General features: G+C 40.3%; 2 protein-coding genes across 4 annotated transcripts, besides 6 other annotated features; one reads left to right on the top strand and one right to left on the bottom strand.

Annotated features, from left to right (window-relative positions):
* Positions 1,417-1,711: a silencer, noted in NCBI's record as "tiled region #4879; HepG2 Repressive non-DNase unmatched - State 24:Quies, and K562 Repressive DNase matched - State 7:EnhWF". NCBI's record gives its function as "represses a minimal TATA promoter and a strong SV40 promoter by Sharpr-MPRA in HepG2 and K562 cells {active_cell/tissue: HepG2 | K562}" and the evidence as "EXISTENCE:reporter gene assay evidence [ECO:0000049][PMID:27701403]".
* EPDR1 (ependymin related 1) lies at positions 25,082-56,378 on the bottom strand. Of its 3 annotated transcripts, none has more exons than NM_017549.5 (3): positions 55,810-56,378; positions 27,970-28,178; positions 25,082-26,818 (listed from the first exon to the last, which is right to left on the bottom strand). In NM_017549.5, exons 1-3 carry the CDS (start codon positions 56,076-56,078, stop codon positions 26,622-26,624), a joined length of 675 nt encoding a protein of 224 aa, NP_060019.2. In that variant the 5' UTR covers positions 56,079-56,378; the 3' UTR covers positions 25,082-26,621. The 3 variants fall into 3 exon arrangements, with proteins under 3 accessions (NP_060019.2, NP_001229877.1, NP_001229875.2); NM_001242948.2 differs by lacking the exon at positions 55,810-56,378 and adding an exon at positions 55,567-55,699; NM_001242946.2 differs by lacking the exon at positions 27,970-28,178.
* Positions 28,518-29,037: an enhancer, noted in NCBI's record as "H3K27ac-H3K4me1 hESC enhancer chr7:37987583-37988102 (GRCh37/hg19 assembly coordinates)". NCBI's record gives its function as "activates a minimal SCP1, AML or CMV promoter by ChIP-STARR-seq in primed H9 embryonic stem cells {active_cell/tissue: H9 hESC(primed)}" and the evidence as "EXISTENCE:reporter gene assay evidence [ECO:0000049][PMID:30033119]".
* Positions 29,038-29,559: an enhancer, noted in NCBI's record as "H3K27ac-H3K4me1 hESC enhancer chr7:37987061-37987582 (GRCh37/hg19 assembly coordinates)". NCBI's record gives its function as "activates a minimal SCP1, AML or CMV promoter by ChIP-STARR-seq in primed H9 embryonic stem cells {active_cell/tissue: H9 hESC(primed)}" and the evidence as "EXISTENCE:reporter gene assay evidence [ECO:0000049][PMID:30033119]".
* Positions 32,497-32,791: a silencer, noted in NCBI's record as "tiled region #10360; K562 Repressive non-DNase unmatched - State 24:Quies". NCBI's record gives its function as "represses a minimal TATA promoter and a strong SV40 promoter by Sharpr-MPRA in K562 cells {active_cell/tissue: K562}" and the evidence as "EXISTENCE:reporter gene assay evidence [ECO:0000049][PMID:27701403]".
* Positions 55,684-56,133: a silencer, noted in NCBI's record as "silent region_18107". NCBI's record gives its function as "represses an Ori minimal core promoter by ATAC-STARR-seq in GM12878 lymphoblastoid cells {active_cell/tissue: GM12878}" and the evidence as "EXISTENCE:reporter gene assay evidence [ECO:0000049][PMID:35858748]".
* SFRP4 (secreted frizzled related protein 4) lies at positions 60,201-71,086 on the top strand. Its single transcript, NM_003014.4, has 6 exons — positions 60,201-60,925; positions 62,565-62,645; positions 62,740-62,805; positions 64,701-64,899; positions 67,338-67,401; positions 69,354-71,086. Exons 1-6 carry the CDS (start codon positions 60,481-60,483, stop codon positions 69,537-69,539), a joined length of 1,041 nt encoding a protein of 346 aa, NP_003005.2. The 5' UTR covers positions 60,201-60,480; the 3' UTR covers positions 69,540-71,086.
* Positions 63,123-63,292: an enhancer, noted in NCBI's record as "experimental_98467 CRE fragment used in MPRA reporter constructs". NCBI's record gives its function as "activates a minimal promoter by MPRAs in K562 erythroleukemia cells, with activity observed for both the introgressed and non-introgressed 7:37953413 variant alleles {active_cell/tissue: K562}" and the evidence as "EXISTENCE:reporter gene assay evidence [ECO:0000049][PMID:34662402]".

Below are 71,518 nucleotides of genomic sequence, written 5' to 3'. Positions count from 1 at the left end.
TCTTTTATCAACTGGATTGTGAACTCCTCAAGATGGGCATCATAGATCTCTCATGTTTATATTTTTTTAACTTTCTTGATTTTAGTAAATGCTACAGAATATCCAATGTCCCTTGATAATGGTGGCAGAAAGCTGATTCTGGATTCAGATGACCTAGGATCAGATCACAGTTCCCCACCTGGGTGTCAACTTAGACAAGTTCTTCAAACCCTTCAAGCTATCGATATAACATTTTCTCATATACAAAATGTGGAAAATAGTAGTACTTACATCATAGAATTGTCTTGAGTGAATAAAACAGATAATGTATATAGAACATTTAATACTATACTTAATACAGAGTAAATGTTTAATATAATAATAGAGATTATTAGAGGTGTTGAATAAAATAAATAATGGAAATATCAATGTCATCAAATCTGCTAATTTATTCATCACTGTCTATTTGCTAGGGCTGCCATTACAAAGTACCACAGTCTGGGTGGCTTCAGCAACAGAAATCTATTTTCTCACAATTCTGAGGCCCGATGTTTTGAGACCTTTATTCTTGGTTAGCAGATGGTCATCTTTTCCTTGCATCTTCATGTGGTCTTTCCTCTGTACATGTCTGTGTTCTACTCTCATCTACTTATAAGGACCCCAGTTTTATTGGATTACAGCCCACACCAATGAACTCCATTAACCTTATTTATCTCTTTAAAGACCCAATCTTGAAATACAGTCACATTCTTAAGCACTGAGGTTTAGGATACCAAACATGAATTTTTTGGGGTGGAACACAATTCGGGCTATGACAATCCGCAATAGAGGTCACACCCATTATAAGTAATATCTAAGTAGCCATAACCAACTGTATAACCAATAACAACTTCCTGGCTCTTCTTTTGTTTCTTTGTTTTTTTTTTGAGATGAGGTCTCACTCTGTCACCAGGCTGGAGTGCAGTGGCATGATCTTGGCTCACTGCAGCCATAATCTCCAGGGCTCAAACGGTCCTCCCGCCTCGGCCTCCAGAGTAATTGGGACTACAGGTATGTGCCACCACACCTGGCTAATTTTTTTATTTTTTAAATTTTTTGTAGAGACAGGGTTTCCTCGTGTTACCTAGGCTGGCCTCAAACTCCTGGCCTCAAACAATCCACCGACTCTGGCCTCCCAAAGGGCTGGGATTACAAGCATGAGCCACCATGCCTGGCCACTTGCCCTTCTTTTAAAAGGATTATATGTCCCCACCTTCTGCAATTTGATTGGCAGTGCCTCCAATGGAAGGGATAAATATTCATGCCCATTGCCGTCAGGCTCAGCCATGTGACTTGATTTGGTCCACGCAAAGTGAGTGTGTGTGCACACTTCACTACCAAGCAGAAGTTTTAAGAGCCATTGATTGTTTTCTTTAGCTATCTTACTCTTTTCTGTCTGCCACAAGGACCATATATCTCAAATAAGCGCTGCTCCTTCAGCCTAGTGCCCAGAATGAGCACTTTTTAGCTTTCAATGAGACATATTGGGCAGAGCTGCCTAGATAAGAAGCTGCTGCTAATGCACAAAGTCAAGTGACAAGTATATGGTTTTGGTTAAGTCACTGGGATTTGGAGGGATTGCTACTGCACTAAAGCTGCCGAATGTGATAACCAACAATGTATTATCCACAGATGCATATATAGCTCATTCGTTTTCCTTAAATTAATGGAAGGAATAGAAACCTGATATGCCATTGATAAGGTAATTCTAATAAACCCACACTGCAAAAAGAGGAGCAGGGTATCAAAAATTTCATGAGGGATCAAAGACTTATTTATTGGACATTGGACATTCTTAGTACTTTTCCCATTTATATTATATGTAAGAACATGGGAGCTTCCCTCATGCGTAAATTTTCTCTCGAATATACAGGAATTACAGATTTTGCAGGCAGAATGGCAGCTTTTCAGCCCTGCTTTCCTTGTTCTGGAGAGAAATCTTCTTCTGTTCTTGGAGAATCACAGTGGATACAGAAAGTAGGAACTGTCTGCTCTCACTTGGCAAACACAAAGGCTCTGTAATGCGGTAGCACTTCACTCACACCAGTATCAAATTTACCAAAACACATGCTAGGTTCACAACTCAATTAAAGAACCATTCTTCAACTTTCTCTTATTTCCCAGTTTCTAAGTGAACGTGACAACTGAGCCAAAATGTAAGGAATGAGCAGGATTTGAGCTGCTCAGACAGGAGAAAGACATTTAAGGCAGATGGTGCAGCTTAAACAAAGGCACGAAGTATGTTGGAATATAAGCCGTTGAGGGTGGTTGGAGCAGAGGGTAGAGGAGTGGCTACAGATAGGATTGACAACTTAGCTGGAGGACCACCCTTGGAGGCCAGTGTCCTTGGTTCTACACCAGAGCACAACTCAACAAACAATGGGTAAACACTTTTAAGTTTTATGGATCATAAATTTATATGTTTCTACCTGATTTTAAAATGACTTCTCCATAATAAATACATCATTTTGCATAGCAGTTAAAAACATGGGTATTTTCAGCAGACAGCTGAATTCCATACTATAGCTTCTCCATGGGTGTGCCCTACTGAACCTGGGTACATTGATTAACCTACCTGAGGCTCAGTTACTTCTTCTGAATAATGGTGGTAATAGTGATCATCATCCTTCTATAATGAGGATCATTGGCTATAAAGATGCATGTAAATTCTTGGCAAAATATCAGTGTCAAAAGTAAAAGTTCCAGAAATGGTGCTTTCTGAAACTGTTGTTATCACCATTGTTCAGAAATGAAAGCTTAGTCATATGCCCCTATGAGGTTTGACCACCTACACCCCTTAGTCGTGCTCTGACATTCTAAATACTGCTTCTTATCTGTCCTACAAGGTGCTTAAGACAAAGTCAGGAAGAGACATGACAATTCCTTGATTGATGTGGACTAAATGCAGAGCCATAGTTATGCCTCTCAGTGCCTGTCTCAACTCAAACAGGGCTAAGCTCACACAGTTCAAAGGCAGCTCAGCTGAAGGCCTGTCTTTCCATGGTGACCACACCAGATACAATCATGGAGCAGGAAAGAAAGAGAATGTCCCTGATGACTCCTGTTCTGGAGACTCTCTGGGAAATCAGTCTTCTTGGCCACTATCAAGGCTTGGGGGCAGCTTGGATTGAAAACTGTGGCACTGCATTAGTAGGCAACTTTCCTCCATGAAAATATTATTTTTCTTTCCTTTATTGAATTACTGGCTTCATTATTTTGAAATTTATTTGGGAGAGGAAATTTCTGCCTTCCTTGAATTAAAACCTGTGGTTAGGCAGCGGTTCTTTTGTACGTATGACGTTTGCTAGGGTTTTGAAGAAAGGAAGGGATGAAGGAAAAGAAAATGATGAGGATAAAACCACCAGTTGTCTTATTTCTTCTTAAATATTTTCTAGTTTCAGATGAAAGTGTTTGATCACTGAGTATTTAAAACAATATTGTACTGTGAGAATTTTGAGAGAGTGTTGTCAGAGAAATGAGGAATGGCATGATCCAGAATCATTTTTCCCTTTTCCCACAAAAATGAAAACATGAGCACAGGGCTTAAATGGACAGTAAACATTGGTATTTTTTTTTTGCACTATTTCCCCAAAATCTAACCAGAAAAGTTACTTCCCTTATCAATCACATAATCTTAATAAATTATATTGACCTAGTTTATGATATGGAATATCAGTTGGAGTGTCCTAGCTGCTTTTTTATTGCTGATGGGTTGAGTGTTCCCCTTAAATAACACATTTCTATTAGGTGATACTGACTATTCTAGATAATGTTGTTTTAAATAAATGAATTACAGCAATCAGTTCTCTCTCTCTCTCTCTCTCTCCCATATCTCCTCTATTTTCCTCTCTGTCTGTCTCTTCTTCTTCTTTCCTTCTGTTCTCTTTCTGAAATTCTTTTGTTTATCTACCATTCATTCATTTAATCTACATTTACTAGCACTTAAAGAAGCTTGGAGAACAGAGCAGGGAAGACTTGGAAAGAATCATAATTCAGAAAGATACAGCAGCCCCTCATCAATCATAAAGGTAAGATTTCTCAAAATAGTCAAGGGAAAAAATTAAGTTCTTAAAGGCATAAATCAGATGAGTGTTTTGAACTAACATGCAGGCCTTTTAAACTGCCTATTTTTATTACCTGCAATAACCAAAATAGAATGTCCTCTGTTTTTCCTATTTTCAAACTTCAAGTTCATGACTACCTCTGACTGGGTTCACTGAGTTTCCAGAGACACAGAGTGGTTTGACTTTTGGTGTGAAGGGTGAGAAAAAAATTATTTTAATAACTGGTTAACTTGGTTTGCTTATTAGGCAAATAAATTGATACATATCTCTGCCTAATTTTTAGGATATAGCATGATGTTGATGACAGGTGGGGAATTACCTGTTCATCATTGAAGCTCCAGAAGATGTGAGATGCTCAGCTCAGAGTCTGTTTGCCAGGTGTTTCTTCTCACATGGCCTGGAGGGAGGGGTGGGATGACTTATAAATATGCTTCTGCCAAGGAGACAGTGAATGCCCAGACTGGAGTATATTTCTTAAAAAAAAAATACCCGCAGAGTTGGATTAAAGGAAAGATATGTGTTTACATCCATTTTGGTGTATTACTACCCTATTAACAATAAATGCTTTTATGTTTATGTTCTGTTAAAAAAAATCATACCAGTAGTCAACTCTCATGGAAACAACTGACTTAATTAGCAAAATACCTTAATTAACCACTTGAGATTAGGAGCTGAGTCACTGAGAGCATTGGTTAGAAAACAACAGGACATTAAAGAAAGAGCTCAACTGCTCTCAGTTAGAAAAACACAGGAATATGGGAATGAGAGAGGAGAAAAGAAAGAAGATTTTTTTTTTAAAGAGATGACCAAGTCACGTGCCTACAATTTCCATGAGAATTTTCAGAAATTTTTATGTCCAATCTTAGGGTGCATTCTGTACTGCCTGTAAGCTCCTTCTATCTGCCTAAAATTGCAGTAAAGACCTTGAGTAATTTGTTTCTTTGTAAAAATAATAGAAAGGGGTTGGATCTATGTTCAATCAGTGCCAAGATGTGAATAACAAAAAATAGCAGCAAGCATGGGGCATGGAATGATTCACCGGTACCTGGAAGTCACGGCTAGAGCTTATTATGAGGACATAAACCTCCCCAAGAATTTAAAGTGCATGGGTAATGGAGGCAAAATTCTGGGCAGTAAGGAAAAGAAATCCAGAAGTAGAGACACATTTATTGGAATTACCCAACAAAGAAACTCACTGCTGGGGAGTGATTACTGTATATTCCTAATGGAGATTTGCACAAAACCTTTTGGAGTCCCCAAGGATAGAATGACTAACTGAGTTGAACAGAAAGGAATTCGCCCTATGTATGAGAATTTGGTTGAATGACCACTTGCTCAATGTAGTCCGTTAATGATGACTAAAGCAGACAGTTCTTGCTAGACAAAATTTCCTTCAAATTCCTCAATATAACACTCCTGCTAGGGGGATAAGTACAATCCGCTAATGAGAGCCATTGCTGGAGTGCCCAAAGGCCATTCTCTGATTGGATTCTCCTCTCCATGTCCTCTCTAAAATCTCCCCTGTCCTACAGGGCTTCAGCGTTGGAGCATCTGAGTACCAGCCAGGTAGACAAGTATGAGGAGTTTGCTTTCAGTCATAAAGCATTCAAGGACCTGAAATAAGTCCAGGAAGACCACCCTTTGGTGTCCCAGGAGGAAAATCCTTAATTAGTATTGAGTTAGAGCCAGTAAAAATAAGTTCCCACATCCAAGAGTATAAGCTGAGCCAAATCAGGAAGAGAAACCTAGACTAGAAGGAAAAAAAATTGTAATAAGATGGGAGAAATTTAAGGGATAGGACAGAGGAGATTGTCTCAGTTGAACTGATGGGTCCCTGGCTTATATGTATTTGCTGTCAGCCATTTGGTTTGGGTTTCTGGCTGTGTTGGTTCAACTTAAACGTACAGGTTCAGTACAAGTTGTGCAAAGAAAAAGCACAGAGAACTCAATGGTAGCTGAGTCCTCACAAGAGTGACAGAACCCAGAATGACACAGAAGTTCTGGTTAATTCCCCAAATCAGTGACCAAGGCTTTGTGGTATAGTTGAAAGAAGATCAAATTTAAAGGAAAGCAAGAATGATTGATTCCAAACTTGTTGAAAAAATTACTAGTTTTTTGTTTGTTTGTTTGTCTTTAGTTCAGGAGACCTGCTTCATGGATCTGAGCCTATACAAATTAAAATTTTAAAAAAATACCTACTTTGCCAGGCTGTCTGTAAGGATTAAATAAACTACGCCTGTGAAAGTAAATCATGTAGTGTTTAGCAAATATTCATTTGCATCTTTTTCTCCCTGCCTCTTTTCTTCCCTTTCTCTCTTTCTTTCTCTACCCTTCCTCTTTATCTTCCACAGTAGATACCTGAGAAGTATTTCTGCCTGAGAATCAGATGCACCAAGACTTTTACTGCAGTCTGATTTTCAGACATTGCCACAGTGACCTTCAAGTGCATTAATGTGTTGGTTTCCTTTCATGCCGTCTCAGCTGGGGGGATGCTTTGTGCCCACACAGATGTCAGCAGAGGGTGATTGGAGCCCTGAGTCAGGGTGCCCTGGGAAAGATGAGTGGAAACCTCAGCAAACTCAAAGCATGTGTTTTATATATCAGGAGAGCACACAAGGGCAGACTATCTGTCAACTGTTTCCAGTGATGAGCAGGGAGGCCTTGCGGCCAGCACCCCACCAGTCACTGTTCACACCTCCTCAGAGGTGACTTATTCTCTTCCGCCCTGTAGCAAATTTATCTTAATAGCTAAAATGATACCAGTTTGGGAACATCCTCTCAAAAGCAGTTATCCATAGAGTTACAAAACAGGGCTTAAGCAGACCATATAAATATTCATAAATATTCATGTGACAAAAATTGACGAAAATTGTGCATTATTTATTTTCTAAGCAGATGAAAAAAGGCAACTACAACCCAGGAAAAAGGTTTTGTAAAGGTATCTACAAGAGGATGGTAGCTGAAACCATGCAACAGGATGAGATCACTCAGGGAGGGAGTGGAAAGCAATATTTAAGGAGCAGACAGAGAAAAATGAGATTGAAAAAGCATAGCCAGAGTAGTGGGAGTATATCCAGAATAAAGTGGTATCTCTGAAGAATCAAGGCTAAAAATGTCAAGATGGCAGAGGGCTAGCAGGCTAAGAGTATAGATTGACATGCAGGTTGAGGAAGATGGAAAAGCCTTTCAATGGTGTCCCATTTCTCTTAGGATAAGTTCCTGCATTTCTCAAAATGCCCAAGTGTCCTTCAACCTCATCTCACATTGTTCTCATTCTCCCACTTCCAAGTCTCTGTTCCCATACCACTGGCTTTCTTATAGTTTCCCCAATATGCCATGTTCCCTCCTATCGCAGAGGCTTTGTACGTGCTGTTCCTCTGCCTGGAATACTCATCCCTTTAGATGCACTTTAATTCATTTTTCCAGACTCAGATGAAGCATCATTTCCTCAGTAAAGCCTTCCCTGGCCGATCCAGGTCAAGTCATATTCTTTAATTTTATAGAATCTTGCTTCTTTCCATCTTAGTACTATTCCCAATTTATAATTATGCATGCATATGTGTTTTTTGGTAAACATGTCTCAGCCACTGGATTGTAAACTTCATTAGAATGAGACTTGAGAAATTCTTAACACAGCAAGATTTTAACCAAACAGCAATGGTTACCAACTGGTATAAAGTTTGATGTAGAAAGATACTTCCTGTACTTTTTTCCCATTAGCACGTGCATAAACAACCCCATCACAATTGCCTTGGTGTTTCTCCATGATTTGGCACTCAAGACGTACCATGGTCCATCTCAAGCCTACAAGCTTGCTGGTTAGGTTGGTATTGGATAAGCCATAAAGTAGATTTTACAGTTACTAGTTCTTAGTCTTTGGAAGGGCCATAAGCCCCGTTAAGAATCTGATGAAAACTGTATTCTTTTATGAGTTGAATTGTTTCCCCTCAAAAGAAACATTGGAGTTCAAACCCCAGTGCCTATTAATGTGACCTTATTTGGAAATAGAATCTCTGCAGATCATTAAGTTAAATGTGGTCGTTTGGGTGGGACCTAATCCAGAATAACTGACGTCCTTATATAAGGAGGAAATTTGGACACAGAGACCAAATTTGGATGCAAGGAGACAACCATCGACAAGCCAAGGATGCTTGGCACTACCAGAAGCTAGGAGAGAAGCCTTGAATAGATTCTTCCTCACAGCTCTCAGAAGGAACCATCCCTGCCCATATCTTGATTTCAGACTTCTAGCCCCCAGAACTGTGTGGCAATATGTTTATGTTTTTTAAGCCACTCAGTTTGTGGTACTTTGTTAAAGCAGACCCAGGAAGCTAACAGAGACACTTTCTGTAGAAATAAAGTTACTTGAAGACATACCCAACTTTGCATGCAATTTCCAGGTGTTTACAGATCCACTGATGACCAGATTAATCATTTTATAGTATCAGATATGCTATAAAATTCCTAAACCAAAATCTCCCAAGATAAAGGCAAAGGAAAGAAGAAAACTGGCATCAGCAACTATTTGTTACATGTTTGGCCCTTGCCTAGGCATCTGGCATATATTACTTCACTAAATTCTCAAAGCTACTCTATGAAATAAAGGGAAATAGAGACCCAGAGAGACTGAACATCATGCAGAAATCAGCACATCTAGAGAGTTACCGTGCTGGGAACAGGGCCTGAGTTTTCTTTTCCCCTGAAACTAGTGTTTTTTTCATTCTTGCCCTGCTTCTGAGCATGAGTGACCTGTAAGAGCCAAAGCACATGATATGTGGCTTCCTGGATTGTGAGGTTACAGTGAGACCAGGGTTATGTGTGTGTCAGTGGCTTCAAGGGAAATCGGAGAAGAGTTTTTTTAAATTAAGAAGGAAAAAAAGACCCTTCTTTTTGACTGCTCCGCATTATTTTTTGGCATTATGATAACTTCTTTGGAACTCTCTAAGGATTTTGGTATATAAGAATTTTGGTTCTTGCTAGGCAAGCATGGAGACAACAAAGTCTTAAGTCAAACTGATAAGTCAAACTGATGAGGCCAATTATCAGCAAGAACTTTAAATTAGGATTTTCAGAGTCAGAGATGGGATAGTGGGGGAAATGACACAGCAAAGCAAAAGAAATTCAAGTTTTTGTTCATGCAATGATATTTATTGATCACCCATGTGGAGAAAGGCTCCATGCTCTGTGGACAAAGTCTGGCCACATAGAGCCTTGTGTCTAGTGGGGAGACCAACAGCTCCATCAGTCAATACAATAAAGTAAAATGTATGATAAGCAAAGAACAATGTACTACAAAGCAGATTATATGAGTAACTGCCAATTTCTTGTTGGGGAAAACACTGGATCTAAGTTTACCCTGAAGTCTGAATAGTGATTGTCCTGGACAGGGAGATAGGAAAGAATGGTTCCAGGCAGAGAAAACACATGTAAAAGTCCTGAGGTGACAGAATATAATACACTTGAAGACATGAACACAATTCACCGTAGACTAAATGCAGAATGAGAATGGGGCAAAAAAAAAATAGTAATTTCAGTAGAGAGGTACTGAGGGGCTGGTTTCTGCAGGGACTTGCCTGCAGCTATGATGGAGATTGTATTTCCTTCAGAGAGCAGGGCGATGCCTTTAAAGATTTGCACCATCCTGGAGAGAGGGCTACTGGCTGTGGGAATCAGGCAAGTCATTGAATCTCTCTAAGTCTCAACTGTCTCATAATACAGGATAATAAGGGCCATTGTGAAGAATAAAGGGGTCATTTCACACAGTACTCTCAGAACAGTGCCCCAGGAAACATAAGCCTTCATATTAGAACGATGACACAGGCAAGCCCTGCTGGAGCCCTGCCTTTGTCAGACACAGTAGTCATGCTTTTCATTTCACCTGCTCTCCTTAGAACCACTCCCCAGTGGCAAGTGTGGCAGCAATGCCCTGTGCATGGTGTCTCTGGATCATATAGAAGTTTCAACAGGTTGGTCCTATTCCACATTGGTTTTCCTGCCACCATCTTCAGGCAAAGTCTGCAAGCCTCCAAGTCTACTAGGATGTAGGCAATGCATTGGGGCAGGGCAGCGGGCAGAGCCCAGGGCACTGGGCATTCAAAGGTGAGTTGTTGGCCAGTGGCTGGCCTTGAAGCCCCACACTCCATCTTAGCTTGGACTCACCAAGGCTTATCTCCTTTGTGAGTTGTCATGGGCTTGCAGAGACTTACTCTGGAAGTATGCATGCATCTGCATCTTCATGCCCCATAGTTTTTTGTTTTGTTTTGTTTTGCAGCTTTTGAAAAGTTTGAAAAGTTTTTGAGTTTGGTTCACTGAGGCCTGGGGATGGTAATATTTAAAATATCACCCTGTCTCTCTGCTATAGACAAATCCTGGAAAATTCAGTTTAGTTGAGAGCTTCCTTCTTGTCTCTTTTAGGTGCAATTTTGACTCAGTCAAAATGTGTATGCGTGTGAGTGACAGCTCTTCTAAACACAGCATGCCCCAGGACACAAGGGATGTTCTCACCTTCAGCCACAATGCCTCTAAGGATGGGTAGAACACGTAGATGTATGGGGCCAGAGAATGCACACCTCCTTTGTTGTGAAGATTTCTTCTCATAAGGACAGAAACTCACATGTGCCGAGTACACGTGCTCAGGGGACTGTTGTAGTTGTTTGTGCATACATATTATCATTTTACTTTATGAAGTCTGTGAAGTAATTATTAGGATCCTTGATTATACCTGGATGAAAAATTGGGTGCAAAGACATCTATAGATTGGACCAGAATTTCACAGGGGTCCTTTGATTTGGAGCCTGTGGCTTCCTGGTATTCCATTGCAGTTCAGCAGCATGGCTTTAAGCCCACAGCTCGGCATAGTGGTTAGAGACTGACCAGCATAAATCCCAGCTGTATTACTTCCTGGCTGACGTTGGACATGCTACTTAATCTCTCTGTGCTTCAGAGCTCTCAACTATAAAATAAATAATAAAATAGGACCGTTATAAATTAAATGAATTAATACTTGTCAAATACTTAGGACAGTGCCTTGTGATTAGTAAGTGCTATAAACAAGTTAACCATTATTATTACTATAACTGGAAAGGGCACCAAAGCCCCAGCTTCATCAGGGGAAAATAGGATATTGCCCAATGGCTGGGATAAAAGTAAATACATATATAACCACATAAGTACATAAAAAAGAAGGAGACAAAGAACATTCGATACCCAACCTCAACAGCTTTTTCCAAGAAACCTTCCCTAAAAAATAAAAAAAGAAAACCTCGAGGCCGATACATGAGAAATGTTGGCTTTTAAAAATTGTTTCCCAGGCAGAGATAATTCCTTTATTTGCATCTCTCACATTCTCCTTCTCTTTCCCCGCAACTTCATTAAGAACCGGCATGAACTGAATAATACTATCCTCATCCCATGATCATCATTATTATTGGCTTCTTCAAATAAAGTCCATCCAGGGACTCTTAGAGGAGCTTTACCATCATTAAAATCTTCAACCTCAAAGTTTATCCTCAGCTACAACTGGGATAATGGAAAGATGGGGATTTAGTGACATTTCTTAACTGGGCTAAGCACCAAATCCTAAATTGCAGCTGTGGCTACAACCCCAAAACTTTCTATGGATTCTCTCTTTTCAGGGTATGTTTGATTTATAAATTCAGTTCAGAAGCATATCTCTACTGATCCTTTACCTGTGCAAATAACTATGGGGAATTAAAAAAATGTTTAAGATGGAAATTTGCCCTTTAGGAAAAGAAAGTCTAACTGGAAAACCAAGGGCTGGTCTCACATTAAAAAGTAGTAAATGATTGTCAGAGTGTGGCTAGGATATTGGTATGGCACCAAAATCTCTGTCGCACACTAGCTGATATGTGCTTGAAATAATTCTATCATAGTTTCATGTTTTTAATTCAAAATTTTGGCCCCCTCAAAAACCAAGTGACTACTTGTCCTGCTCACCTTAGAAATACTTTCCTCTGGGCCAGGGGTTCTCCACCAGCATCAGCATCACCTGGAAGCTGGTTAGAAAGGTGAATTAGCAGGCCTTTCCCCAGGTCTACTGAATCTGAAACTGGGAGCAGGGGACCAACAAACTCTTCTATCAACTCTCTCAGGTGATTTCAAGTCATGGCACCGTTTGAGATCCACTGCTCTAGGAATTTTACGCTAATCCACCATTCAAAATTGAACTAAAGGCTTGTGATGGACACAGTGTATTTTTGCCCAAGCATGTGCATTTTGAAGGAGTGAGAATCCAAAGATTCTGTGGCTGGTAAAGAGGAGACCCCTGATGTGGTTTGGCTCTGTGTCCCCACCCAAATCTCATTTCAATTTGTATTCCCCATACCCATGTGTCAAGGGGGCCGCTTAGTGGGACTTGATTGGATCATGGGAGTGGTTTTCCCTATGCTGTTCTCATGATAGTGAGTGAGTTTTCATTAGAGCTGATGCTTTTAGAAGAAGTACTTCCCCCTTTGCTCGCTGACACTCTCTCTCCTGCCACCTTGTGAAGAAGGTGACTGCTTCTCCTTCTGCCGTGATTGTATGTTTCCTGAGGCCTTCCCAGCCAGGCATAACTGTGAGTCAACTAAACCTCTTTGTTTATAAATTACCCAGTCTCTGGTAGTATCTTTATAGCAGTGTGAGAACAGACTAGTACAACCCCCAAAGTTTCAATAGCCCATCAGGTCGAATTCATATCCTTGGATGGAAGATTAAATACGGTTGGATAAAAGATTCTCCAACTCTCAAAGATAATCTGAGGAAAGACCAGTGTTTTCTTCAAAAGCAATGTGAAGATGACTCCAATAAATGATCAAATGATTCATTAAAACTTACGTGTTCTAGAGCGCACATCTGGACTGCAAGAATTTAGCTGGAATTATGTTTAAAGTTTGCAATACTTAAATGCCCATCTCAATAACTAGGGGGTGGGAGTGGGCAGATGATGGCATAAGAAATTTTATAAGGCTTTTAATTTGTATCACCAAAATGCTTTCTAGAAATGTGCCAAAGAATAGGCCAGCCATATAAGAGTGATATAATGGACTTTGGGGACTTGGTGGAGGAGAAGGTTGGGAGTGGGGTGAAGGATAAAAGCCTACATATTGGGTACGGGTGTCCACTGCTTGGGTAACAGGTGCGTTAAAATTTCTGCAATCACCACTAAAGAACGTATCCATGTAACCAAAAACCACCTGTATCCCCCAAACGATTGCAGTTTCTCAAAAAAATAAAGAAAGGAAGAATAGGCTAGCTATGGCATATGAGAGTACGTATCATCAACCCTTTCATATCTCTGGGGATTATAAACTTTTTAATATTTATAAATCATAGAAGTGAGAATGGCATTATGTAGTGTTTAACCTGCATTTCTTTGATTATTACTGAAGTTGGATATTTAAAAATCTTTATTAGCTTTTTGTCTTCTTAAATGTCTCCTTGTATCTTTTATCTATTTTTAATAAGCTATATTTTAATTGCTTAGTAAAATGTCATGTTATGTAGGAAATATACTAAGATTTTTCTCCAGTTTTAAGTTGTATTTATTATTATTATTATTATTTATTATTATTATATTCGAGATGGAGCCTCACTCTGTCGCCCAGGCTGGAGTGCAGTGGTGCGATCTCGGCTCACTGCAACCTTGCCTCCTGGGTTCAGGTGATTCTCTCGCCTCAGCCTCCTGAGTAGCTGGGATTACAGGCACTCTCCACCATGCCCAGCTAATTTTTGTATTTTTAGTAGAGACGGAGTTTTACCATGTTGGCCAGACTGGTCTCAAACTCCTGACCTCAAGTGATCCCCCTGAGTCGACCTCCCAAAGTGCTGGGATTTTAGACGTGAGCCACTGTGCCCAGACGTAAGTTGTATTATTGTTATTGTTATTGTTGTTGTTGTTGTTATTATTATTATTATTATTATTTGAGACTGAGTCTGGCTCTGTCATCCGGGCTGGAGTACAGTGGCACGATCTCAGCTCACTGCAACCTCTGCCTCCCAGGTTCAAGTGATTCTCCTGCCTCAGCCTCCTGAGTAGCTGGGATTACAAGCATGTGCTACCATGCCTGGCTAATTTTTGTATTTTTAGTAGAGACAGGGTTTCACCACGTTGGCCAGGCTGGTCTCGAACTCCTGACCTCAGGTGATCCGCCTGCCTTGGCCTCCCAAAGTGCTGGGATTACAGGCATGAGCCACCGTGCCTGGCCTGTAAGTTCTATTTTAATCTCTTTTATTTTTATATGTACATATACATATATAGGGCTTTATAGTGTCAGTTCTTTTTTTTTTTCTGTGTGGTTTTATTCAATGCTTTTTATTTTCTTTAAATTTTTTCAAACCAAGATCAGGATATGTTGGCCTATTTTTTAGTTTAGCAGCCTTAAGAAAATTCTTGAGTGGTTTTATATTGTTTTTACATCTATCTCTTTAATGCATTACAACTGATTTCAGTGCATGGTCTGAGTAAGTCTCCAGCTAGACTTTGTTTCTGAATGAAATAGATAATTTTCCCAATATATTTTGGTAAGAAAATCCATCCCTTATATGGCCTTAGGATGCTTTGCTATGAAATGTTCAATTCGTGTTTCTTTTTTAAGGCCATTGTGTTCAGTGACTTGTCTGTGAACTCTAGAGTCCATGCAGCTTTTTATGAACACTTTGTTTTGTACCTAGCATTTCACAGGGAGCATCCACAACTCTGCTTCCTTTTATTTTTCTAGTCTCAACTGTTCCTTTTTCTAGTGAACCTGGAAATTATTTTGTCAAATTGCAAAGGAAATCTTTTTGGGATTGGAAATAGATATTTTAACCCTATATTAAGCTGAAAAATCATATTTTCATATATTCAATATATATAAATTATATACAATATTTAGTAGATAGATTTAAAAATTGGTTTAAAAAATCATTACATATTATTATGTATTTATAAAGTACATTTTTTAAAAAATAGAGGTTTCACAAATTTCTTGTAAGGATTATTCCTGGCAGTCTGTTTTCCTAATGCTCATGTAAGTATAATTTTTTTGTTTTGGTTTTATTTCCAATTATTTCTGGTATTTAGAAAACTATTGATTTTTAAAATATTTATCTTCAGGCCAGGTGTGGTGGTGCACGCCTGTAATCCCATCACTTTGGGAGGTCGAGGCAGATGGATCACGAAGTCAAGAGGTTGAGACCATCCTGGTCAACATGGTGAAACTCTATCTTTACTAAAAATACAAACATTAGCTGGGCATGGTGGCGGGTGCCTGTAGTCCCAGCTACTCAGGAGGCTGAGGCAGGAGAATCACTTGAACCTGGGAGGCGGAGGTTGCCCTGAGCCAAGGTCACGCCACTGGACTCCAGCCTGGCAACAGAGCAAGACTCCGTCTCAAAAAAAAAAATTATCTTCAAACTTTTTTCTGTCTAAGCAGATGCTCAAGTGAGTAACAAGATGCTAGTCTCCCCAGAGGATGGACAAACATATTCAGTTTCATGAGCAGAGTGGGGTAGGGATGGCAGATGCACTTTTGAAAACTGCACACCCAGCGAGACTTACTTCACATTCCGTGGCTTAAAAGAAGGAGGATGAGATATATGCAGGAGTTAGTGGTAGAGCCAAGTCTTCATTAGTGCCTCTCAGTAAAAGCAGGAGGTGGCTGGTGGCTCTCTAAACATTGTCCTTGGCTTTGAGCCATGAAAACAGGAAAAATTTTGTTTGATATCCTATTATATAGCATCACAGACAGACACAAACTTGCATATATACACATTTTTCATAATTAATAGAAGTTTCTTCATTGTTCTAATAGCATGCACACACACGGTATTCCACTAGACACTAGATTAAGAGGTTTCCTCCTGCTGCTGTTATCTAGTTCTCTGAATATTATGTAAATTTAATCACGACAAAACTCAACTGGATTTCCTCAACTCCTCCTTCCTCCCTCACCTTACCACAGCTAATTGAACAAGTCCCACTTACTGCTTCCAAACATGCCCTGACCCTGGTGCCTTTTCCCCATTCCCCTGCAGCCACCCCCTTGAAAGCCACCATGCTCTCTCTCCCAAGCTGCTGCACTCCTGCTCACCGGTCCTCTCACCTTCTCTCTCACACCCCTTCCATCCATTTCCACACGGCAAACAGGAGGATCTTAGAAAATATAAACCAGATTTTGTGAATCATCACTGAAAACCTTTCAACAACTTCCCATTGGCCTTAGAATGAAGTTTAGACTCATTGCTGTGGCCACTCCAGCATGTGAGGTCTGGCCTTCCCTTGTCTGTTTTGTCTCATCTGGATCCACTCTCCTTGAAAGTCTCAGCCACCAAACTCCATCTACTTGGCCTGTACAGTTCCTCAAACAAGATGAACTCCTTGCAGCCTCAGCCTTTGCTTTAACTGTTCCCTCTACCTAGAATGTGACCTATTGGATCTTCTCCTGACAAGCTTCTTTCTGACATTGGAAACTCAAGTTAAAGGGCACCTCGTCAAAGAGGCTGTACCCGACCATCCCCATCGTAAGGTGCTATTTATTCACCATATTCCTTTAGCCTCTTTCCATTAACTGGGTGATTATTGTCATTCTCTGGCTTTTAAAATTCTCTGTGTGTCATCTGTCTCCTTCTCAGCAGAATGCAGGCTTCCTGAGGGCAGGACCTTGTCCTTGACTGTCTCCCCAGTGCCTAGAAGACAGTCTTGCATGTAGGAGGGCCTCAGTAATGCTCAATGAATGAATGGATTCTTGATCATTTCAAGCAAGTGATACTTCTTTAGTCTGAAAACTACAATCCTCAGATCTTCTTCTCTCTTTTGGGGATTTCATTAACTGTTCACCAGTGGCCCCATTGCCTGTCCTATTTCACTCTTGGTTGCTGCTAGAATTTGTATTATCTGACATCGATTCAGGGAAAGAGGTGCTGTTGAACAGTAGTGGGATGAAAATTGAGGATAAAGGGGTGGCTTCAGCTGCCCCCAGTACAACTCTCTCAGTAAAAAGATGACTGCTGGCTTTCTGATTGATGGGCCAGACTTTTGGCAGAAGTGGCAACAGTGCATGCCAACATTTTTCTACCTTACTCCTGCTTGCCCCGGCACCTTTCAAAGCCTGGAAATGGAATGGCCATGACCTTGCTGAGCCATGACCCTTGAGGGCCAGTTAGTGAAAATTCTTGCACAGGTTGGCATACTGCTGATGGGTACTTCTTGTTTCTGGTGCCAAAAAATAACTTAATATATTGTGACTCTACACCCTTTTTGTGCTTAAATGGAAGTGTGACCATGAAGTTTGGGGAAAGTTAAGGTTTCACCACAGCGTAAAAGCCTACAGGCATTGCTGGCAATCTAACAAAGGTGATATTGAAATAGTTTTATTTTAAGCTCATATCATTCAAAATCAGCTTTAGAGAAATGTTTTAACGTATTCCCCAGTCTTTTCTTCACTTAGTCAACATGACTTCTATAAGTAATGCACAAATAGCATGCAACCAGTAAATAAAATCATAGTTGAAAATTATTATCAATTATCCTCCCAAGTCAAGTGCATTTGATGTGGACTTCTGTCTTCTAATCTATGAGATGGGCATAATAACAATAGTAGCTAATTCAAAGATGGTTGTTGAGGTTGAATAAAATAATCAGTATAAAACTCTGGAGAGAATGTGACACAAAACAAGTGCTCACTGATGTAGATTGAGGTTGATACTACTGTTATTTTCTCTATCTTAAAAATGTTGGCCGGGCGCGGTGGCTCACGCCTGTAATCCCAGCACTTTGGGAGGCCGAGGCGGGTGGATCATGAGGTCAGGAGATCGAGACCATCCTGGCTAACAAGGTGAAACCCCGTCTCTACTAAAAATACAAAAAATTAGCCGGGCGCGGTGGCGGGCGCCTGTAGTCCCAGCTACTCGGGAGGCTGAGGCAGGAGAATGGCGTGAACCCGGGAAGCGGAGCTTGCAGTGAGCCGAGATTGCGCCACTGCAGTCCGCAGTCCGGCCTGGGCGACAGAGCGAGACTCCGTCTCAAAAAAAAAAAAAAAAAAAAAAATGTTATGTGCAAAATGCCAGGGTTCATGAGAGATGTATTTATTAAGGGGAAGTTGCTGGGGTTTTTTTTTAAACTACATGTATATTATACTTGACGTTGCCTGAGCATGGCTAGAGGTGGGTGCATGTTTCTGCACACGAATGTGAGCAATGAGGAACAGACAGAGATACCTTAGGGAATGGTTTAGCTGACGGGTCCAGCAGAGCCCACTGAGGGCACTGCCTTTGTAGGCCTCCAGGACCCTGCTCTAATCCATAGCAGATTCATACAGTCATACAGGTTTGATTTTGTTGGTCCATGGAGGGTTGATCAGGATCTCAGGGGGAAAGAAGCCAGAGGTAGAAGACATCTAATATTTTGAGTGCTGATTGCCTGCAAAGCTGTGTGCTACACACGTTCTAATGCTATTTCATTTAACCCTAACAACCCCCATATGCCACCTTTTTTGTTTGTTCGTTTGTTTGTTAGAAGTGGAGGAAACTTAGGTTCATAGACTGTTCAAATGACTTGTCCACGGTAACACAGTGGTAATGGCGGACAGAATCAGCATCTGAACTCAGGTAAGTATGGTTTCAAATCCTCATCCTTTCTACTACACTGCACAGCCTCCCTTACAGACTGACATGCACTAAGCAATTTAACTTAAGAGACTGGGAAATAAATCAGAAAAACATTGCATTATTTTGCAATGATGTTTTAAACTTTTCCAGTGAGTGAAATACTTAAATCTGCCATTTTGGATATTCAGTTATGATTTTAAAAAATTACTTGAGAAGTAAAATTTCTAATCAGAAGAAAAGTTACCTAGTTTGGAGGGATCATTCTGAGCTTATTGGATTCTGCTTGACCAACAGGCCTGGCCAAATCTCTCTGTTTTGGATGTTCCTCCCATGCAGGTTAGCTACTGCTCTGACCAGCCCAAGGTCTGAGGAAGGCAGCATTGGGCACCAAGGCACAAACTTCTTTCCTTGTCCTTGCTCCTTTTCCTCTGTCGCCAGTGGGTCTACTCTGTGTGCCCTTTTGCTGACCTGGGAGCGGTAAGATCTACTTGTGTTGGGACTTGCAGTAGAATGGACAGAACTAGTAATTTGGCCTGCTCTGGCCTGCGGCTACTTTGGCCTCCACTTCCTCCAGTTGGTCTAGCCTGATTGACCAGACGTCCACAGAAGTGCTCGGGGCCAGAGCTCCAGCTAAGTAACGGTGATGACTTGCTTTGCTGTCTCCTGACCTTGCTCTGTTGTGGATCCCTGACAGGGAGAGTGAAGTGAAATATTCCTAAATCTTAGGCAAAATAATGACACATGACTTTAATCTCATAATTGTCCCCAACATTCTGTATATGACTGCCAGATTCCACATTTTTCTCTCCTGGACACAGTTAGATAAACACTGCCAAATCCTTGGTTTTAAGATTCCCTAACTAAACTCCATGTAAACCAACATCCTTCTGCGAAAACACTTCATTTTCAGACGAAATTACAACATTCCAGTGTTCTTTTACATCAGCCCCAATTCTGATTAAACTTTGATGAGACTGCATTTCAATGGCAATCTTGCTTTCATCGGACTTCATGATTTCTCCAGTTTTATAGCCCCAAACTTGAAGACCTTCTCTTTCTGTGATGTATATCTCTAAATAGCTACTTTATCCATTTATTAGGTATCAGTCCTATATTTTCAATCACAGAGCTTAATCTTATTTCCAACTTTGGGGCACCTAAATTTAGTCTATTTATGCCTGACTTTGTTAAGTTGATTTGTTGATGACCACTCTTCTAGAGACACATGGAAAATTTGTTAACAAACTTATTTTTGAACAGGATGGTTGTACTGAATGATTACATATGGCAGGAGTCTGGGGAAAATTTTTACTTATCTCCATTCTAGGGACATCTACTGCAAATTCCATAATAGACTCTCATTCCTCTATTATCTGAGCTATTTGAATTACCTCAATAAAGCTGTTTCCTCCTCTTTCTTCACTCAGGAAATACAGAGTTCTCATGACTGAACAGGGAAAGTAAGAGGTTTAGAAAGAATAAGATGGATCTGAGAGTTTTCAAAATCACTTGATAACCCATTATTATCCAAAGACTACCTACATAATCATATACTTTCCATACAAAGTTAAACTTAAAAAGTCCTTTGAGGTTCAATACCTACACACTTGAATACACCATAATACTGAACTTTAGTTGTTTTGAGAAGACAAAATAAAACTCATTTTAAATGTATTGAACTGAAAAGGCAGAGAAATTATTCCCTGAACAAGCAGGCTTTCTTTTTAAGGCTATTTTTATTCCTCATTGAATGTCAACATGTACTATGAGGTACATAGACATGGAAATAATTCTAAATTTCTGACAGGCGGGGCCAATGGTTCATGGTTCAGGAAAGAACGTTTAGTCTGGAAATGCTCTAATTTAGAGAAACTTAAAGGGGAGGCAACTGAACTGAAAATCTCTAAAGTGCTGCTCCATTGTGGCTTGTGCTACTCTCATGTTTATTCATCTGTATACATCAACAGCCCTTTGGACTGAGAATTTATGGTGATAAATGTTTTCTCCTCCTCCCCTACATCCTTCTTTTTTCTTCTTCCATTCCTCTTCCTTCTCTTTCTTCTTCTCTTCTTCCTCTTCTTTTTCTCTTCTCCTTCTCCTTCTCCCTCTTCCTCTTCCTCTTCCTCCTCTTCCTCTTCCTCCTCCTCCTCCTCTTATTCTTCTTCCTCTTCCTCTTCTTCTTCTTCTTCTTCTTCCTCTTCTTCTTCGTGTCCTCCTCCTCCCCTTCCTGCTCCTTCTTCTTCACCTCTTTTTGCTGCTTGGGATATAGTTAGTTTGAGCTAGATAGGATTATAGGATTGCTATCATCATGATATTTTTTGTATTAAGGATAGGACATATATGGATCTAAGTAACGTCTTCAGTCCCAAGATGTTTGAAGTTTTAAAATACATCTAAACATCTTTGCAGTGCTATTAGTTATTTTTTATGTGATAAGAGTTATGGTGATAGGAACATAGGTTTACCTGGAGGAAATTATGAAAGGTGTTAAGTACAGGGAGGTTTAAGTTATAAGAAACATCATAAAAACATACACTTTTCCTGGGCTTGAGATGATGTCATTTTGCCCACTCCCATTATTCTAATGTCCACTTTAAGGTTATTAAAATGTCCTAAGATCATTCAAGACAGGGCAGTCTACATCTTCACTTCATTATCCCCAAGCCCTCAGAGATGCCACAGCTACTGAGACAAGGTCACCTAACACTTTAGAATCAGAAAGTTCTTTAAAAGCAAAGGGCTCTTCTGAAAAGAGACTAAATTGCAACTGCTTCCCGTATGTGCCCATCAACTAATGTGATCACAGAACTGCTTTAGAAACAACTTTTATCTTAGTTTTTTCCTCATCAAAGATTTTCAATTTAGTTTTTACACATTTTAATTTTTCTTAAAAAAGAATCCCCCATTTTATAATTGAATTTAATATAAAACTAAGCTTTGCTAAAATGCACTTATATAATAAGAGAGGACAGATATACCACGATCCCGCAAGAAAGGTATCATTTCTGGTATCAGGAGTGAAACAAAACCAACAGACCCTAAGTTTTTCTAATACATATATCAATACCCACATGTCTATCCCAAAACTACACTTTTAATTAAGCAGGTTTGTGTATTTGGTTAACTGGGGACTTTTCAATAGTTAGATTGGTGCCTCCTGATTGGGAAACTAAGACCAGTGATTTCCCAACAGGTATTCTCCCAGGCTGACTGAGAAACTAATCAACTAGGGCTGAGAGGTTATTAAGTAACATATTCTAGGCTTGAAAACCCATTTCTCACAATAACAGATAATGCCTTGACTTCTTTTTTTTACATAATTTTCTTTATTAAAATCATAGAGGTTATGTAAAAATGGCAATAATGCTAGTAATGTTTAAGTAACAAGAGTACCTATTTTGCCATCAGTTATCTTGGTGAAGGAAAGGAATACTTAGCTGTGTGATTTAAACAGTTGTATGTTAAAATAAATATACAATATGCCATTGGGAATGATATAACTGCAACCACAACACAACACATGCATATACTCAGATTACTTAAATCCTGAGTGTGTTGTATTCATTGCACATTATTTCTTTTTAAAAAAGTTATTATTATTATTTATTATTATACTTTAAGTTCTGGGGTACATGTGCAGAACGTGCAGGTTTGTTACATAGATATACACGTGCTGTGGTGGTTTGCTGCACCCATCAACCCATCATCTACATTAGATATTTCTCTTAATGCTATCCCTCCCCTAGCCCCCCACCCCCTGGCAGGCCCCAGTGTGTGATGTTCCCTTCCCTGTGTCCATGCGTTCTCATTGTTCAACTCCCACTTATGAGTGAGAACATGTGGTGGTTGGTTTTCTGTTCTTGTGTTAGTTTGCTGAGAATGATGGTTTCCAGCTTCATCCATGTCCCTACAAAGGACATAAACTCATTCTTTTTTATGGCTGCATAGTATTCCATGGTGTATATGTGCCACATTTTCTTTATCTAGTCTAACATTGATGGGTATTTGGGTTGGTTCCAAGTCTTTGATATTATTTCTAAATTATAGGATAGTTATAGCCCACTCCTTGAATGCTGAGACTACATTATATTTTCCAACTTTAAATATGAAATAAATATTGAAAATAAGTGTTCATTTTTGCTCTAATGAAAACAGTATAAATTTTAAAATTAGGATATCATTAAGGGAAGCATCTCTCTCCCTGAATAAACTATACAACAAATCATAGGCCCAGTATTTTTTCTACACATGCAGTTGAGCTAATAATTCTGCTTTAAAACAAATAAAAATATGTTCTAATCATTTATTATCTTAGCATCATTCCAAAAAGAGATGGTTGTTGATATCAGAATATCCATAAATAAAGTTAAATTTGTCTCTTAAAGAGGTGTTCACCTACAAAGCCTTCAAATATCACCAGTTATTCACAAGTCTTTGGCTGAGGAGGCTTACTCTGTCATTCAATATAAATTATTTTCACTCAACAAGAATGACAAGAATGGCATTCCTGCATTTGAGGTGCTTTCTGTGGATGTAGAAAGACAAGATCTACGTAAGTGGAAAAATGTAAAAACACCCCATATGCTGCAGGTAGATATATAGGCAAAGTGATTTAAAATAACAGAGGCAACATTGAGAAAATGAAGGCTTTTATTTGTTTGTTTGTTTGTTTGTTTGTTTGCTTATTTGAGACAGGGTCTCTCTCTGTTGCCCAGGTTGGAGTGCAGTGGTGCAATCTTGGCTCACTGCAATCTCCACCTCCTGGGGTCAAGCGATTCTCCCAGCTCAGCCTCCTGAGTAGCTGGGACTGCAGAGAAAGTGGATTTGGTAAAGGAAACCCAGCAAGAGGTGAGCGTTTTGTTTTCAAATTATGTCAAATTTAATTTGGCGGGAAATTATTAGTAGTTAATTGAAAAATTTCCCAAAGACCTAAAATTCTTGGCCTTCATTAAATATTTAAAGAATTTTAAAATGTGTCCCAATTTTAGGAATCTCAATTAGCAAAGCTTATGGTAAGAAACTCACCCTGATGACAGAGCAATTGGGGACAGAAAGGCTGGGCCTCCTTGACTCCACATGGCCCATGAGATAGGGGGAGTGAAGGCTCTGTCGTAGAGCTGGGCCTTCAGGGTGGCAGAGTTGAAGGCAGGTGTATGTCAAGCACACCCTGGGGCTTGCCTGGATCCTGGCAATTTGGAAGTGGCAAGGCTTCATTTGGAGAAGTAGAAGTAAATTGTTCCAGTGCAGCATAAAGTTCAGAGACATATGAGGTGGGGTATCCACAAAGTGGTACCCAGCCCTGGCTCAGACCACTATCAGTGATACCACCTCTGCAGATGAGTGAGGCACTGGGATACTGCACTTTATTAATAGGTACAAGTCCACACCTATTTAATAGCCCTCTTCGTTGTGACTCTGGTGGCCACTAGAAAGTTTTTACATAAGACTGCAGAGTAAGGAAACCTTCCTGCCACCAAGAGGTGACCCAGCCATTACTCCTCAAGCCCTTTGGGCATTTAGGGAAAGAAGAAACTGTGCCAAGGAGTGAGGCTGGGAAGACTCAGAGGCCTGATGAAAAAGGGTGTGTCCACCATGCTATGGGGTCTCCACTTTACTTGTAAGCAGTGAAGAACCACAGAGGCAGGGCGCCATCAGATCAGATGTGACCAGATGTCAAATCCTTCTGGACTTTTTACTCCTTTCTGTGAAGTGGCTTAATAACCAAAACAGGCCAACTGAAAAACAAAAGGGTACCCACTTTGCATGGGCCTCCATAAAATAAAAGGAGTTTCCTTCTCTCTCTGAGTAAGGTTGTGGCCTGCAATGGGCAAAGACAAAGTCCCAGGGCTAAGGAGAGATGTGCAGCTTGGAGAGGAGAGGATCATTCTGTGGTTGGGGAGACAGGAAGTGTGGCAAACATGGTCACAAAGGCGTTAGCAGGCTGGGCCACCTAGAATGCAGCTGCGAAACTCTTCCCTGTCTGTGAGGTTCAGATGCCTGCATGGCCAAACTTCACAATCCTCTGCAACCCCAGGAACCTGCATGGGCACTGGAGGGAGCAGGTGCTTAGTACTGGCTTGTGATTTGGCTGACCAAGTGAATGAATGAATGAATGAATGAACACAGGATGGCTTCTAGAGAAAAAAGACGAGGGCAAGGACAGAGGGTGTGAAGATCCTGCAAAGGCCAATGATGTTAAGAGCCCAGAGCTGGGTGGTGGCTGAGGGAGTGGAGAAGAGGCAGAAGTTTTAAGAGCTATTTTGATAGGACTCGGGATATTGACTGCCAGTGAGGACTGAGGGAGACAAATGGATCAAGAATGACTTGGAAGCTTCTGGCCTTGGCAAATGGACACTGGAGTTTAGGGAAGGTAAGAGGGAGAGCAGGCTTTTGAGAGAGGATAACAAATTTGATTTTGATCACATGAAGCACTTTATTTATTACAGCATTGTTTTAACTCCCTTATAACCAAGATTATCCATATTTATTGCAAAAGCAACAGTATCAAAGAATGCTTTAAAATGCAATTAAATTTGTTTAATATAGATAAACTATAAGTAATGAGATTGTTTTCATTATAATATAGGTGTCACACATTTCTCCTGGTAACTAAGAAAGATAAATGGGCAGATAAAACATAACAGTAGAAGCATCTAGAATAGTAAATTTTATTACTGGAAGTCTCTCCCTAGCAATGGACAAACTCAACCACATTCAACACATAAGGAAACCAGGGACAAGAGAGGCTGGCATTCTTCACTCTACGAATACTTAGGGCACTGACTATGTGCCAGGCACTTGCTTTGTGCTAGGGATATAAAAGTAAACATACAAGGTACCCGTACCCAAGGAGCTCACAGCCAAGATAATGGATGAGTGTCCTGAAAGCAGAAATTATCACACAGCTTAATAATTATTGTGAGAAATGCATGCTCAAGATGCAAGGTGCAACTCATCCAGGCTTGGGAGCAACTCTTGTGAATGAGCTGACCTGGAAGGAGATGCAGAAGTCAGACAGAGAGGTTATGAAGCAGTGTTCTAGGAAGGCCAAAGTGCGGGCAAGCCCAGTGCATTTAATGACCAAAGGAGTGACAGTACGAGGGAACTCTAGTCCTGGGTTTAGGAGACAATAGTCTCCTGACTCCCTGTTCAGTGCTATTTTAGAATACTGCCTGTGTATTGACAAGTCTGTGAAGATTCAGCACATACATCAATACTCTTGCATAGAAAAAAAAGAAGCTTACATGGCTCGTGCTATGCCAGTGTAGACATTAGGATTCTCTAAACTGCCTTGCTCAAAATGTTTCTTTAGAGGAATAATTACTTCCTATTTTAGCTTTTCATTTCCTTCTAAATGTTTATATCAATTGGGCCATGCCATAAAATTCTTAAGTCTGGAAGGGATTTAAGTTATCATTTTTTTGGCAACCAAGGGAGTGCAGGGACAGGGTGGAGTAGGGCTCAGTGGGAGCAATGCCAACCCTGGTGCAGCAATAAAGGGGGCATTCTCTGCAGGGAATTTAAGAATTAATAATAAAATTGACCAAAATCACTCTGCTTTTTATTATCACTAATTCTGAATAATGTCAACAATAAATACTTGCTGCCAAGGCAAACTTCTCTTACTGACCCTTCCCTATGTGCATGGCACTGCATTATGTGTATACCCGTGCATGCAGAAAACCAGCCCTGAACAGGCATTAGAAATACCCAAAGTGTCCATATTAGCCATCTAGTCAGTTCATATGGCCACACCCTCGCCATTCAATTTTCTTCTGTAAACAGAGCTTGAGTAGTCAAAATCAGACACATCAAAACCCCACATCAATGTGCATCTTCCTAAAATTATATTTCTCTCCAATTAGCATTCACATCTTGACTAGTCTCATATCCATCTCCAGCTGGGGCCGCAGGGGGCTGACATCCGATGCTGCCGCTTCCCTATGCACAGGCTCACCAGGAGCAGTCTTCGCTCATCTTCTCCAGTTGGGCCATCTGGCACGTGCTTGGAGGGGTAAACACCGAGGGGTCTTTAATACCCAGCTGGATGTCAAAAAACCGCGTAGACAATATCACACTGTAGTTTATGGTAAAGGTTTCCTGGACAGGATAGCAATCCTTGACTGTATAGATGCCAATCCAGGTTTCATCTATAAGAGGAAAAAAGTTGACTTTTAAATAAAGAAGACAGGCAAGAAGTTCATATTTTTTCTTATGGTGGTAAAATGTACATAACATAAAATTTACCATTTTACCATTTTTAAGTGTTTGGTGGCCTTGAGTACATTCACATTTGTTGACCATCAGCACCATCCATCTCCAGAACTTTTTTCATCTTCCCAAACTGAAACTCTGTCTCCATTAAACACGAACTTCCCATTCCTCCTCTCCCAGCTCCTGGAACTCATCATTCGATTTTCTGTCTCTATGAATTTGACGACTCTACATACCTCATGTAAGTGGGATTGTACTGTATTTGTCATTTTCTGCCTGCATTGTTTCTCTTAACATTATGTCCTCAAGGTTTACTCAGGCTGTAGCATGTGCTGGTGTTTCCTTCCTTTTTAAGGCTGAATAATATTCTGTTGTATGACTATACCAGATTTTGTTTATCCATTTATCTGTTGATGAACATTTGGGTTTCCACCTTTTGGCAATTGTGAATAATGCTGCTGTGGACATGGGTGTACAAATATCTGTTTGAGTCTCTGCGTTCAATTCTTTGGGGCATATATATATATACAGAAGTGGAGTTGCTGGGTCATATGGCAGTCTTATCTTTAATTTTTTGAGAAATCACCATACTGTGTTCCACAGCATGAATGCCTGTGTGGTAAAAACTGTCTTGGGATAGGCGTATATCAGCAGCAGGGCAGAGAATGGCTTCACATAAAAGTAGGCTGGTTTGCACACTCAGCATGATGGGAGTAGATTTGACCCCTGCAACTTTAGGAAGTGGGGGAAAGAAAAGGAGGCACCCAATTCAAATGTGTGCCTTAGACAGATGCCTTCCATGTCACAGACCTCGGGACGACCATAAAATGTCAAAATCAAGGCTAAGTTCACAGGAGCCAAAGTGGCAGAGAGGTGCAGGTGGCACTAGAAGGCTGAGGTGTTTCAAATATGAAGCTTAGATCCCGTTGCCACATAGTGAGCAAAGTAACCTGCAGACCTAAGTGGAGGCTTTAAAAAATTTTTGATTAAGCGGATGTTTCCCTAAAAACTACCTTCCTTAAAGGACTTAAACCTTTTTCCCCATCATGCATGCTGAATACAATGCTTAGATTCTTTGAACCCTTACAGGATCTAGCTGACTTTCTGTCCGACCACTCCTGGACGGTGATCTGCTCCTGAGGCCCCCCGATGGAGTACTGGTCTTCAAAGGTGGAGTTTTGAGGAATGTCAAGAGGATCCCAGGGCTGTGTCAGGGTCATCTTTGAGCACTGCTTGGTGGCTTGGTCAATCTGAAACATCACTCCATCCTTATACAGCAAAATATATTCAAATAATCTGAAACACAGATGGAAAGAAGTAGTTTGGGACTTCATGTTACCATCCTCGTGCCTTTTAACAGCACAAACACCTTTGATAGATATTACTTTTAAAATAGAAAGAAATTACTAGCTAGGCAATCACTTAACGTTTATAAACACTAGGCACATGAAACAACCTGCATATGAAATAATTAGAATTCACAGGTCAGACCGAGCATGATGGCTCATCCCTGTAATCCCAGCACTTTGGGAGGCCGAGGATGGAGTACGTTTTGAGCCCAGGAGTTTGAGACCGGCCTGGGCAACATAGTGAGACCCCTGTCTCTAGAAAAAAAATTTTAAAAATTAGCCAGACATGGCAGTGCACAGCTGTAGTCCCAGCTACTTGGGAGGTTGAAGTAAGAGGATCACTTGAGCCTGGGAGTTCAAAGCTTCAGTGAGCCATGATCATGCCACCGCACTACATACAGCCTGGGTGAGATCCCGTCCACCATCAAAAAAAAAAAAAAAAAATTGAGGTCAAAAGTGTATATTCACTGGGCAAATTTTGACCAAGGACCTAGTATATGCCAGACCCTGTGCTTAGCATACAAACATGGGGAAGATATGGCTCCGGCTGAAGAGCTGGTTTGTGAACTTTTGTTTACCCACAGAGACACAGGAGGACTTGACTCTTGTGTGGTGCATTTTCTCTCACAGCACTCAGTCAAGGAATTATGGGGGTATACTGAACATAGGACAAGAACACACTGAGGACTGGATGGACCGAGTGCCTGTGCTTCACTGCCTCCACTGCCGAGCAGTCATGAGTAAGGGGCTTTGATGCGCATAGCTGATCCGGCACGGGCGCAGCCCACATACCCTGCAGTGGCTGAGATGAGAGCAAAGACAAAAGCTGAGGCGACCCCAGAGCAAATGACTCCCTTAGCTGAGTTTCTCTCCATGCTCTCAGCCTCCTCCCGTGACCACCTGCTCACCCTTCCTGGGGAGTGACAGGGAGATATTCAGAGGCTGAGCCCAGGAGTCACCAGCCATGCAGTATTGGCATCAGTCCTGTATCTTCCTTAAAGCTGAGACATCTTGGTGTTGGGGGAAGCCTGCTGTGTTTCTATGCATTTCACTGTCAATCTAAAACTCAGGCCACAGCTGCTGGTCAAGAAAATGTGTCTTGCAGCCATGACCTCAGAAAGTGAAATCTGCAACACTTGAGGGCTGAAGAGCCTAGAGAAGTGACTTGTCATCAGCAAATAAAAATAGCCAACAAATTATCTGTGGCTTATGAGACCCAATGCACTAGAGGAGACTTCAGGGAAGACATTTGCTCTCCAGCCCAAGCCCGAGCTTAAAAACTATTTTCTTCGGAAAAAAATGTTAGAAATGGTTACTGTCTTTATAGTCAAAACACAGTCGTGCGTCACTTCATGATAGGCTTATGTTCTGAGAAATGTGTCATTAGGCTATTTCATCACTGCACGAACATCATAGAGTGCAGTTACACAAATCTGGATGGTACAGCCTACTACACAACAGGGCTACACAGTATGGCCTACTGCTCCCAGGGTACAAACCTGTACTGCATGTGACTGCACTAAATACTGGAGGCAACTGTAACACAATGGTAAGCATTTATGTATCTAAACATAGAAAAGGTGCAGTAAAAATATGGGATAAAATATAAAAAATGGTACGCATGTATAGGGTACTTGCCATGAATGGAGCCTGCAGGACTCGAAGTTGCTCTGGGTAGGTGAGTGAGTGAGTGAGTGGTGACAGAATGTGAAGGCCTAGGACATTTCTATACACTTCTGTAGGCTTTATAAACATTGTACACTTAGGCTACACTAAATTTATAAAAACTATGTTCCTTTCTTCAATAATACATTAATTTTAGCTTCCTGTAACTTTTTAACTTTATATACATTTTGATTTTTTAAACTTTTTGACTCTTTTGTAGTAAGACAGCTTAAAACACAAATTGCACAGCTATACAAAAATATTTTCTTTATGTCCTTATTTGATATGCTTTTTTCTATTTTAAAATTTATTTTATTAAAAAAAAAACTTTGTGTTAAAAATTACAACACAAACACAGATATTAGCCAGGCCTACACAAGGTTAGGATCATAAGTATCACCCTCTTTCACTCCCACATCTTGTCCCACTGGAAGGCTGTCAGGGCCAGTAACATGCATGGAGCTGTCACCTCCTATAATAACAATGTTTTCTTCTGGATACCTCCTGAAGGACCTGCCTGAGGCAGTTTCACAGTTACCTTTTATGTAAGTGGGAGCACACTCTAAAATAACGATAAAAGTATAATATAGTAATTACATACATGTGGCCAACAAACATAGGAAAAAAAGCCCAACATCACTGATCATTAGAAAAATGCACATCAAAAACACAAAAAGACACCATCTCATGCCAGTCAGAATGGCTATTAATAAAAAGTCAGAAAACAACAGATGCTGGCGAGGTTGTGGAGAAAAAGGAACACTTTTACACTGTTGATGGGAGTATAAATTAGTTCAACCATTGTGGAAGACAGCGTGGCAATTCCTCAAAGACCTAGAACCAGAAATACCATCAACCCACCAATCCCATTACTGTGTATATACCCCAAGGAATATAAATCATTCTATTCTAAAGATACATGCATACCTGTGTTCATTGCAGCACTATTCACAATAGCAAAGACGTGGAATCAACCTAAATGCCATCAATGATAGACTGAAAATGTGGATAAAGAAAATGGGGTACATATACACAATGGAATACTATGCAGCCATAAAAAGGAACAAGATCATGTCCTTTGCAGGGACATGGATGGAGTTGGAAGCCATTATCCTCAGCAAATTAACACAGAAACGGAAAAGCAAATACTGCATGTTCTCACTTATAAGCGGGAGCTGAATGATGAGAACAAATGGACGCGTCGGGGAAGCAACACACACTGGGGCCTGTTGGTGGAGCTTGGGGGAGGGGGAGCATCAGTAAGAATAGCTAATGGATGCTGGGCTTAATACCTAGGTGATGGGATGATCCGTGCAGCAAGATACCATGGCACACGTTCACTTGTGTAACAAATCTGCACATCCTGCACATGTACCCCTGACTTAGAATAAAAGTTGAAGAAAAAAAAGTATAATACAGTAATTACTTATATGCTAGAATTGTGTACAACTGACAGCACAGTAAGTTTGTTTACACCACCACCACCCCAGACATGTGAGTAATGCACTGCGCTACCACATACTATGGCTATGAGGTCACTAGGCAATGGAAGTTTTTCAGCTCCATTGTAATCTCATGGGACCACCACTTCATTGACTGAAACGTCATTATGAAGCACATCATTGTATTATTAGTAGCCGTATGCTTCAGGTTTCTATGAGGTAGTATGGAAATATAAACATGACATCATTTTACACCTTTATGTGTATCTTGTTTATTTCAGAAAAGATTTGAAACGGCTTACAAGGGTAAAAATAACCCAGACACATACCTTTAGAAATGAGAATGAATATAGAAAGAAATATAAGTGTGCATTTTATGAGATATTGCTCAAAAATGGAGCTAATTTTTTATAATATGCATGCAGGGTCAACGTAAAACTGTTAGCCCTTTGAAAAAGTTTGGGTTTGGATTGTCACTGTTTTCTCATAACCAGCTAAATCTCTGACACAATAGAGCCTAAGCACTGATTGAAGAAACACAGCAACATTAACCCAACTCTTAGAGCATTGTTCATTTGTAAATATGGGAATTGTTGTCCATACACAAATCCTGTCCTGTGATACTTTTAATGACCCGTGGGCCACCCAAAAAACAAGTTGTCTTCATTGTTCTCCTCACCACCAGCAATATCTTGTGCTTTCCCCAGTGCTAGATATCTGGGCTAGAAAGGCATTCCTAGCTTTTGCTGATATCCCTGTTGTGTGCTTCTCAGACTGCAATAGTTGTTCCCTGGAGAATATGTAGCCATGTGCAGGAGAGGGGGTTTCCTTCTTGAAATCATCGCCATCACTCCCCAAATCCACAGGATCACAGAAGTGTCATTAATATGGTTTGGCTGTGTCCCCACCTAAATCTCATCTTGAATTGTAGCTCCCATAATTCTCATGTGTCATGGGAGGGACCTGGGGGGAGGTAATTGAATAATGGGCACGGTTCTTTCCCATGCTTTTCTTCTGGTAGTGAATAAGTCTCACAAGGTCTGATGGTTTTATAAATGGGAATTCCCCTGCATAAGCTCTCTCTTGCCTGCCACCACGTAAGAAGTCCCTTTGCTCTTCCTTCTTCTGCCACTGTGAGTCCATTAAGCCTCTTTCCTTTATAAATTACCCAGTCTCAGGTATGTCTTTATTAGCAGCATGAGAACAGACTAATACAGTCCTCCTAGCCTCATATTTGTCATACATGTCATTCTAGCCTCATATTTACCTTCCTCACCAGAGTTTACTAGACCAGAGAGGAGACAATGAGATTCTTTCATCTCGACCTGTGTCATGGCAACCGAGGTCTAATAGTCAGCCTCTTATGTGGCTGGACATACCACATGTAAATTTCGAAGCTGAGGGAGGCTATTTTCCAAAACGCAAATGGAATAGGATTAAAGAATGAAGCAGAGAGAAGCACTAGCAAACTGGGATTCCAACAGCTGTTCATTTCCTGGGCTCTTTTTTTCTGAGATGCTTGGAGCACCCCCGCTTACAGAGTTACAATAAGCTTCCTTTGTTCTAATAAACTTTCCTTCATTTTTGGCTTGCAGCTTTTTATGCTACTCAGTTCTATCATTTCTGTTAGAATTGAGGACTCCAGTGCTCCATGGAGAGACCCGGGGAGCAGCTGCCAGCACAGCTGTGCTGGGAAAGGCCCAGCATGGCCCTGTGTGGCATCAAGGGCCACAGATGCCTGGTCAGTCACCTGCAACAGAAGGGCAGGGGACAGCAGGGAGGGAACACTCACAGCTTCACTGTTTCCCTGAGGCCCGCTCTGCCCACATACAGAAGTAAAATTTAATTTTAAAATGAGAATTTTAGACCCGGAACAATCACTATGAAATGTTAACATTTGCTAAATCTGGGTGGTCTGAACACAAGTGTTCGTTTTGGTGTTCTCTGTACTTTTCTATGTTTTCAAAATATTTGCTTTTTTAAAAGTAGACATCATCTGATATTGAGGTTATGTTGACTGTACCTCAAGTTAAACTGAAAATAATAAATTAATGGAAAACAAAATAGAACTATATAATTTGTTTTCAAAATCCCATGTGGATATAAATGCTAGTACTGCTCTATGACAAATTTTAGAAAACATTTTAATGATACTGTAGTGGCGTGTGTGTTTATGTGAACATATTAACAGTTAGGACATAAGTCTCTGCATCACAAATAGAATACAGGGCCTGTGGCCTGACAGGGACCAAAGGTCAAAATGCAAAGATCAGCCACGGTTGAGATGAGTAATCAGAGTGGGGATGCTGTACGGGAATAACCCGTGGACCCAAGGGATTAACAGACTTTGAGAGGAATTGGATTCCTGGAGGCGAGATCAAAGACTGGCTCTGTCACAGAGGCAATTGTGAGATGAGAGGCACCAACGCCCCCGCTGGGGCACAGTCAAGCAAGGTGAGATGCTGGAATTGGTGTTCAGGACAGGGAGGCAGACCAGCCCAGGTCAACAACAGCAGACAAACTTCGCCTCCTTGCTGGCCAGGCACCAAGCAAAGCATAGTTCACTGGGAGGGGCAGGCGAGTTCCCACAAAGGCCCTGCTGCTGCTGAGCCTCAGCTGTGAGCAAGGTCAGGTTGGCTAGGCCCTGCCAAAGGCTCAGAAGGCCAAGCTCTCCACGGCAACCACAACACACAGGACGGGCCAGCGGCCTGTTTTGCTTCTCACCATATGGGACAAAGGATTTTTGTTGCTTTTACTAAAATTCTCAGGTTACATTGACAATTTCCATTGTTTCCTGCAAATCCATTTCCCTAAAAAGTAGGCTCTCGAATCACCATGTTTTCTGAAACACCGAAAATCTGGGGAAGTTTTCTTGCTTTTGAAAATAGTTTTTTTTTAGTAAAACAGATTCATGATCAATATAAAAAAATTAAGCAATCTAGGGATGGAAAGGGAAGCAAAAATTGCCAAGAAACTCTAATTTACAGAAATAACAACTCTGTACATGTGTCTGGACATATATTCTTCTAAATATGTCTTTATGTACGTATTAATTTTTATATCTAAATTTTTATGTTTTAATTGTGGCAAGATACATGTGACAAAAATGTACCATCTTAGCCATTTTTAAGTGTACAGTTCAGTAATGTTAAATATATTCACATTGTGGTACATCAGTCTCCAGAACTCTTGCAAAATTGAAACTCTATATCCATTAAACAATAATAACCCATTCCTCCCTCTCCCCAACTCCTGGCAACCACCATTCTATGAGTTTGGCTACTCTACATAGCTCATGTAAGTGGAATCACACAATATTTATTCTTTTCAGTCAATATAATATCTTCAAAGTTTATCTGCGCTGTAGCATGTGTTGGCATTTCCTTCCTTTTTAAGGCTGAATAACATCCCACTGTATGTATACACCATATTTTATTTATCCATTCATCCACTGATGGATTCCTAGGTGTTTCCTAACTTTTGGCTATTGTGAAAAATGCTGCTATAAACATAGGTGTACAAACATTGGATTGATTTTTCAATATGTACTATACTCATTTTACGCAAATGAGTGCCTATCATTTATTTGTTTTCTAACTATGCATTTTAAATTCAACAATTTGCCCTTGATAATCTTTTAAGTAAAAAGATAAATCTAATTTTTCTAATTTTTATTATAAAATATTTTAAATATGCAGAACAGTTGGAGAACTAGTATAATGACCACTTTTATGTCTGCCTCCTAGGCTCAACAATTCTCTACATTTTACTGTATTTTTTCTAGTTTTCTAAATACTTCCTTAAAACAAGAGCTTCTGCCACATGGTCACAATAGGACTGTATCTTAGAAATAAAAATTCATTCCCTGATATCTGCTCCATATTCAAGTGGCCCCCCAAATACATCTTAAAGCTGGTTTTTCAAATCAGAGTTCAATTAAAGTTCAAGCATTATATTTGGTTATGTCTCTATCAAAAATCTGGAGCAGTACTCCTACCTTTTTATTTTCCAACATGACATTGACTCTTTGAAGAGTTCAGGTTTGCAGATATTCCACAATGTGGATTTCTTTGGCAGTTTCCTCATGGTGGCATTTAAATTGCTATTTGAGCGTTTGTCATTCTTATGAAATGGATATGAAGTCTAAAGGCTCTTTTCGATTTGAGTTCCAAGATGTTTGTAAATAACATGTCATTGGTGAGGTTGTATACTTTGGACTTTATCATATCTGAAGACAGGTGATGTACCTTCCCACTATTAATGCTGCTAACTTTGATCACCAAGTTATATGGTGACTCCAGATATCTGTTATAAAAGTGTTTCCTTTTGCAATTGGCAAGTAATTGATGAGTGATACTTTGTGATGTTGGAAATGTCCTGTTACCCAATAACTGTCACCTAATGGTTTTAGGCAAATCCGTTTCCTGAATCAATTATTTCACTGGGAGTTAGGATCATAGTACCAATGGTATAGTAAATGACATCCATCTATCTTAGTCTATTGAGTACCACTCTGGACTCATGGATTTATTATTTATTCAATGTATGACAAACAATTAAAGTCATTATTCCTTTTGATGCTAAAATTTACCCAAGTTTGGCCAGAGGGAGCTCCTTCAAGTTGGTACATGTATCTTCTGACATAATCCTATTAGTCTCTGAGTGCTTCCCGATGTTCTACGACACAAGGTGGCACAGGCTAACCTTGGACTTTCCCTGTCCCAGATCTGAAATCAGGCATTTCTCTAAAAAACTCTAGTTACCCTTAGTGGGGAAACAACTTAGAAACTGACATCAGGGCACTAGATGGGCTCATTGCCATTGAGATGACATTGCTTTGAATGCTTTTCAAGTGGTCAGAGCTTCCAATTAGAAAAAAAAAACTCGAATTCATATAGATATTTTCCATTTAAATTAACATTACAGGTTTTCCCCCCTATTTTTTGTATATCTTTTATATATCTTTCCTCTTAAAATAAAAATCATGCTTCCTAAAAACATTAACAAAAACATTTATTTGCTTTATTCTATGATTTTGAAATAATAACTTCAAAACTATTATAAATAACAAAATTGCCAAGTGAAGTTTAAGATTTCATTGTAGTTCCTCTTATCCTTAGAATATAATTCCCTAGTATCGAGAGTCAGTATTGTGTCAAAAATTTACTTAGAATAAGCCTATTCTCTGTGTGGTTATGTTTCCAGATTGATAGATCATTAGGTTCCTTTGTTTTAGTTTGTTCCCAATTCAGGGACTTTACACTTTTCCTCTCTGATTTTATTATTTAAATATGTAAAAATTTTCATATTTCAAAACTCAAAATGACAGAAAATGGTACGTTGAGGCAAGTTCCCCTTCCATCCCTATCTCCTCTTCCCTATTCCTCATGCTCCTTATAGATAACACTTTTCAACTGCTTCCATTTTATTTTTCCTGCATGCCTGTCAAAAAATAAGCAACTACATATGTGAATTATTATTTTCTCTTCTTCTTTACAGAAAGAGTAGCATGCCATATAGACCTTTCTGCATCTTGCTTTCTCCATTCTCCACTAATGCCTACAGACTATCCCTATTTTTTCATGGCCATGTAAATTTACTGTGTGCAAATATCATTATTTCTTTAGCCAGTCTTCTACCAATAAACATTGAGTTGTTTCTATTCCTTTGATATTAACAAAAATAATGACCTTGTGTTGTGCTGTTTTGGAGTTGTATGTTTAGGGTAAATTATTAGATGTGGAATTACCAGGTCAAAAGGTAAAAGCATTTGTGGTTTTGTTAAATATTACCAGATTTCTCTCCACAGGGTTGTACTATTTTGCATGCCTATCAGCAATATATTATAGTGCCTTTTTTCTTTATAGTCCTGCCAACAGAGCATGTTGTCAAACTTAAATTTGTGCTAATCTGAGGAATAAGAAATGGTATCTGACTACTAGGTTTTTGTTAAGAATATTTTTAGTAAGTATAACATCCATAAGAGGGGTCTTTAAAAAGTTCACGGAAAATGTGTATTATGAAAAAACTATGCATGGATTCCAACTTTTTTCACCAAAACAAACTCACAAAACTTGTTATAACATGCCTAAACAGGATCTAGTTTGAGGCACCAAGAAGAATAAGACATCAGTTTGGGTAGAGCTCCTATCAGAGCAACATGCATTCTGCTAAAATTAAAGCAAGAACAAATATTAAATTTATTATAAGGCTCAAGTGGCAGAATGGTGAAATCACTGATGTTTTACAAAAAGTCTATGTGACATTGCTTGAAAGAAGTCAGCAGTTACAAATAAATAACTCATTTTAAAAAGGTAGGAGTCAATATTAAGATTAAGATTTAAGATTTAAGCCCACAGTGGCAGTTCATCCACATCAATTTGTGAGAAAAAAAAATCTTGGGCCAGGCATGGTGGCTCATGTCTGTAATACCAGCACTTTGGGAGGCCGAGGCAGGCAGATCATGAGGTCAGGAGATCGAGACCATCCTGGCTAACATGGTGAAACCCCGTCTCTACTAAAAATACAAAAAAATTAGCCGGGTGTGGTGGTGGGCGCCTGTATTTCCAGCTACTCTTGAGTCTGAGGCAGGAGAATGGTGTGAACTCAGGAGGCAGAGCTTGCAGTGAGCTAAGATCCCGTCACTGCACTCCAGCCTGGGCAACAGAGTGAGACTCCATCTCAAAAAAAAAAAAAATTGGTCATGCCCTAATTGTACAGGAGACAATTGTATAGGACAATTGTACAGACAATTAACAGGAGAAACAATAGCCAGCACCACAGATAGCTCAATTAGTTCAGCTTATACAATTCTGAATGAAAAATTTCAGTTGAGCAGACTTTTCACTCCCAAGGGTACTGAAACAATTGTGGCGGCCCAATCAGCTGCAGAGAAGAGCAGACCCTTCAATGGAAATTTTACACAAGTGGTCAAGATCCTGAAGCATTTCTTTTACGAATTGTAACATGAGCTGAAACATGGCTTTACCGCTACAATCCTGAAGACAAAGCACAATCAAAGCAATGGCTACCAAGTGGTAGAAGTGGTCCAGTTAAAGCAAAAGCAGGCTGGATAAGAACAGAAGTCATGGTAAGTTTCTCTGGATGCTCAAGGCATTTTGCATGTTCGCCTTCTGAAAAGCCAAAGAATGATAACATCTTCTTATTATGAGAGTGTTTGAGAAAGTTAGCCAAAGCTTTAGCAGAAAAATGTCCACAGAAGCTTCACCAGAGCTTCTCCACCATATCAATGTTTCTGCTCATTCCTCTCATCAAACAAGGACAATTCCATGAGATTTTTGATGGGAAATCATTAATCATCCACTTGACAGTCCTGATTTGGCTCCCTCTGACTTCTTTTTGTTTCCTAATCTTTAAAAATATTTAAAGGCACTGGGTGTGGTGGCTCAAGCCTGTAATCCCAGCACTTTGGGAGGTCATGGCAGGCGGATCACAAGGTAAGGAGATGGAGACCATCCTGGCTAACATGGTGAAACCCCATCTCCACTAAAAATACAAAAAATTAGCCAGGCATGGTGGCTGACACCTGTAGTCCCAGCTACTTGGGAGGCTGAGGCAAGAGAATGGCATGAACCCGGGAAGCAGAGTTTGCAGTGAGCTGAGACTGCACCACTGCATTCTAGCCTGGGCGGCAGAGAAAGGCTCCATCTCAAAAAAAAAAAAAAAAAAAAAAATTTAAAGGGCACCCATTTTTCTTCAGTTAATATGTAAAAAAGACTGCATTGACATGGTTAAATTCCCAGGACCTCACTTTGTTAAGGATGGACTAAATGACTGTTATTATCATTTACAAAGCTGTATTGAAGTTGATGGGGCTTCTGTCAAGAAATGTTTATATTTTTTATTCATATCTTTTAATTCTATTTTCCTATGAACTTGCAAAAGTCCCCTTGTACAATAGATTGCATAGATTTAAGGTGTGGAACTTGAGAAACTTTTTAGGTGAACAATCTGAGTATCTCCAGCACAGATCAAAGATAAGGCACCTCAGAAGCCTCCATTGTGCCCCCTCAGTCACTAACCTTTCAAAGAGCAGTGTAATTTTAATTCACCTCCTTTCATAATAGTTGGTGGAGTGTTCATATATTAAGCATCATCTGATTTTATTTTTCCATGAACTGACTGTTCATTTCTCTGCACATCAGAATTTTTTTCTCTTCTCTATTTTCTATAGATCATTAATTAATTAGCGTTTTGTACTTGATATAAATTTCCCCTGCCATTTGTTGGTTTTATTTAAATGTTTTCTACAATGCAAAGGCTTTTTCATTTTTAAAAGCAAATTCCTTTTATTGTTTCTGGGTTTTGTCATATTTAAAAAAAGCTTCCTACTCTCAGATTATAAAGGAATGCATCATGTTTTCTATCATAACTGTGTGGTTTTATTTTGTTTGTTAGATCTTTAGTTTGGTTTGCAGTTTATTTTTATGTACGGTGTGAGATGTGGATTCAGTTTCATCTTTTCTCAGTTGTTCCAACAACACTGATTAATAAGTCCATCTTTTCCCCAGTGATTTGAGATGCCACCCTTATCACATACCTAATTTCCAGATGTATGTGGATCTATTTCAAGACTCTATTTTATTCCACTGAATTGCCTATTTACACATCAATGTCACACTTTTTAATTACAGAGACTTACTAGTGTGTTTCAACATTTGGTCAAATTTACTAGTCCTCCTCTTGTGTCCTTCTTTTCCAACGTTTTCCTATGTTTGGGCTTTTTAATTTTTCCATATGAAATTTAGCATCAACTTAGCTAAAATAAATCCTGCTTTTTTGCATTTATTGGAATTCAGTTAAATCTAGGAGAACTGATATCTTTATGATGTTGAATCATCCTATCACTCCAAAAAAGGGGTGTTTAAATTTTTTCCTATACAAGGTTTGCACATTTCCTTTAAATTTGTTTCTAAGTAGTTGATCTTTTGTTGTCACTGTTGCTGTTTTAAATGACACTTTCTCTTACACTATCATTCTAGCAAGGTTATTGTTTGTATATATGAAGACTATTGATTTTTCATGTTAATTTTACATATAGCCACCTTACTTTTATTGTCTGAATTAGTTTTATGTTCAGGTCTTTTGTGTCTTCCAGGAATACTATATCCATATCATTGATAGAGATGGTTTTCAATTTCTTCTTTTCTAATCCCTTACCACTAATTACTTTGTCTTCTCTGTCTATACTGGTCAGTAAATTCAGCACAATATTAAATAGAATGTAGGTAATGGGCATCCTTGCCTTCTTCCTGAGTTTAGCAGAAAAAGGGCTGTGGTTTCAAGTAAATTAAGAACTACACAGGTTGTGCTATGTTAAAGAAGCATCCATCAGTTCCTACTGAATCCATTGTATTATGAATGTTTGTTGAATGTTATCAACTGCCTTTCTGCCAGACTAAGGCTATAATCACATGATTATTTTATAGATATTTATGGATTTTCTAAAATTGAACCATCTTTGCATTCCTGGAATAAATCTCACTTGATTACAATGTATTTTTTTAATGTGCTGTTGGACTTAGTCTGCTATTAAGGAACTTTTAATCACTTATTATATCAATATTCATAAGTGAGAATGAATTACAATAATTTTAACAGATTCACATTTCCCTTGTGTATATATATATATATATATATATATATATATATATATATATATATATGCCATGATTTGCTAGTTCCCAAATCATGTCCGTTTAGATTATTTCTACAGTTTTGTTAATATTAATGATGCTGAATATGAATTGGAGATAAAACCTTTTACCTTTCTGTGTTTATATCCCAGCAAAAAAATTTATAGAATGGGATCATTGGATCAAATGAAATTCCCATCTCATATTTTATGAGATACTACTAACTGTCCCACCTCCCCACCCCTACCCAACAAAAACACTGGAATTTTGAACTAGATGTAGAGCTTCATTAATTTCTCTGCATTAGAAAAGATACTAAAAGTTTACCCTACTAGAAGCAGGGAAAAAAAACTTTCTAGTTTTCTTAATTTGGCATAAGGTTTACAGACAACGTAAAAGGTTAAAAAGCTTAGGTCAAAGAATCAAGCTTCCTCATTTGCTATTGATGAGCTGTATGATAATAAATGTCATCTCTCTACTTCTCATATGGAGAGACCAAAAATTTGAAACTTATGACATTCTTATGAACAGAATTTGAGATAATAGATATAAAATTGTTATATAAATGTAAGGTATCATAACCATGGCAGGAAAATCTCATATTTGTGTTTATCATCATCAGTTAACGTTTAACAGGGAAACAAATCATTTTACATGTACACATATGAATTGCTCTACTACGTAACAAAGAAGGGCTAATTCATCCAGGTGGGATAGAGAGATGAAGGACAGAACATCTGAGTGCTATGGTGGATCCCTTACTAAAAGACCCAGCAGGCATTTGTACCCCTTCTCCCTTGTCTGTCTCTCAATATAGAGGTTGAGAAAATCACACTGATTAGTCCCTCTACCTCCATGGAAGATTGGAGCCCTGTAGATACCAAAATTCACAGATGCTCAAGTCCCTTAGATAAAATGGTTTAGTATTTGCATATAACCTATGCATATTCTCCTGTATACTATAAATTATTTCTAGATTATTTATAATCTTTATACAATGTAAATGCTATATAAATAGTGGTTACACTCTATATTTTTGATTTGTATTATTTTTATTGTCATAGTTAACTTTTTTTTTAAAGACAAAGTGTCACTCTGTCACCCAGGCTGGAGTGCAATGGCATTATTTTTGCTTACTGCAACCATTGCCTCTCAGGCTCAAGCAATCTTCCTGCCCCAGCCTCCCAAGCAGCTGGGACCACAGGCACATGCCACCATACCTGGACATTTTATGTATTTTTTTGTAGAGATGGGGTTTTGTCATATTACCCAGGGTGGTCTCAAACTCCTGGCCTCAAGTGATCCTCTCACATCAGCCCCTCAGAATGCTGGTATTACAGGCATGAACCACCATACCTGGCCATTTTTAATTTTTTAAAAGAATATTTTCCATCTGTAGTTGGTGGAATCCATGGATATGGAATCCATGGATGCAGAGGGCTGACTGTACTCATATTCTTAGTCTCCCTTAGAGCTAAAGGTATCTGGTTCTGGCTTTGAAGATCTAAAGGAAAGTTTGTAATGAGAGATAATCCTCTGGAGATTCCTCCTTTTTCTCAAAGGAAAAAGAAAAAAAAAAAGAGGAGAGTCCTTGTTCTAGGGAAGCTACTCCCTTCACTTTCTGTCTTTGACTGTAGTTGGGAGAGGATATAATGCTAGGAGCAGAGGCAGCCATCTTGAAGCCATGAGGCAACAAGTCAACATGCAATCTTGGAACTACGAGCCATCATGCTAAGAATGGCAGAGTAGGTCGGGCGTGGTGGCTCACGCCTGTAATCCCAGCACTTTGGGAGGCCAAGGCAGGTGGATCAGGAGGTCAGGAGATCGAGACCATCCTGGCTAACACAGTGAAACTCCGTCTCTACTAAAAATACAAAAAATTAGCCAGGCGTGGTGGTGGGCACCTATAGTCCCAGCTGCTGGGGAGGCTGAGGCAGGAGAATGGCGTGAACCCGGGAAGTGGAGCTTGTAGTGAGCTGAGATCACGCCACTGCACTCCAGCCTAGGTGACAGAGCGAGACTCCGTCTCAAAAAAAAAAAAAAAAAAGAATGGCAGAATAAGTGGATGCAGATAAGCCTGGGGTCTTGATGAAACTGTTGAATCAGACCTAGGAACATGTATCCCAAGAATTCTGGAGTAAACAACGAATATTCTTATATTTTAGCATTTGCTAGTCAGATTTTCTGACACTTATAGCTGTAAATATCCTTAATGAAATGAATAAAAACCACTCCTTTATGGATAACATCTACTCAATTCATTACAAAATCTCTATGAGAGCCTTCCCTCTCAGAATGAGCAGGGCCCAAATATTTGACTAATCCTAGAACCCCAAATACCGGAGCTTGGCCTGGGTATAGGTGAACCTGAGCAGCTACTGCCTTAACAGTCAAGAGACAAGTGTTTTTCTGTCACAATTTGGAGTAGTCAGGAAAAAAAGAACACATCCAAAGCAGAGGTTACAGACTGGCAAATTCAGCTGGTTGAACATGTTATTAGCATTTTTATTTTTTTAACAGATGAGAAAATATGAGGCTCACAGCATAACTTCGTAGTTAAGTACGGGATCAACCAGACTCATTCTAACTCTTAAACACCATGTGCCTTCTCGCTCTCAACAGGGGGAAGGAGTGATTCTTCCCATCCATGTAGAACTGCTCAGCCATCCAAGATATATTAAATTACAGAAAAGGGAGTAGACAAATATTATATTGTGATTACAAAAGGACTTTGGCTTTTATGGAAAAAATTGAACAAACTTTGGATTTGTTTAATACGCACTATAATAGATTAGTAATGCATGCCGGCCATCTGACTCTCAAGAGGAAGAATTGAGCCGCGGCCACTTGCCATGCTGGCGTATACTAAGTTTGAGTTACACCCTGCAATGATTATGAGACATAAAAAAGAAAAAACACTATTTCAAAATTGTGTTAGATACAAACTCATTGTGCGCATTGTTGCCAATCACATATAACAAAAGGAAAATTAAATTACTTAAGAATGCAGCCTGAGGAAAAGCAAAATCAAAGAATAATTATGTTTGCCATTTAAGAAGCTGTAAGGTGATGGGCCTCCATGACTTGGATTCCAGTTCAAAAGATGAAAAAAGTGCTTGAGAAATTGAAGAGCTTTTTTTCCCAAAATATATCTGGATGAATATTGGCAATGTGTAGGCAAATACTCTTTCATCTGATGAAAGATAATAAAAAATTTCTCATGAGACAGTAGTGCAGGCTGAGTTTTGTTTCACCACCACAAAAAGAAATAGCATCATTAGTACTGAGATATCCAGGTTGCCATGGTGCTCAGTGGCTTCTAAAACGACATAGCAGGGGATGTCCTCTAAGAAGGATGGGAAGGACAGTGCAGGGTCAGCATGATGCCATTTAGCAGAAATAGATCAATTCCCACCATGTTGAAATATAAACTCACGCAAACCCTTCCAGCTAACATTTAATGAAACTCTGAAATATAAATCTTATTTTTTATTTTCACTGGGATTTGGGATAGACTGTGTTTACAATTGAAAAGGAATAATGTGTGACCACAAGGATAGCTTTCTGATGAAAAATATCATTATCAAAATAAAAAATAGTAGCAAGGGCCTGTGGTCCCAGATACTTGGGAGGCCGAGGTAAGCAGGCCACTTGAGCCCAGGAGTTTGAGGCCAGCTTGGGCAACATAGTGAGATGTCATCTCTAAATAAATGAGTAAATAAATTTTAAAAATTTAGAAATTAAAAATGCAGTCATGGCTTTGTAAAGCAGATTGACTATGGCAAAAACAACAACAACAACAAAAACCACCTCACAGGCAGTGACTTAGAGGGTATTATTGTAGAATTCAGAGGGGAAAAAAACATATTAAGTGATGAAAAGGCTAAAGCAAAGAAGACATTTGGAAGACAGATGTAATGTAAGAGAACCAGAACAGATAAGCAGAAAGAGATTCTGTAAGGAACCAACAAAAAAGCAGAGTATCAAACCTCCAGAAATACTAGAGGAAAGTTCCCGACCGGGCGCGGTGGCTCACGCGTGTAATCCCAGCACTTTGGGAGGCCAAGGTGGGCAGATCACGAGGTCAGGAGATCGAGACCATCCTGGCTAACACAGTGAAACCCTTTCTCTACTACAAAAAATAAATAAATAAATAAATTAGGCGGGTGCAGTGGTGTGCACCTGTAGTCCCAGCTACTCGGGAGGCTAAGGCAGGAGAATCACTTGAACCCAGGAGGTGGAGGTTGCAGTGAGCCGAGATTGTGCCACTTCACTCCAGCCTGGGTGACAATGTGAGACTCTGTCTCAAAAAACAAAAACAAAAACAAAACAAAGTGAAACAAAAACAAAGTTCCCCTAAAACTACACCTTACCTGGAGATGTTAATAAAATTCAAGGATAATAGAAACAACCTACAAAAACATGGGCAGAAAAAAAATTATTGAAACGAAACCAAATTTAGTTTGGTGTCAGACTTCTCTTTTTTTTATTTTTTTTATTTATTTATTTTTTTATGGAGTCTTGCTCTATCACCCAGGCTGAAGTGCAGTGGCGCAATCTCAGGTCACTGCAGCCTCTGCCTCCCAGGTTCCAGCAATTCTCCTGCCTCAGCCTCCTGGGTAGCTGGGATTACAGGCGCATGCCACCATGCCTGGCTAATTTTTGTATTTTTAGTAGAGATGGGGTTTCACCATGGTGGCCAGGCTGGTCTCAAACTCCTGACCTCAGGTGATCCACCCGCCTCGGCCTCCCAAAGTGCTGGGATTACAAGCGTGAGCCACCGCACCTGGCCTCAGACTTCTCTTTGAGAGCTGTAAATGCCATAAACATATTTAAGCAAAAAGACTATTTTTACCCAAATTGTATACACCAAAAAAAATCATTATTTAAATGGCAATAAGTAGATGTGCTTAGACATTGAAAATCTCTGAAAGTATGCAACCTTAGTGTCTTCTCTGAAAAAAAAAATTGAATAATTTCTCTAGCTGACTAAAACATGAATTGAAATAAAGGTAAATACGAAAATTAGTATAAAATAAATTGCAGTGAACTATGAAAGGAGTAAAATGGCTTGTTTCTCTAAAACAGAAGACCTTGTGACAAAGCTCCTTATAAACTTATGCAAACACACACACTATAAAAATTCCTCTGTGTTTTAACAACTGCAGAAATTGACCTTTTTGAGGCTTGATTCAGCATGATGAAAGAGGACTACAAACCACCAAAACACTTCAAATTCTTTTCAATATACTAAGTGGAACCTAAATAAATACTTGTCCTGTGCAAAAGGAACTGTGTTCTGATGTCCGAGAAGTGGATTCCCAAGCTTCATTTCCTAACTCCTTAAGGAGAGTTGAGACCTCAGAAGGGTGAGATCTCTGGGGTCCAAGGGTAAGCCAGGCCGTGCCTGAAGCTGGGCTAGGATGAGAATTTCTATTCAAAAGGACAGGGTGTGTGACAAGGGACAGGTGGAGGGCTTGACTGTGAGAAGAAGAACTCCCACACCTACAGGAAACACAATCCATGCCAAGATACAGCACCTGATGTGGCATTTCCAATGGATATGAAGTCTGGGGCAGATTCTCTTCCCCCATCCTTCACTCCCAAGAGTGCCTGCTGGTACTCAGATACTCCTCATAAGTTATATGTTACCTATTGCTGACAATGCTGCGTCAGGCAGAGCTGTGCCCTTGGCCCTGCACCACCGGCTTCCCATCTGCCACTGTCTTCCCTGGTGGCTTCTGAGATGCTCTGGAGCAGCGTCTTCCCTGAGAGAGCTGGGGCTGTGACTCTGGTGCCTCTTCCAAGGTGAGCTTTTGGCTGTCACTCATCGGCAGGGCCCACATTCTAGAACTCTACCAGAAGATCTAACTTTAAGCCACAACAAAAGCAGCCTTCTGTGAGCGGGCAGGAGTCATCCAAGGCATGTATATCCTTTTCCTCCAGGAGAAGTTGCCTTCTTTAGGGGAGCCATCATCCCAAGAGTTTCTCCTTTCTTTGGGGGGACTGAGGGTAACTTAGGCACCCTGCTAAGGATCTGATTCCTCTTCAGATGGCCTCCCGACTCAAAAAGGCACTGCTTCTGAGAAACTGTGGGTGCTTTAGAAATAAATCTCAAATGCCCACATTGGGTGAAATTCCCCAAAATTGAAATTGAGGCACAAGAGAGACACTGAAGACAGTGTTTGATGAGAGGGCAGTGGGGGAGTGGCTCATGGGCGAAAGGAGTTTGGGGCATCCACTCTCTGGAGGTGGTGGTGTGCCCTCCACTTCAACCCTACTGGAAAACTTTTCAAAACACTGCAGTGTAATTCGATGTCAAAAATCATTCTTAACAGAAAAGAGGTATAACGTAACATATAAATGAAAAACCATGAAACCATTACATAAATCTATCATTTTATTGTCTAAGAAATTTAATTATAAGGAAAAAAGGAAAGAAAATACATATCTATTATTTAGGTATCCTTCTACAATGAATGTATATTATCAGTTATTCATTTCCCTCATTCACTGATTCAAAAAAAAATAAAAATTAGTCAGGCCCTGCTCTTAGCAGTTAGAAAATGGAGCTTGGGAATCGCCTTCTCCGACATCAGAACACAGCTCTTTTCATATGGGACAAGTATTCGTTTAGGTCCCACATAGTATGTTGAAAAGAATGTAAAGTGTTCTGAGGAGTTAGAGACACAGCAACAACCATACAAAACCCCTGGCCTTACGGAGCCTTATTGTGCATGAGGGAAGGTGGGGGAGATGAAGGAACAAACTTTAACGTTAAACACTCTGCCAGATAGTCATAAGTGCCTTGGATATATTAATATAAAGCAGTGAGGGGGCACTGAGAATGTTGAGCAGAGAAACAGTTCAATTTGGGAGTAAGTCATGCAGCTTCTTAGGAAAAAGTCTTTCTAGGCAGAGGGAATGACAGATTCAAGTGCCAATGGGGTCAGCGTGCTGAGGCCAGGTCCACAATGAGTGAGCTGGTGACAGAGATAAGGTAGGGAAAAGGCTGGGGAGCAGATCCTGAGCCAAGAAGTGGCATGACGTATTTTCAAGAGAACCCCTGGGGTTTCTATGTGGAGAACAGACTAAAGGGAGCAAGGTCCGAAGTGGGGACAACTGTTAGGAGGCTATCATAAACATCCAGCCGAGACATAATAAAAGTTTGGGCCAGAATAACAGTAGAGGTATGGTCAGATTCAGTATATATCAAAATTAGGGTATAGGTAGGAACATAAAGAGATGAGAGCCTGAGCCCTGGGAGAGTCCACTATTAGCAGTCCAGAGAAGAGCAGAAAGAGCAAAAAGGCTTGAGGAGAGGAAATAAGGTGGGAGAAGGAAAACCAGAAGACTAGCATGTTGAAAGCCAAGTGAAGACAGTGCATCAAGATTGGGGAATTAATCTACAATAAGATGAGGACTGATCAAAGATTGGTTGATTAGTAATGTAGAGCTTCTTGCTTTTGACCAGAGTATTTTCAATAGAATGGTGACAAAAGTGATTGGAGGGTGTTCAAGAGAGCATGGGAGTACAAAAATTGTAGTTAGCATGAGATTTGCTTTAAATAGAAGAGGAGAATGAGATTTCAGCTGGTAAGATCAAGAGAAGTTTTTTTTTTTTATTTAAAGATGGGTAAAATAAAAGAAAATGTTAAGGGGGAAAATAGAAATTTTTTACTGGAATTGGTGAAATCTAAGACTATCATATTTATTCCAGGAAAAACAAACCACTAATTGGTGGAATATTTTCAGATCTTTGGGCACTTTGCCCCTGACCACCATCCTCAAGGTCAGAATCAGGAAGAAACAGCTCAAGGTTATTGGAGAAAGTAAAGATGTTTTCAAAGCAGTATAGTGACCACCTCTGGCTTCCATTCGTAAATTTGTCTTACATTCCATCAGCCTCCTTACTCTCCTGGGCTTATCTTCTTTGGATCTTTTTTCCCCAGTGCCTGCTTCTCCCTCCCCATCTCAGCATTAATTGTCTGAAATCCAGGGTCTATAGACACACTGAATTAAGTCCCTTAAATCAAACTTTGTGTGCTTCCAAGAAAATCTGTTTCTTGAAGAAAAACTCAAATATTGCGAAACTCAAGTATTGCAAATCAGTATGGTTTATTCTTTGAGGATCAGGAGGCCACAAGCAGTCAAGACTTCCTCAGCTCACAAAAGAATATGCTATCTCCAGCCATCTGAGACCAAAATGATGGAGTAAAGGTCAAAGGAGAAGTCATGCTCTTAATATTCACAAAGTCGTGATTTCTTAAAATGAAAATCCAATCCATGCAAGACAAGATTCATGATCAAATAGATTTATTGAGCACTTTATATTAGTCTGCCTCCCCCAGTCACACAGAAACACCCTCTGAGGATTTGTAATGATGACATACTGAGAATCCAAAAGCAATACAAACATATGTTAAGAACATAATTTCATCTACTCCTTTCTCTTGAACAATTTAGACTAAAGCCACTAGGTAGGACCAAGGAAGATAGGCTTCTACATGGGCTGGCCTGGAGCGCAGAGCCCATGTGTGAAGGAGACAGCGTAATGATACATGACTGGTTACCTACTGCAATTGAATAGTAAGCCAGTTTTCTCACTGGCTGAGAAGGGAGTAGCAAAAATGAAAGGAAAAAAAAAACTAGAATGAACCATGTAGTGTTGGATTAGAATGAAGGCATCAGTTTAAACACCTGTATGGATTAGAACTGGAGGTTCAGAAATAAATATAGATGTAAATGTGTATATATGTATGAGTGTGTGTGGGGAGGGATGTGTGTATTCAAACTTAACACCCCTTGCTTTGTCCATTGAGAGGACCTGGTAGCAGTGCCACCTGATAGCACTGAGCATGACCAGAGCACAGGTTCTAACTTCCACATATTATTCTCCAGGAAAAGTAACCAGGGCTTCTTGAAAAATGGTTTATCCTAGGACTGGGGCAGGAAAAGTATAGATGATCTTGAAATATCTTGCTGTGCCGGAAAGCAAGGAAGTGCCCAAACACATCAAAAGAACATAGAAACCAATTTGAAGAGGCTTCCACTGGCCAAATCTAGGACATTATGAACAGCAAAGTAAACAACGAGAGCAAATAGAACAAAATTAGAAGGCTTGAGTCCACACTGATACAAATAAAGTATAATTCAGAAGATTAATGAAGAATGGGATATGTACATGGTTTTAAAATATTTCCCTACCAAATCTTACTAATTAAAAAGAAAAAATGTATCATTTCACAGTGAAGAAGGCTGGCAGACAACAGTCAATCAGGTGATCAAAGTGAACATCAGGATGCAATTGGAACAGAGTATTATCCCTGATATTCCTGCCAAAGGTAAGTAACTTGAATCTAATTATGAGGAAACATCAGACAAACCCAAATCAAGGAACATTCTACAAAATAACTGGCCTGCAATCTTTAAAAGCACTAAAGTGCAAGGAAGACTTAGGAACTATTCCAGACAGAAAGAGACCACAGAGACACCACACTTAAGTGTAATGCTTGCATTTAAATCTTTTTTTTTTTTTTTTTTTTGCTATGAAGAACATACAAAGAACAACTGGCAAAACATGAATGACACCTGAATTTCAGATGGTCAAAATGAACTGGTGTTAATCTCCTGACTTTTATGGTTGTATTGTGGTTATGCAGGAGAATGTCCTTGCTGGGAGGAAATACACTGAAGCATTTGGGGATCGTGGGTATATCAGTTTGGCAACTTACTATCAAACAGTTCAGGCGAGGGGGAAGCTCTTTGTATTATAATTGCAACTTTTCTGTAGGTGTGAGATTGTTTCAAAATAAAACAAAATTATGTATTTGAAAAATAATCCTCATCCTCCTTTCCAAACACATAAGATTACTGAAGTTACCTTAGGTGATAGCAGCCCTGGGAATTAATCATCCACAGCTGATACTTGGACCAACACCCCTATAAGCAACACTATTCCATTCTTAGTAGGAAGGGAGGCTCAGTTGAGTGCAGAGCCTTCTGAGTTTGGGCCCGAGGCATTTCAAGGTAGCCTCTTCTCTTTTTCTACTCATAAGCACAGGCTTAGATGAAAAAGAGAAGGAAGAAAAAGAACTTTGAATTAATTTGTCTACACAATGGGACAGATTGAGAAAAAATTTAAAATCTGTGTCAAGTTCATTGCATTAGAAACAGTGAATCAGCCTGATATAATAAAAGTACAATTGGTGCCTTCAGGATATCATTTAATACTATCTGTACCTAGCATTTAACAAATGAAAGCCTAAAAGTGATTTAGTATCAACATTGTAGGCATCATTCAAATTAAATTAAAAGATGAAAAACACAGAGGTTCTGCAATGTTGAGGACCTTATTGGGGTGAAGGCAGGATTAGAAGCCATGGTTGTCACTCCATCATGGTCTAACATGAATGCCCCTGCTCTCTCCACTACAGGAGGCTGATTCTCTGTTTAAAAAAGAGGTTAATGCTATTCTCTTCTCCAAGAAATAATATGCTCTGGGAGAATCAAGAGAAGCAGACATGAATTAATCAGAATTTGAATAAGAATCCACCTGCTGCCCCATTTGTGACATATTTTTCATGTTTTACAAATACAAATCCTTAATAGAACATGTACGACTGGTGATGAAATAATATTCCAAGATACCAGACTGTGCATATTGTTTTACTGCCTCTCTGCTCACTCTGCATTAAGAGCTTCATTGATTCCAACACCCAAGCCACCATTTTGTAAGGGGGAGCCTATAGTTACTGGTGGCCTGAGAGGGTTCATTGTGTATCAACGCTGCTTCCCCTATAAAGTTCAACATGCTGCCTGAAATATGAAAATCATCTTCTTGATTTCCTTCAGTCTTTCAAATAAATACTTGTGAATTTAATCAAGGAGTCAGAAAAGACAGTTGGAATTAGAAAATAAAATGGTATCAATTACTAATATTTCCCATTTGCTGCTCAGGCTTGTCTTATCTGAAGCTTGTAAAGTTGTTTAATCTTTTCCATCATCTCAGGGAAAACAGAGCCTGGAAAATCCTAGTCATTCCACAGTAACTATCAATGGGATTTTCCATAACTATCTGGATGCAAAATGAAAATCTTAAGAAGTTGATCCAATTCTAAAACTTACTTCTCAACTTACTCATAAATATGAAGAGACAACTCATCCATATTTTCTTCAAATAACATCTGGTTGCTTGGCCAGACTGTTAATACCTGAAAAAGTTTCTGAGTTTGTTCCAACAAATCTACACTTAAAGAGCTTAAAAATGTGTTTATGCATTAAACATTCTTTTCCACATCTGACTTAGGGCCAGCGATGTGACTGTCAGAAAGAACCTTGCCAAGAACTCGGAAAGAAAGGGAAAACAATGTCTTTTAGAAGTTTAACTGTGAAACCAGCACCTATTGGATTAGGGCAGAGGAATGAGAAATCACCGCAAAGGGACAAAAATGCTTCTAAGCCAGCAAGAGTTGGCTGTGACTCCACTAAAGGTATAAAACACACATCTAAAGGCTATATTAGTCAGTCATGGAGTCATGGAAGAAGGGTTGCTCAGACAGACTTGAGCAGTACTCACCAAGGGTCCATTCTGAGTGGAAGGGGTCAGGAACAGCACAGTTGGGGTAGCACAGAACCACCACCAAGTCATCTCTATTGTGAAAATCAATGCATCACTTTGCCTTTGCCTGATTACCATTAAACCTTACCCCAGGCTGGCCTGTCTTATTCATGATGGAAAACTCCACATTGAGCATACAGCCTAACCTAGGGCAGGCAATCATTAGATGTTTGCTCAATGAATTTGCTCCAACTCTTTGCTCACAACTGCCTGATGATAATTTGGCTCCCCACATAGTTCTGACTACAGGGAGAGAATGACCTAGTCTGGTGGATTTGAGAATGCTGGTCCTCATGCCAGCAATAAGACTCATTGAAGTAGACAGGTTTAGCATTTGAGTTTCCTTACTCGAAGGTTGTTCCCAAAGGAAGGGTCTGTGTGTGCTGCTGTATCAAGTTTCTGAGCCCAAAGGGCTGGCAGCAAGTCTCTGGGCTATGGTAACTTTACCAGGATAATGATGATAGTGGTAGCGATGGGACCAACCTTGGCCATGAACAGAGCATCTTGTGCGTACTATCAGACATTGTACTGTATGTTTTATACACTTGAGCTCATTTAATTCCCATAATAATCCAATAAATTAGGCATTATAAGTATTCACATTTTGTAAATGAGGATACTGAGACTCAGAAAGCTTTATTAACTTACCCAAAGACCCATATTCAGAGTCTGGATTCAGATCCAGATTTGTCTGACTCTAAAGTCTAATTTTTTTAATTGTAAAAAAAAAAATACTACCTTTGGAGAGATGAACCCTTATCCTTCTCTTTGACACACTCCTCTGCTTCAGCAGTGTGCTCTCGGCCATCCCAGTCCATCTTCAATATGACTATTCATCAATGCGCCACTACTGTACAAGTCTTCACATAAAATTACATAGGATACCAATGCACCCTTAATTAGAAGTGCACAAAGTCAAGCCCTGTTGCAAGGAACAGCATCACCATCTACCCTATGCCATCAGTACCATTAGCTTCACAAGCCAAAAATGGGGGCCTCTTTAACGTTTTCCTCTCCCTCACCACGCCTGCCACAACCCGTCCAATCATGTACATTTTCCTCAGTTGAACCTCTTCAATACTTCCCTAATGCATTCACTTGCCCCCTGTTCACCATTTCCATCGCTACTACCCATCTCTCACCTGGACCACTACGACAATCTCCAAGATTGTGTTCTCACTTCCACTTTTGCTCCACATGGCTCCATTTTGTGTCCACATCTTGGGAATGCATTCTTAAGGACACATCCAGGGATCTTTATATAATCTAATCACAAATTCCACTGTTTAAAACTCCTCAGTATGACCCTTCGCCATGTCCTGGGCTTCAGCCCTAATAGTGAGTGGTCTGTGGTTTTTGGAATTTACTCAGCTCTAAAAACTCCGGGATGGCACACACATACCAGGCATGGATACACCTGCATCCCCCTGGACCAGCAGTCTCTCCACATCTCCCTGGAAAACCTGTACAGGTGTTTTGGAACTCACTCTCATTTCAGCTCCTCCAGGAAGCCTGGGTTAGGTGCCCAACTGAGTTCTTCTCATCACAACCCCAGCTCTCACCCCTCATCCCACTGTATGGAAATTTTTTTTATTTATGTGACTTCACCTCCAGACTCTGACCTCCCTGAAAGCCAGGAGCCATTCTGTTTATACACAGTGCCTAACATGAACAAATGCTTGTTAAATAAATGAATGAATGTGAACCTGGTATACCATAGGCGTCAGAACCCCCCCCTAGCTTCCTCAAGCATTAGCTGTGTGATCTTAAGAAAGTTGCTTAATCTCCCTAGACCTCAGAGTTATTGTCTGTAAAATGGAGATCATAAAACCTATACTGTCAAGTTATTGTGAGATTTAAACTAAATTATATAATAGATGTAAAGTCCTCAGTGTCATGCCTCATATATAATAAGTATGCAACTGTTAGTTGTTATTATTATTACTGTGCCCTTCAAGACCCTACTGAAAACATTCATGTTCTTGAAAGACTTCGAATCAATTCCCAGTCCACCATGATGACTGTGCTGCTCTGTGCTGCATTTCATAATGCATTATTTTGCACCCTTGATATTGTTTGAAAGGGTCTGCCCTTTCCGTACTTTCTTCAAGTCGCCTAATACTTGAACAAATGCTTTTAGAATAAATGATATTATCAAGTTTGGTTTTGTTCTATAAACTAATGGTGCCCTTTTGCTATAGATCTTACAGTCCATTGGCGTTTCAAACCATGGAAATTCACTTTGCAACTCCTAATGATGCAAATGCCATAAAGAGAGGCCAGTGAGAGGAACACACTTAGGGGGAACGGCAGGGCTCTGGAAGGGAGACAGGTGGTGATCCCAAATTAGAAATCAGGTCTTAAAGGGGCCACAAGCGAGATGACATCTCAAAAAGAGGGTTTCCTTTGTCACAACAGATGTGAAAAGGTGAATGGTCAGACCAATACTTAAAAGAAACTTACAGCTTTGCCCCTGTAAGCGATACTGTGCAGCCATTAAAAATAGGAGGCAAGCTAATAAAATGGCAAATAAGAACATATAAGGGACAATGTTAAGTTAAAAAAAGATTCAGATAACGTATGGCTTTTGATCATAGTATGTAAAATTTGCTTTAAAATAAACAAAAAACTTAAAAGGAGTAGACCAAAATTTTAATGCTGTAACAATTTGCTAAGTTTGTGGGTGAAATTTTCTTTTTATCACTTTCCCATACCGTTTGTAATCTTGCCATATTCTTTTAAAATACAAAAAGTATTTCTTAGAAAATACATATTCTGCGTGCCTCTCTAGCAGATGTCTCTAGAAAGAAATGAGATAGCGCAGAAGACACGCCCTAGACTGCAGGGGGCTCCATGAGCCCAGAGCCTGACTCAGCAGCGTGAGAACAGGGGCGAACCTGGGCATGGGGCACTCTGCAGCTTGATCCCGCCCTGGATGGGTCCCTTCTTTACCTGCCACCGCCTCGCTGGGTGTTACTGAGTCCCCCGCCAGCAGGCCGCCCTCGGTGGGCGCAGCGCCCCTCCCAGTCCCGGACCATGCTATCCCCAAGAGACCCTCCTCGCGAAAGATCTCTCTGGGAGAAGGGAGGAGCTGCAAGGGGCCGGAAAGAGTTACAGGGCGCAGGCCTCTGCGACCTCGCCCTCCCCATGCCCGCGCGGCTCCCTACTCCCGCCCCGCGGGCCGATGACCTGTACCTCTTGCAGGGGATCAGCGCCTTCCTCTCGTCCAGCACCCGCACGCGCTGGTTGAGCCCGTCGTAGGAGAGCAGGGCGCGGCTGTTGCGCCCGCTACTTTGCTGGTACATAACCTGGCGCCCCTCCCACTGCTGCGGCGCCTGGCACGGGCGCGGGGCTCCCACCGCCCCCAGGCTGCACAGGCCGCACAGGGTCCAGGCCCAGAGGCCGCCCAGCAGCCAGGCACCCAGGGCGCCCGGGACGGTGCGGAGGGGAGCGCGTCCTGGCATCGCGGTCAGCCTTCCCCGGCCCGAGGGCAAGCCCAAGCCCAAGGGGGCGCTGAGGCGTCCGGGATCAGAGTGGCTCCCGCCGGCTCTTTCCGCACTGTGCCGGGAGTGTGGTCTGGACCAAAGTGCTTCCTGTCCCTTCGGTGGCCTCTGCCGCTTTTGAGATCCGGACGCGCGAGTCCCGGTAGCCGGGACCAGGGCCCGGGGAAGGCTCCAGTGAATCGCGCGGGAGCTATTTCTGCCTGGGCCACTGCCTGCTGCCACTGCCTGCTGCCACTGCCTTCTGCCGCTTCGGTTTTCACTGCTCACTGCTGCCAACAGGAAATGCAGTGGCAGTGGTGCCACTAGCATCCTGGGAGGCATCGTGTTTTAAGAGGGGGGATGGGGGGAGACTGTGCTGAGAAGTGTGTTTCTCCACTAACTTCAGTGTTCAACAGGTAATCACACAGGGAGGGGCAAGTTCAAGGTCAAGATAGGAAAAGCAGAGCTGCTGCGTTTGCTGTGCAAACGTTTGCCCCGCCTACATTGCCCCTCGACAAAATTGCAAACTTCTTCCTCCAAATTAAAAGTGGAAAGACGAGTCTTTTCCTGAAGAAATGATACTAGCTATTCATCATGGCCGCTCCTCAGCTCCCATTCCCAGTGAAGAGTCTAGGAGACTAGTAGACAGCCCCTTGCATTGGGCCTAGGACTCATGGACATAGCCTCAAGGTCACATTGCAGTGAGACTGCTCCTCCCATCGCCTGGCAATACCACCAGCCGAGTGGTTTGGGTGTCTGGGGGGTTTCGCTTCTTCAAGAATAAGGTTAATTGGGTTTATAGTTATGTAATGTTAGGATCTATAATATGGAATGAGCGAGGCTCACACACCTGTAGTCCCAGCTACTCCTGAGGCTGAAGTGGGAGGATCGCTTGAGCCCAGGAGTTAGAGGTTGCAGTGAGCTATGATCATGCCACTGCACTCCATCCAGCCTGGGTGACATGGCGAGACCCTGTCTCTAAAAATATAGTGATAAAGTATGAAATCAAGAAAAAAGAAAGGAACTAAAAAAATGTATAGCGTCTTTCCATTTGAACTGCATTTCAAGGATGATTAAGATTGAGCCAGGTGAAAGTGGGAGATAACATTCCTGAATGAAGGGCATAAGGACAAGAAAAGAATAATGCTGGGGTTCAAGGACAAGGTAGAGGAGTACTCTGAAGCCATAGCACTCATTTTAAGGAATTTGTCATTGATATTGAGGACTGTGGGAACTATCAATCAATGTAAAGCTAGGGAGGAGCATCATCAGGCATATGCTTTAGAAAGCCCACTTAGACAACAGAAAGGGTAGGGCCAGAGGGAAGGCAGGGAGAGGAGGAAGCTACTGTTATCATCCTGGAAAGAGATGATCCTGACTCAGCTAAGGCAGCGGGAGTGGTCATGGAAAGGGTGGAAGACAGGTGGGAGCTGTAGAGAAGCATTTCAACTCAGAGAGAGAGGTTTCTGGTTTGGGCCACTGGGAATCCAGTCCTGAGTGAGGAGAGATGATCAATTCATTTTAGGATTGGTTGATCTTGAGCTGACTGTGGAGTATTAAGGTGGAAATATCCAAGGGACAGCTGGATAAATACTTCTGGAAACCAGCAGAGCTTTTGGATTAGGAAGCCATAGGTACATAGGTGGTAAATGAAGCCGAAGAGTAGAACAGTGGTTCCTGGGGAAATTTCACATCCCCCTCCCCAGCAAAGAAACATTTGGCAATATCTGGAGACATTTTTGATGATCACAATGTAGATGGGGAGGAGGCTACCGCTGACATTTTGTGGGTAGAGGCCAAGGATGCTACTAAACTTCCTACAATGTGCAGTACAGCCACCTCCCCTCTCCCAAATGAAGAGAAAATTATCTGGCCCCAAATGTCCTAAGTGTTGGGGGTGAGAAAACCTGGAGTTCAGGGGAGTGTTGAGTGTGAGAAGAAGGATTAGGATGGAGCCCCAGAGAGCTCCAGACATTTAAAGGATGGGCAAAGAACAGGCACTTGAGGAGACCAAAAGGAGTCACCAGAGAGAAGCCACTGAATGAGGCAACTTCCCGAGCCTTGTTAAATAAATGTAAGGCATGGAAAGAATGGACTGAATGCTGAAGTAGGGTGTTCTAGAATCACAGCCTCCCTGGAAGTCCCGAAGAGGAGGGACAGTTGACAGGTTTTCCTGATGCATCCTTCTCTGCTGCCCCCTGTCTGTCGAACCACCAGAGACACTACCAATGGGCCGAATGGGGCAGGCACAAAGCTTTAGGAAGAAGGGCTCTTCATTTCCTCTTACCTTTTCTTAAAGGGCATGCCTCAGAGAACATCAGGGAAGCCCATAAGACTTTGTGACTTGGTACTTACATAGTTAAACAGATGCAGCAGGTTCAAACTGGCTGCAGAAATTTGAGCCCTCTCCGAGTTTGCCCTGCTCAGATTCATAGGAAAAGTGTAGGGTAGTTCAGCTCTTTCTCTTGCTCCCCAGGTAGGAACTCCAGCTGAAAATCTTTTTCACCCAGTGAAGGGTTTAGACTCATTGGAGTTTACTGCTAGAAATGGCTTGAGATGTCATCTGGGCTTTCCTCCTCATGTGATATTTTACTAGCCTGGCTTGGCATCTTTGGAGGTGGAGACTGGTTCTATAGGAACTAGATTACCTTTCTAGAGTGGCTTGGCAGTGTAAGAACACCCTGGGCTTCCCCTAAATAAGAACCAGACTCTTTGGATGAATCCTGAAATGTATTTGTCTCATTTATCCTTTTCACTTACTATGTTTAATTCATGTTCCCTAAAAAATAAGATAATGCATTTAAAGTTCTTAGCTTCATACCTTGACCATTGTAAATTCCCAATAGATGTCACTTGTGCTTGTTGTTTCCTCAGCTGTTTTAATCCTTAGTCTTTAGTTTTAATCCTCAGTCAAAACTAAACTAATTGTGTAGGTTTAAGCTTTGGAGAGAAAAACCATGTGCCTTAAATTCAAGTTAAACTATGTTTTTAAAGATTAACATTCAGAGAACATGTTTCCATATTGCTGATGCCCTAATAAATAGCATATACCAGAAGTCTTACCACCTGAAGATTGATATACATCAATCTCATATAAATAAATCCTCCCTTTTCTGTAGATAGCTGAGCCAGCAATTGGACTACCTTTTCCTAATGCAAGTAAGATAAAAGAGAAAGCAAAACATACATACTTGCATCCCATAGTACACAGCTTCTTACTCAACTCAAGCAACAGTCTCTGAGCACATCAAAAATCAAGATTTTAGGCTGCTGAGGTGGAAATCCTTTGGCATGAAGGATCAGAGCAGGGGAGACCTTTCAGATTGTGGTGCCCAATGTTTTCTCCTGGGTTCCACTAATGCTGCAGAGGGGAACAGGGAGTTAGAAGGAAGAGGAAATGTTAGAAGACATTTCTGAAGCTGGAAGATGCTAGCACACCTTCCCCCAGTTCTGTTAACTTCCTGGAGCAGAAACAAACCAAGTGTTATACTGGAAAAATTTCGGCCCAAACTGTCTACTAGCAACAACAACAACAAACCACACTCCACACAACTAAGGGCGGAGTGGGAGTGATTTATACAACGTGACCCTCCTGTTCTGACATTCACTGCACTCTCGCCTGCCTTGCAGGACATTGTCCCAACTGTCCTCAGCGCTCCTCATGCCCCCTACCGGAGAAAGCAAATATATTTCAGAATTAGAGGGCAGCAGAAGCTCCTATTTTCCCCCAACTCTATACTTGGAAAAACTCTAAGGCAGAGGGAGCAAAGTTCAGTTTTCAGCCAAAGAGTGTCTTTCTCTCTCTTGAAATTCTCTCCCGCACCCTCTTGTATCCGGTGTCGAAAACAACTGCCAGAGGTTCTTTTTCTTGGTCCGAAGAAAAAAGACTGGCCAGACTAAAAAGGAGGGACTTTAGGGGGAAAGCAGGCTTCCAGCCCTGGGCTGCGGCCCAGAGGGGGTGATGTCACCGCTTCTGCACCGACGGGCCTGGGGGTGGGGCGGCCGAGGGGGAGCCCGCGCCGCGGCTGCAGCTGCCAAGGGAGCGTTCCGAGCCCACGTCAGGGGAGGTGTCGGGATAAATAGGGTCCCGCAATGGCCGTGGCTGGCTGCGCTCCGAGCTGCGGAGTCCGGGACTGGAGCTGCCCGGGCGGGTTCGCGCCCCGAAGGCTGAGAGCTGGCGCTGCTCGTGCCCTGTGTGCCAGACGGCGGAGCTCCGCGGCCGGACCCCGCGGCCCCGCTTTGCTGCCGACTGGAGTTTGGGGGAAGAAACTCTCCTGCGCCCCAGAGGATTTCTTCCTCGGCGAAGGGACAGCGAAAGATGAGGGTGGCAGGAAGAGAAGGGCGCTTTCTGTCTGCCGGGGTCGCAGCGCGAGAGGGCAGTGCCATGTTCCTCTCCATCCTAGTGGCGCTGTGCCTGTGGCTGCACCTGGCGCTGGGCGTGCGCGGCGCGCCCTGCGAGGCGGTGCGCATCCCTATGTGCCGGCACATGCCCTGGAACATCACGCGGATGCCCAACCACCTGCACCACAGCACGCAGGAGAACGCCATCCTGGCCATCGAGCAGTACGAGGAGCTGGTGGACGTGAACTGCAGCGCCGTGCTGCGCTTCTTCCTCTGTGCCATGTACGCGCCCATTTGCACCCTGGAGTTCCTGCACGACCCTATCAAGCCGTGCAAGTCGGTGTGCCAACGCGCGCGCGACGACTGCGAGCCCCTCATGAAGATGTACAACCACAGCTGGCCCGAAAGCCTGGCCTGCGACGAGCTGCCTGTCTATGACCGTGGCGTGTGCATCTCGCCTGAAGCCATCGTCACGGACCTCCCGGAGGGTGAGGCCGTAGGAAGGATGGAGGGAGGCGAGGAGGCGCCCGGGGCTGTGGCTGCCAATCGAGAACTGGGCGGCCACACCTAAGGCTGCCAGGGGCGTCTGAGGCTTGTAGGAGGTGGGAAAGAATGGGGGAAACATTTTCTTCAGAAAAAGTCTGGTTTCTCCCATAGGAATTTTAGGAGCTAGCGGAGAGCACTGCACCCCATAAAGAAAAAAAAAAAGATTTTGCTTACAAAGGGAGCCTTCGATGATGTTTGCATTTATAGTAATAACAGAAATGATAATAGCAGTAAACAGGTGTTGCTAGGTGTCTGAGCAAGTGTTAAACACATTACACGTTATTGACTCATTTAATGCCCAAAATAATCTCACCAAGCAGGTGCCAATACTCGTTCCATTTAGCGCTACTTCTTAAAAAGTTTTTTTTTTTCTGAAAAAGCAGTAACGGTCATTGCTTCCCACCAGGAGTGAGATTTGTAATTGCAGTTTCCCTGGAAAATTGTGAGGTCTGTTTCATAGTCATTGGCCCGGAGCCAACTACAGTGGCATTTTAGTTAACCCCATCTCTGCTTCCACTTCCTTCTTTTTTCTTTGGTCATTTGACTGCTTTTCTAAAAAGAAGGAGAGGTTTAAATTCACTTCTTGAAATGAAACCTAGGAATATTTTTGCATTCTTTTATCCAGGCTTTATCTGGCCCAGGTTACCCCACATTTAAACAGACTATGATATTGCTGTGCTGGAATCTCTGAAGTTATACCCCAGAGCATTGCTCTAAACATGAAGGAGGAGTGGTTAAGTGAACAGGGTAAATGGAAACTCCTCTCTAATTTAGAGTTTTAGGAAAGAAAACATATTTATTGTTTAAATTATATAAATAATAGAGGGTTATGCTTGGTTTTGGTTATATACCTGTGAACTGTTTCTGCACTGCAAGATATGAGGTAGGGATTTGGAAATATTTTGGTTATTTTGATTAACATAAACTGTTAACTTGGAAAATCAACATTTAAATATGACTTTGGGAGAGAGTGATGTGATTTATCCAGTTTGGTTGTATATACCAGTGAGGTTAAATGGATATACATTCACATCGATTTGTGCTTGGATAGGCAAATATTCCCCCAGAGGATTTCTTTCCTAAGCCCTGGATATCATTATGAAAGGAGAAGTCAACAATCACATGCCGTTTTTACTTATATAAATATTTTTTGTCTTGTTTTCTTTTTTTGAGATGGAGCCTCACTCTGTTGCCCAGGCTGGAGTGCAATGGCACAATCTCAGCTCACGGCAACCTTCGCCTCCCGGGTTCAAGCGATTCTCCTGCCTCAGCCTCTAGAGTAGCTGGGATTACAGGCATCCACCACCATGCCTGGCTAATTTTTGTATTTTTAGTAGAGATGGGGTTTCACCATATTGGCCAGACTGGTCTCAAACTCCTGACCTCAGGTGATCTGCCCTCCTTGGCTTCCCAAACTGCTGGGATTACAGGTGTGAGCCACTTCGCCTGGCCCATTTTTACCATTAAATACTATTATTTTGAGATACTGTTTTAGTTTATATCTTCAGAGGGCTCTTTATACCAGCTGGGTGAACAGACCAAATCACCAACCACGCCCATGTGGCCCTGTTTGTGTTTCAGATGTTAAGTGGATAGACATCACACCAGACATGATGGTACAGGAAAGGCCTCTTGATGTTGACTGTAAACGCCTAAGCCCCGGTGAGTTCTTTCTTCATGGACGTTCCCTCTACTTCTCCTCTCCAGAGTGATTTCTGTTCTTTTTCCAACTTTCTGCCTCTTCTGCCTTTTTTAGATCGGTGCAAGTGTAAAAAGGTGAAGCCAACTTTGGCAACGTATCTCAGCAAAAACTACAGCTATGGTAAGTCGTCTGTTAAAGCCATTTACTTTTGAGACTTGGTTCATTACAAAGCTGGAATCTCAATAAGGTCGCTCTCACTAAAGCTAGTCACAAAGTAAAGAAAACAAAAGGTTGACTATTTTTCCAGTTGATCATGTGAATTCTATTAATATATGGCACAATAACAACTGCAAAATATCTTGCTTTTCTGGATGAATCAAGTGCAAACAAAGGAAATGACCCAGGTGATAAAAATTACATGCATCAGATTGAAAATTTGACATCTTGATCCTCCTTGTCTTGGTGAGAAGTGCTTATCAGCCCTGATGGCACACCCCACCTGTTCTCTTCCTGAGGTTTTACTGCTGCAGGAAGAATGAGAGAATGATCCATGGATCTGATTATCTGAGAGTCAGAGAATTAAGGCCCATAGGCCCAGACAATTAAGATCTGCCTGCATATCCTTTTACTTGTGACTAGCTACAAATATTTAACATCTTAAATAAATTGTGAAAAAAATGTTAATCACAAAATCCTATGGTTACACTATCGAACTAGTTTAAATGCCCTCCTCTCTCTTACTTGAAAGAACCATTCAGCATTTTCTTCCATGAATAAGTCAGTCATGAAATTTGAAATGTTTTAAGTAATTTTAATTTCACAATTGTCATCTGAAAGTAAATTTAATTAACATATGTTCTTTTTCAATTCAAAAAGAAATGTAAAAGGCAGACATTTTAAAAATGTCTGTTTGGGCTGCCTACTTTATATTTCATTGCATGTCTTAAATCATTTCTGCTGAAATAACATAAAGTGGTTTTAGGGAAAATGCTTATTTTGTTTGCTGACTTAGTTTTCATCTTGCAGATTGAAATTTTATATCAGTAAGAAACTTTAGGATACATATCAGACATGAAAGTAGGAGGATCACAGAAATGTAGAAATCTGAAAAAAAATAAGCTGTTACAAAACTATCAGATTTAAGAATCATATTTAGCCAATGGGGGTAATTCAGCAACAACAAAAAGTAGTTTATCTTTTCCTGTAGCTTTTTTTCTTAAAGCCTGCTCTATGTAGCTACCATCCTCATCTGATTTACTTAGTCCCTCCTCTGCCAAGATCCAGCCTGAGATATTAATCTGAGTTTCACTGTCATGTCATTCTCTGGGGTGTTATGGCCTTTGAACGACCTTGATGAAGAAACCATTTTGTATTCAAGTCCTTTGGTGTCTTCATAAACTGGCTTCCTGAAATGGAATCCAAGACAGAGCCATATTAGGCTGATTACAACTCTACGGGAGGCAGTAATAGCAAGAGACCACAGAAACCAGCATTTAAAACTTGGTCAGAGACAGTGACATTAACAGCCATCTGTAATAACAGTTCTATCTCTGCTCACCATGGGTCTACTTTGTCAGTCTGTGAAGTTAAAAGATTGAGAACAGTAGTCCTCAGAGACTCCCTCCAGTTCAAAAATGTTATGACTAATGACTATCTCTGTAAAACAGAAGAAGCTCAAGCATCAGATGAGTGATTGAAGAAATGCAAACCTTAAGATGACTTCTGATCTGAATATATATGATCCCCACTTCAAATCACCACAAGGAAGAATACAAATATATGTTTCTGTGAATTTTTTACTGACCTAAAGGCAGAGAAAGACTAAAACCTGCTTTTCAGCTTGCTTTCCTATCTTGCAGTATGCCCCGGAACATTTAAGACAATGTTGACAATATAGGACACCATCCATTTAGCATATGACTGTGTGGGCTGTTTGCCTGCACTCAGGCCACTTGGACATAACCATAATTACAGGAGTGATTCTTTAAGAGAGGCTCAGAAGTTGGCATGAATACACCATCCCTAGTTTTTCCCCAAAACCTTCAACAACACTTTTATCTATTTTTAAATTGCAGTTATTCATGCCAAAATAAAAGCTGTGCAGAGGAGTGGCTGCAATGAGGTCACAACGGTGGTGGATGTAAAAGAGATCTTCAAGTCCTCATCACCCATCCCTCGAACTCAAGTCCCGCTCATTACAAATTCTTCTTGCCAGTGTCCACACATCCTGCCCCATCAAGATGTTCTCATCATGTGTTACGAGTGGCGCTCAAGGTAGGCACAAAGAGGCAGAAGGAACTGTATGCACACTGTTAGGAAGACCTCAATCTCAGTTAGCAGTCATGGTTTAAAAATATAACAAAAATATGCCAAAGTCTTTTTAAAAAAATTAGTTTAACAGATGCCTCTGTTTGAATAGCATATATTCTATCAATTAATTCTTCATAGAATGAAGGAAAAATCAAAATATGAGTATTTGAATAGAGTCTTTAAAAATCAGTTTCAAAATTCATTAAGTGACTTCAAAATTTACAGCAAGTCAATTATTTTAAGGAAGAACAATTCTTTTCAAATCATTCAAACAATTTTAGAGTGGCACATACTGAACTTTTAAGGCCACTTTAATAGCTTACAGATCAAGTAAGTAGGGAGTTGAGACTATAGTTCCACATATTTTCCATATAAACACTTCATAATATTTGATAGAGTATTGCAAACAAACACGCATGCACACACACACACTTTAAGGTGATTTCTGAATCGGATATGTGATTCTCAATTCAAATCATCACAAGGCAATGTATAAACAAATAAATATATGCTTCACACACACTCATACACATACACACAAATTCTAGCTGTGTGTATTTGTCTCCCTGGCCTCTCTTTCTTTCTTATTTTTTTTGGATATTGGTACATTACTTGTAATATAAAGTCAAACTCTTGAGCCCAGCCTCCATGTTGGGCCCCATAAGTTGATGCAGTATACTTCTCCAGCAAAATCACTCAGTTTTACATAACAAGGCATCCCTCCCATTCTCTGCTGTTAATGCTCATCTGTTTCTTCTAGATATAACCTAAGACTATTCCTCTGAAAAGAAACCAAAAACATCTTTGGGAACTAACTCCACTTTTCTGTATTCTATCAGTACTTGGGTGCCCTCCTTACAACATGGATATCACCTTGAGTTCTTGGTTTTAAAGCCAGATTCTGCGTATATCTTGTCTCCCTAAAGAAGCAATCAGTGATTCTGGACTCATCTCTACCAAGGTGTTTGCATCTGCTGCAGTGCTAGAGATCCAGTTGGGGATACCAGGTTGTTGGTCATTACATTCTATCTGGAGAGATGAATGGATTATAATCCATCCCAGTAAAAATAGTTTTGGATAATTGGGATTTATGTCCTCACAAATGATTCTAATAAATTGGTAAGGGTATGTAAAGACAATTCTGAAAATAAGAGAGGAAATCTGCCTTATGAGACCCGCAAACCTGGTGTAAAGTTACACTTGTTAAAACCATGTGATGCAATAGTAGACGTAAAGATAAATGAAACAGAGGAAAAACTCTTGAAACAGGTTTTAATGCATAAAATACAGCTTTTCATTATGAAGGAAATATGGCACATCAATAGAAAATGAATGTATTATTTGGTAAATGTTGAAAATATTCCTATTTGTAAAAAAATACATTCTTTTCACTTTATACTGTGCTTTACAATAACTTTCAAATGGATTAAATAGATAAATATTCTAAGAACTTTAAAAAAAGGACAAAATTAGTGACTAAATATGTTATATCTGAAAAGAAAAGTAATTTGTAAACATAAAAGTAATGTAAGAAATTACAAGGAAAAATATCAATACACATATCTGACTGCATAATATTATACATATAAAAATCACAAATAATGATAGAAAGGCAAATAAAAATTGAGAAACATACTTGAAAAGATATGAAAAAATAGTAATCTTACTAAAGAGTTCATAAAATTAATATTTAAACATTGAGATCATGATATAGAAATATATATACAGAAATTTATATAGAGAAGTTCAAATAGTAATACAAATAGAATACAGATAGTAAGTAAACATTTAAAAAATTATCTCCTTAATTCTAAATCCAAATAAAAATAAGATTCCATTTTCACCTAATTCTTAATGTTAGTGAATTGGATGAAAGTGCAACCATTTTGAAAACAACTTGGCACTATGCATTGAAAATCTTTTTAAAAAATACATACCCTTTAACTCAGTTATTCTATTTTAAAAATCTGTCCTAAGAAAATAATAAGCCAGTGCACACTACTGTATACAGGGTTATTCAATGCAATACTGGTAATCATAGCTAAGCAAAAGGGGAATTCAGCAATAAAGAAATGGATAGATATATTATGGATATCCATATTCATAGTATTATATTATTAACATTATATTTTTAAATTACTCTAATTACATCAGAAAATTTAGATCATATAATGACAAAAGGAAATTTGCAGATCAGCAGATCATCTCAATACACAATGTGATCTAATAAATATAATTAATATTGTTACAAGGAGGAATGAAAGGAAACACCAATAAAATATAAATGGTGGATGTGTGGATTATGGGGTAAAGGATTATTGAATAATTTTTTTACAATTTCTGTATTTTTAGCTGTTTACTTTTGTAATAAAAATCTGTTTACTAAGATAATTTTTTTTCAGGATGATGCTTCTTGAAAATTGCTTAGTTGAAAAATGGAGAGATCAGCTTAGTAAAAGATCCATAGTAAGTATCATGAACAATGCTGTGAAGATGGATGTAAGTGCACATAACAGATTTCTTTAGAGTTGGGGAATTCTTCCCATTCTCTAATCTCCAAGCTCTCATAAGAGCCAGCAATAGCAACAGTATTTGTCTTTTGAATAGGCCGTTAAGAGTGTAGCTATTCTCACTCAGAATTTTTACCAGGAATCTATCATTCGACTTCAAAGGTGATTTAGTTGTGTTCAATACTAAGGTACTGGTTATTTCCAAGTTAAATGAGCCTTTTGTTTCTTTATTACATGTAGTTGTTTTAGTGAACCATGAGATACTTGAGCAGACTTAATATCTATTGAGATTAAAACTGACATATATTTGGAGGGGTGAAATATCTAGTACTAAAACTTACCCTATCACTATACACAGCAGAATCTTTTCCTGTATTTATAATAATTTAAGACTTTTGTCAAAAATTATATGCAAAAAGTAATCGTTTTGCAGTCAAATCTATGATTTTTGTGGTAACATCGTAGAAATATTGGTAATTCAATTAGAGGAGTTAGAATAATTTTTTCCCAGAGATGTGAAATTATACCAATCTAAAGACACCAGGTAATTGGTTTTAAATTTTTAAAGCATCCTTCTTTGCAAAATATGTCATATATATTCAGAAGAATTTGTGTTTATAGGTTCACAAAACATATTGCTATTGCCTATGCTCTCTTAGTTTGCACCAATAAAGAGATCCAAGCAAGAGAAAAGTACATATTAACAATTGAGTTATGGAGAATGTAGTTAGAACACAGCCTCCGCTAGTCAGTGCGTTTCTGAATAAGAGAACCAAACACTATTGTGTTAAATCAGAGCTAAAAACTCATGAGCTGCTCAGGAGCATGCTTAGTTCTATTAGACAGGAAATTCTAGCAAGATTGGTTATCTGGTTTCCAGGACTACAGTAGATTAGAAGCATCAATACATGAAGGCAAGCAGACCATGAGAACCTGAGCTTGCCAAGAGGAAAGCATTCAATAATCATAGCTCTGGGGACCATTCAGTTTGGCAGCATATTTTCCAATATACTTCAGTAGAAATTTGCAAATATCACCACATGATAGCAACATACCATAGTGAGTTTATTATTTTAGAATAGACTAGAAGTGTGTCATAGCACAGTGGGGACAATGTTTTTCTTTTCTTTGCATTCCTAGTGCCTAGAATAATACCCAGCTGATGACTGTGGTCAAACTTTTGGCTGAATGAAATAGACTCTAGCCAAGCAGGCACATCTGCGTTAATATAAAGCAATGTCAATTCAAGTGGACTCACTTTTTTATTGTTCCTTACTTGAGCTATTTAAAGAATAAATTTTTTTCTATCAGAGAAACTTGATTTTTCAGAATGACTCAATTCCCAATGGTTCTGGATAGCTAGCACGTTAGCGGATGACTAGGTGTAGAAGGGGCCTCTGTCTTCCTTTGGATGTGGGAGAATGAAGTGAACAAACTCCTGACTTCCCAGTGACATGGGGTAAACTAATGCTAGTAGCCATGAAATAAGAGCCTTTTTAGAAGGCTTTGCACTGTAGGAATGTTGCATTATGGGGCTAGTGGTCAAAAGTGCATGGGTGAGGGCCTCAGGCTCTGGAGTCAGAGTGGGTGAATTTGAATCCTGACTCTGACATTTACCAGCTCTGTGCACTGCAAATAACCTCTTTGGGCTTGTTTCCTGCCCCTGTCAGTGGTGCCTATTTGGAAGGACTGTTGTTTCAATGAAATGAATGCATGTGGAAACTTCATCACACACTGAGCACTTTCCAAGTCACCTGGTACATGATAAGTGCTTCACATAGGGTAGCTATTACAATTGTTACCGTCATTAATATATTACAGTGAAAAACTTGCCTTAATTTTCACATTAGCTGAGCACCATAAAGGGGTGAGATAATTTGACAGTCATGTTTACAAATTGCTTTTCAGCAGTGGGAAGAGAGGCTGCAGGAACAGCGGAGAACAGTTCAGGACAAGAAGAAAACAGCCGGGCGCACCAGTCGTAGTAATCCCCCCAAACCAAAGGGAAAGCCTCCTGCTCCCAAACCAGCCAGTCCCAAGAAGAACATTAAAACTAGGAGTGCCCAGAAGAGAACAAACCCGAAAAGAGTGTGAGCTAACTAGTTTCCAAAGCGGAGACTTCCGACTTCCTTACAGGATGAGGCTGGGCATTGCCTGGGACAGCCTATGTAAGGCCATGTGCCCCTTGCCCTAACAACTCACTGCAGTGCTCTTCATAGACACATCTTGCAGCATTTTTCTTAAGGCTATGCTTCAGTTTTTCTTTGTAAGCCATCACAAGCCATAGTGGTAGGTTTGCCCTTTGGTACAGAAGGTGAGTTAAAGCTGGTGGAAAAGGCTTATTGCATTGCATTCAGAGTAACCTGTGTGCATACTCTAGAAGAGTAGGGAAAATAATGCTTGTTACAATTCGACCTAATATGTGCATTGTAAAATAAATGCCATATTTCAAACAAAACACGTAATTTTTTTACAGTATGTTTTATTACCTTTTGATATCTGTTGTTGCAATGTTAGTGATGTTTTAAAATGTGATCGAAAATATAATGCTTCTAAGAAGGAACAGTAGTGGAATGAATGTCTAAAAGATCTTTATGTGTTTATGGTCTGCAGAAGGATTTTTGTGATGAAAGGGGATTTTTTGAAAAATCTAGAGAAGTAGCATATGGAAAACTATAATGTGTCTTTTTTACAATGACTTCAGCTCTGTTTTTAGCTAGAAACTCTAAAAACAAAAATAATAATAAAGAAAAATAAATAAAAAGGAGAGGCAGACAATGTCTGGATTCCTGTTTTTTGGTTACCTGATTTCATGATCATGATGCTTCTTGTCAACACCCTCTTAAGCAGCACCAGAAACAGTGAGTTTGTCTGTACCATTAGGAGTTAGGTACTAATTAGTTGGCTAATGCTCAAGTATTTTATACCCACAAGAGAGGTATGTCACTCATCTTACTTCCCAGGACATCCACCCTGAGAATAATTTGACAAGCTTAAAAATGGCCTTCATGTGAGTGCCAAATTTTGTTTTCTTCATTTAAATATTTTCTTTGCCTAAATACATGTGAGAGGAGTTAAATATAAATGTACAGAGAGGAAAGTTGAGGTTCCACCTCTGAAATGAGAATTACTTGACAGTTGGGATACTTTAATCAGAAAAAAAGAACTTATCTTGCAGCATTTTATCAACAAATTTCATAATTGTGGACAATTGGAGGCATTTATTTTAAAAAACAATTTTATTGGCCTTTTGCTAACACAGTAAGCATGTATTCTCTATAAGGCATTCAATAAATGCACAACGCCCAAAGGAAATAAAATCCTATCTAATCCTACTCTCCACTACACAGAGGTAATCACTATTAGTATTTTGGCATATTATTCTCCAGGTGTTTCTTATGCACTTATAAAATGATTTGAACAAATAAAACTAGGAACCTGCTATACATGTGTTTCATAACCTGCCTCCTTTGCTTGGCCCTTTATTGAGATAAGTTTTCCTGTCAAGAAAGCAGAAACCATCTCATTTCTAACAGCTGTGTTATATTCCATAGTATGCATTACTCAACAAACTGTTGTGCTATTGGATACTTAGGTGGTTTCTTCACTGACAATACTGAATAAACATCTCAATAGTCAAACATCTGTGCACATCCTTCATTAGTACCTTGGGATACATTTGTTTAAATAGCATTTTCGGGCCAAGGAGTATGCTCAGCAAGGAAAGTTCTTGATCTTGTCAGTTACGCCCCAGAATGCTTGGACCATCCATGTATGGAAATGCTCACTAAGTGTATGGTGTATGGAAACCCTCACTAAGATTATTTCTCCTTCCCCATATTGATTAAAAATGTAAAGTTGGAACTGGTGGCCACCTTGGGCAAAGCTCCTCCCTTCGTCTGTGAACCATCAGCTGACAACATTCTCAGCACTTCCTACACTCCTGGCAGCTGGGAAATAGTGATTTGAGCCCCTCAAAGTATAGAGATAAATAGATGGCTTGATAGATGATTGATAGATAGATGGATAGAAAGATAGATGGATGGATAGATAGACAGACAGACAGACAGATA

The sequence above is a fragment of the Homo sapiens genome, chromosome 7 (genome assembly GCF_000001405.40).
Source record: "Homo sapiens chromosome 7, GRCh38.p14 Primary Assembly".
NCBI lineage: Eukaryota > Metazoa > Chordata > Mammalia > Primates > Hominidae > Homo > Homo sapiens.
This window is presented reverse-complemented; position numbering and strand designations above follow the sequence as displayed.

Coding starts and splice junctions, on each gene's coding strand:
- EPDR1 (NM_017549.5), bottom strand. CDS start 56,078: ATGCCAGGACGCGCTCCCCTCCGCACCGTCCCGGGCGCCCTGGGTGCC. Junction 28,179..55,809: donor GCGCTGATCCCCTGCAAGAG/GTACAGGTCATC, acceptor TCTGTGTTTCAG/ATTATTTGAATATATTTTGC. Junction 26,819..27,969: donor CAGAAAGTCAGCTAGATCCT/GTAAGGGTTCAA, acceptor TTCCTCTTATAG/ATGAAACCTGGATTGGCATC.
- SFRP4 (NM_003014.4), top strand. CDS start 60,481: ATGTTCCTCTCCATCCTAGTGGCGCTGTGCCTGTGGCTGCACCTGGCG. Junction 62,806..64,700: donor CAGCAAAAACTACAGCTATG/GTAAGTCGTCTG, acceptor TTTAAATTGCAG/TTATTCATGCCAAAATAAAA. Junction 67,402..69,353: donor AGCTTAGTAAAAGATCCATA/GTAAGTATCATG, acceptor ATTGCTTTTCAG/CAGTGGGAAGAGAGGCTGCA.